General features: G+C 33.8%; 1 protein-coding gene across 1 annotated transcript; it reads right to left on the bottom strand.

Annotated features, from left to right (window-relative positions):
• Positions 1 to 16,485: 16,485 nt before the first annotated feature.
• On the bottom strand, positions 16,486 to 66,902 carry LOC131167425 (vegetative cell wall protein gp1-like). The gene is made up of 3 exons (XM_058126231.1): positions 66,629 to 66,902; positions 63,940 to 64,420; positions 16,486 to 17,131 (listed from the first exon to the last, which is right to left on the bottom strand). The coding sequence occupies exons 1-3, from the start codon at positions 66,900 to 66,902 to the stop codon at positions 16,486 to 16,488; spliced, it is 1,401 nt and encodes a 466-aa protein (XP_057982214.1).
• Positions 66,903 to 72,089: the final 5,187 nt, after the last annotated feature.

The raw sequence follows: 72,089 nt of genomic DNA, 5'->3' as shown, positions 1-72,089 counted from the left end.
GTATATGAGAAATATATATATATATATATATATATATATATATATATATATATTTCTGAATTAGAAGATAAAATAAAAAAATTATCTCTAGAGTTAGAGAAATCTCGAAAGAAGGTTGATAACAAGAAAGAGATAGAGTTAAATGATTTCAAAAATCAGATTAAAGATAAAGAAAAGATCATTTATAACTTTACAAAAGGAAAAACAAAGTTTGACAAAATGATAGGCTCAGAAAGGATGACTTTAATAAAGAAGGCATTGGATTTAATGGGGTTGAAAATACAAAGAAACAGAATCTTTACATGGGATATTTTTCAAAAGCATCCAAAGACTATGCTGCCACCTCTAGTAATGCCTACACTAATACAATATGCTATCAATGTAAGAAAAAGGGGCATATCAAGTTTGAATATTCATTCAAGAGAAAGGATGTAAAAACTAAACAAGTATGGAAAGTAAAAAAAAACATCCTTTATCAAACCAACCAAACCTAAGAAAGTATGGGTACCAAGATGAAAGACTAGTTCATAAATGAAAAACTCCATGGGTTAAGTCATTCCCCTTTAAAAATTGAGAAAGTAACAACAAATGAGTTTAAGAGCTTATTATAACAAATTCAAAAATGGCATTGTTCGCAAAATCATAGGATGATTTTTTTTACAAAGCTTAACTTAAGAAAATATTAAAAAAAATATCAAATTGAGCTTATTACATAAGTACTTCAAGTTGATTCAAGTATGATTTTTCATTTTTTAGCTCACTAGGCAAAGAGACTTAGAGACCTTAGTTTTCAATCTTGGAACTTATTTTTCAAAGAAGAACAACTTGAGATTTTAAGTCTAAATAAACAAAGAAGAGAGAAATAAATAAAAATGAGGAACAACTGGTTGACAGACGACTGCCTGTAGTGGATAGTCAACTGACAAATTAAAGGACCTTAATTAAGTAAACAGAAGCATGATAGACGACTGTGTAGGTTTTGTCAGTCATCTATAACCCTTCTGTTCATTTTTAAAAACATGGTTGTTTAGTGAAAAACGACTGCCCTCTGTTGACAGGCAACTGCATAAATTTTTTTAAAAAATATTTGAGAATGAAATGCTATATGCTACGTGCTTACATGCCTATATGATATGCTATATGCTACATGCTTACATGCCTATATGATATGCTATATGCTACATGTGTATAACTTGACTTGACTTGACTCATATTGATAATTTATGATTCACTATTTGAGCATAAGATTATTGAGCAAAGCATAAATTTTGACATGAGATTAATTCTTGACCATGCATGCTAATAATGAATCAAGTGGACAAATTTGTCTTGTGCTGTTCTTTATATATATGAGCTATGAAAGATATAATAAGTTATAGTTGTATCCATGAGTTATGCATAATGTGATAATGACCTTGATATCCATAAACTATGCATGATGTGATAGTAGCTTTGGTATCTATGAATATTTTTGGTATCACATTTTAAAATTTTAAATTGGTATCACAATCTAAAAGATCAATTGATTTTTTTTAAGCATGACAAAAATAATTATATCTATGAGCATGGTATGACATTGATGATATGGGTATAATATTGATATTTAATACATAATGTGAATCAATATTTTGAAATATAGGATGATGAAAGAAAAATTGATAACAAAACTAAATGTATTGAATTCAGGGGGAGTGTTATGACTTATTGCTTATATTATGACTGTTTCCTTATTAATCAATTCATAGAGTTTTCAATTGTTATCATGAATTAAATTTTCAATTGGTATCATGAATTTTAAATAGATATCATGAATTTAATTTTAAATCGGTATCATAAAATCAACAATTGAAATCTTGAATGTTGTTTAAAGGAAAAAGCTGTTAGTAATAAAGTTACAACTCATATAGTTGAATGTTATAACACACTACACATGCTATATTGAAAAGTAATAAATTGAGTGTGTTCATATGTTTGATACGCATGTTTGACGATATGCTTAGAATGTGATTTTACTTGAACTTAATTATTTATTATTTTTTTTTTCTTTTTGATCGATGTCAAAATAGGGAGAAATGTTAAGCAAAAATTGAGCATGGTATTGCAAAAACTGAGCATGAACATAATATATATTAAAAGGAGGAGAAGTACTTGATATTGATTGATAAACTTGAACTTGAATGAAGTGATGAACATGATTGTAAAAGAGTTTTTGAAATTGATATTGATCTTGCAAATATTGTTAAGATGATACTTATTGAAAGGGGGAGTCTTTTTAAGGCTCACTCCAATTTTTGCTTCTTATTTGTCATCATAAAAAATGGAGAGATTGTTGGCCTTACAAGGGTTAATATCCTATTTTGATGCTAACAAACAAGTAGAACTTAACATGCTGTGTTAAGTGATATATTTTTAGAACTCAAGGATAGAGCGTTAAAGAATTCATGAAAGCTTGTACTTCAAAGAAGGAATTTAATATGAAGCTAAAAGCATGGATTCAAGGATTAAAACTTGAAGATCATGAGAGCATTGATATTAAAGAAAAATTTTCAAGAATGAAAGCCGGCCTAAGTGATCAACATGGAAAGCTCAAAGAAAGATGAAGCAAGCATAAAGACCTCAAGGAATTCAAGGATTGAAAATTTGAAAGAGTCTAGGAAATTTCATGTAAGTACTTCAAAGAATTTCAATATGGATGCATGAAACTCTTATGTTAATTTCTTGGACGTAGATACCTTTGAACATATTTGGAAAATATTTTTATAAGGTCAAATATTGTTTCAAAAAGATTAGAATCATTTTGGAATGAAAAACACCAAAAAGAGGATTTCTCAAATACTGTCAATTTTTCTACATACGCATTGATGAACATTTTTCTCCATCAAAAAATCTTTATTTTAAAATGTGTTCAACATAGAAGTTTTAGGATTTTCTCTTATATTTCATTTGACACCAAGAACATCAAAGTTGAAGTTACAAGAAAAAGGTTATGATCAAACGACTGAAAGGTGCTCGAAGTTGATAGCCTAACAGACAACTGTCAAAAATTGGACAGCCGACTGCCAGTACACTTTGAGGTGTCTATTCGTGTTTGGATAGTCGAATGGCACCTTACTATCCCTTTGGTTTAACTAGACAGACGACTACCAAAAATGGACAGTCATTTGTCACGCGGTTGTTTTGAATTTTTTCATAACGGTCAAATTTTTAAATGAGGTTGCTTGGGGCTCAAAATTTGTGAAAACTTGGGGAATACCCCAAGTCACTTGGGGATAAAGTTACATAATTTTTAAAGTCTATAAAAAAACTCAAAGATCATTGAATCAAAGCACCAAGAATTCAATTCAGCAAAAAATTCAAAATCTCTCTCTTGCTCTCAACTTGTACGAATTCAATTGAGTTTTTGCTGATCTTCTTCCACCGGAATTGTGCTACAAATTTTAAATCTTTCAATCATTGAAAGAATTAATCGGTGATAAACTTCATTGAACTTCAAGTTATATTCCATATTGTTATTTACTTTGAAGTATGTTATAGTGCTGAATTGTTGTACTAATCAGCTCTTTGAGGAGAAAAATTTTTGTACACATATTGTGGTTGTATTTCTTGTAATTTTACGATTCCAAGGATTGTTTTGATAGTTGGCTAAGTAAGGGGATATTTCTTAGAGAGGCGGGCTCTAGTCTAGTTAAGGAGTGACAGGACGAGGGGATATTGTTTGGAGAAGGCGGGCTCTAGCCTTACCTAAGGAGTGTTGTAAAGGTTTGTTCCATTCGTTAAAGGAACATGTTTAGTGAATCCTTTGGTGGTTTGCCAAAGGCGAGGACGTAGGCTGGGTATAAGCCGAACCTCGTAAAAATCTCCGTCTCACCCTTTCTTTTCCTACTCTTTATTTTTAGTACATATTTAAATTGCGTGGATGGTTTAAATTGAAAATCATATATACTACGTATATTTGGGAATCAAGTAAACTTAAAGTTTAATTTTGATTTGGGTTGCAGAAACCGAAAGGGAGTACATTGGTTAAACCATTTTTTGCAGAAACCATACGGGAGTACATTACTTGGTTAAACATCTCAAAGATAAATTAACTGAGAGTTTATTTGAATTTTGAATATTAGGAAGAGTGTGAATATTGTGTTGGATTTTATATTACACATCATTTTAAGTAAATCAATTAATACAATGCTTGACATCAGCAAACACAAATTATCATTCACTACAGGGTTTAATTCGAAGTTATATCTAGGGCTGACAACGTAAGTCATATTGTGATTGAATGATTTAAAGTTTTATATTGAGTGGATTGTGTTTATATTCCAAAATGTGCTGAATCTTCCATCAATCTATATAGTGCTATAGTGAACTTATATTTGGCAAATAAATTGGCTGTTTGGTTTGGAGATTGTGCTTAATTGATTGGTTGTTTAATTGTGTTGTTGATTGGGTTAAAAGAACTAAGTTCTTGTGTATTTGACAAATTAAAGAAAGAAGTCAGGAATTGGTTAAAAGAAATAAAAGAAGTTTAAGGATTCTTAAAAAGAATTAAAAGAAATTTTTATAATTCTATTCACCCCCCCTCTTGGGACTACACCTTATTTTTCAACATCTTATACACTCACCCATTGTTATTCCTTTGCTAAATCAAATTTGGTGAGAGTGTCCTTGAGTGATTCCACATTGTTCTCACTTGCTCAAACTCTCATTAGTTTAATTACTTGTTGATTTTTTGATTGAGAGTTTTGGCCAAAGTTTTTCCCCCCGGTTTAATTAATAAACTCATTGAGTGGGGAAAACTTTTAACTAGTGAGTCTTTGCACCATTATTGCAAGACTCATTAAGCTTGTCTTGCATTGTGTTATTACAAAAATCACTTGACAAGCTTATTCTCGAATATCGCTTGTGCTAGAATTTTAAGAAAATCATTTTAGTGATAGTTTGATTAAACTATTTGGATATCTTTGAAGCCCTACTTGTGATTGAGATATTTTGATATACTATTTCAAAGATTGTTTGAAAATGCACTCTTGCACTTGATTGGCTATTGACATAAGATTGAGTGTTAGCACACATATTACACTGAGCTTATAGTTCTTATCATATTGAAGTGCGTTGATTATTACATGTGCTTATCAATACATAATTGCTTGTAATAGAAGCAATTTTAATTGTACAAAAAAATTGTATTTCATTGTTGTATTCCAGATGTGGCCTGAGGGAGTTTGATCTAGCCCGTAAGGATCGGGTTGGGGTTAGCCCTGTGAATTTGACCTAGGGCCTTTTCCGCCCTACAAGGAGAGTTTGTAAAGGTTGAGGTTAGCCCTAGAAATTTGACCTAGTTGTAATCGGTGTTGTTCCACCCTTTAAGTGAGCAATAGTGATAATCCTTGGGCTTCTGAGCTGAGGCGGGGACGTAGACATAGTTGGTTGAACCTTGATAACATATCGTGTGTGCTCTTTACATTTTTGCAATTTATTTACTGAACGTGTACGTTATATTAGGAATGTTACACGTGATTTAATTTCCACATCTTACATTTGTCTGCGCATTTAGGTTTATGAGTATATAGACAGACCCCAGGTTGAGTATTATTGCTGCTGATTTAGATATACGAAGGAATAAATTTTAAATACCTAATTGACCCCCTATTGGGAATACACCAATTCCAACATATATTAATTAAGTTTTTAACTTTGGAAAAATAGCCTCACATAATGTTTCCCTTTGCTTAAGAGGCGCTATTGATTTGGTTAACAAAGACAATCATTATGGACCTTTAAGTGTTCTACAAGAAGTTTTTTGCTTATTTTAGCTTGGACACAAAGGCCTTATATTTTATTTTATATTTGGTGGCTTTGAAGTTGAATCATGAGGCATATGTTAACTTATCTCCCTTGTGAGTGATAAAAATTAGCTCTATTAGTCCATTATTTTCTTCCATTAAGGATGCATCCAAATCTAGTTATCACTTTTTTATCATCACTGCTTGTTTAGAGACAATATGCCTTAATTCTAAGGTAAATCTGCCATTGTCTGTGCATTTATAGTCTTTAGGGTTTGTCCATTAGGATCTTTATGGTGTAAGCTTAGAAGTAGGGTTTGAGCATCCAAGTTAGGACAATTAGTGTGTAACTCATCTTTTTTACCTTGGAACTATGCTCCTTGGGTTCATTTAGGGCTTGACTTGTGTAGTACACTAGCTGCTTCTTCTTCTTCTTCTTCTTCTTCTTCTTCTTCTTCTTCTTCTTCTCCAATAACTAGTTCACATACCTATATAAAACTAATTGGTAAAGGTACAACTCATCCTCTATGTCTAACATTGTCAGAAGTGGTGGTGATGCTAGCTAATTTTTTTAAATCTTTGGAGAACCTTTGACATTCTAGGGTCCACTAAAAGTTTGCCATGTTCCTTATAATGGCAACGAAGGGCAAATATCTCTCAACCAACCAAGAAATGAAATTGATCAAGGTTGCAATCCTTCCTTTGAGCCTATAGGCATTCAATACAAACTTTGGCGGTTCCATCACCTTTGTTGAATTCATCTTTATCCTAGGGGTGCCCAAGCCACAGATTTATTATTTTTGAGCATTAAGTTTTATTTTATACAATTTAGATATTAATTATGTATGATACTCGCTAATTATATTAATATTGTGATTGTTAGGAAACATTAGTGTTAATGTTTAGGAACTTAGGTGTGGAATAGTTTAACATCTTTTAAGAGAAAAAACACCTAATAATTAATGGTACTTAAATAGTAACATTTCGCTTTTATTAGTTTCTTAATATTTTTACCCTAAGATAATGTGGGAATAAACTAATTAATTGCTCAAGTATCTAAATTTAAAGATTTAAAAAAAAATTAATGATTTTTGAGACATACAAGGTAGAAACTTTAAGGAACACATTAAAATAAAATATTCATAGACAAGTTGAAGTTAACTTGTACCTAATTGAATACGAAATAAAAGATTTAGGGTTTGTTGAAAAATATTAAAAATTTTTAAGTTTTAAAATATAGGGGTTAGATTTTTTTTTTTTTTTAATAAAGAAAAAAGTCATAGGATATACATTGGGAAGGGGGAGTATCATGCTCCTTAAATATATATGAGTGTGTGTGTTTGTGTGTCTGTTGCATTCAAGATAAAAAGGAGGAGGAGAAGAAAAAGAAAAGAGAAAAGAAAATCCCTTTTCCTTGGACGCGATATTGGAGGTGATTTTGGATAGCTTTAGGACAGTCCGAATAAAAAACATATATTCCATTCAGATCCTTGGATCATGTACCACATGCGCTAGGCTTTATTTTTTTTTCCCTTTTTTCCACGAAACCCTCACATTTAAGATTTAGGGTTTCTATACAAGTTCATGTATTTAGGTCATATTTTTAAAATTTATGATGCTTATTATGAAAATATCATTTTGGGAATATATTTCTTGGAAATGATTATTTAGAATGGTGTTTTGATCATATAATAGTTTGAAATTTCAATGTAGTGGAAAACTTGGTTTTTTGTGTGATTAAATTTTAAAATAATTATCATTAATTATAGAAATGATATTTATTTGATTTATGCATTAATTGAATCCATGGTGTATGCATGATTGTTTAAAATATATTTATATCATATAGAGATTGTTGGTAGAAAAGAATTCATATAGCCGGCCCTATTTAGTGGGACTAAGGTTTGGTTTTGTTGTTGTTGTTGTGGAGATTGTTGGTACAAGTGCACATTGGCTGTGTGGACAAATCCCTAAGAAAGTATTATCACATATATAATAGATTGTATATGTGTATGTGCATGCATATTGGTGTACATGTTAGTAGGTCCATGCATATTTGTGTATATGTTGGTACGTGTTGGAACATTAGAGCACGTGCATGTGCACACCTATGTATATAATTAAATTATAGAAGACATACGTCTTTGGAAATTCTAAGTTGGGAATGATTTTGCCACCTAGTGCATGAGGACTTACTAGGTACTGATTGCGGTGAGAGTGGTCTTGATACACCCTAAAAATATCCTTATTGAAAGGAGGAACAATTTCGATCCTTCCATTAAATGACCTTTTATACCTAACGGGAAGAGTGGATCACCCACTTTTATGAGAGGGGCGGTTACAAAAGCATATTTCAAAATCCCCAAATTAATGTCCATAAAGTCTAAGACACTCCCGCAAGCGCAATAATGTGCTCATAAATGCTGGATCACTAAAGGGTCAACCTCCACCACTATAAAAGGGAGACGTGGGGAAGAGGTAAGACATCTCATTCATATCCATTCATTTACTGCTGCAATAAACCTCTCGACAAAGTCTCTTACTTAGGAATTAGAGTGACCCCCCTTGGAGTACACCCTGGGTCCTCCAAGCCATTCATACTTTCTATCTTTCAGGTGGTTGCAATTGAGGAACATCTCCAAAGATCGTTCAATTTTATTTAGCAACAGTTGGCGCCATCTATGGAAAACTCTTAAGAGGTTTTATATTTCGAGCTTTGAAACATGACCACGTCAAATAAATCAAAGTTAGAGCCTACCATGGGTGACTAATCATCGCAATTCATACACTCCACACTAGGTGACAATGTTGGCACGACATGAGGTGAGTTCCTTGCTTTCTAGAAAATGATGGAGGACATGTTCAGTATGATCCGACAGAAAAAAAAGGGTTCATACGGAACTTGTTCCCCACCCTAACCAAGTAGATCCTAAGTCACGTTGGAAGGTTGTAGTCCCACTAGAGATCAATGAAAAGGCTAATCCTGCAAAGAAGGTGGAGGATGCGAATAGTGTGGGAATCATTGAACAACGATCGAATGAACTGAAAGATAGATTAAAAAGAATCGATCAGTTGGAAAAAATGATGAAGGAGGCTTGCAACAACCCATCCTTCAGGAAGTCCTCATTGAAATCTTTAGACCCGCCCTTTACTAGAGAGGTAATGAACGTTCCCCTACCTAGTAAGTTTAAAATGTCTAGTTTGGAGGGGTACAAAGGCTGGTCCGAACCTATCGACCATCTGGACACCTTTAAAGTGCTGATACAACTACAAGGTGCACTAGATGCAATCATGTACCGAGAATTTGTAGCCACTCTAAAAGGGAATGCTAAGGCATGCTATCAGACCCTGAAGTCTGGCTCTATCGGTTCCCTTTCTGAAATGGAGTAGCAGTTCAAAGGACACTTTATCAGCAGTCGAAGGATAGCAAAAACTTCAGCTCATCAGATGAGCTTTGTTCAAGGATAAAGAGAAACATTAAAGAAGTTCATGCACTATTTCGTTAGTGCAACCCTGGAGATTTGAAACCTGGATCATGAGGTAGCAGTAGTGGGCCTGACAACGACTCTCTAGCCATGGGATTTCTTGAACTCACTAGGGAAGAAACCCTCGACCAATATAGGAGACCAGATGGTAAGAGCTTAGAAGTATATCAACTTGGAGGAGGTGATGGACACAAGGAGAAGCCGAACCAACCTGAAAAGGAAAGGTTTGAAAGATGTGGAGGAAACCGCTAGAGTAGGGAAGAAATGAGAGAATAGCAAACCGTTGAGTAGTTCAAGGGTAGGACCTGTCGCTAAGTTTTAGTCCTACATTCCCCTAAATATCTCTTGAGCAAATGCCCTAATGAACATCAAAGAAAGAGGATATGTTTCATGGATGAAGCCTATGCATGCACCATCACATAAACGAACACATCCAAATTCTGCTAGTTCCACAAGGATCATGGGCATGATATGGAAGAATGCATCCACTTGAAGAATGAAATTAAAGCACTGATATGGAGGGGATATCTATTAAGGTTTGTGAAAAGAGGTGATCGCTAAGAAGAAGCTCGTGAACATAAGAAGCTAGAGGAGGAGCGAAAGGGAGAACATATTGTAGGGGAGATCATTGTGATCTTTGGGGGACAGCTAGTAGAGAAGATAGCGAAGGTGCTCGAAAAAGGTACCCAAAATAGGTGCTCTTGATGGAAGGACAGGAGTAGAATCCTAAAAAACAGATGTAGGATGATACTATTACCTTCATCAAAGAAGATGAAGAAAAGGGTGCAACAGCCTCATAATAATGCCTTGGTATTATTGTTGCTCATTACCAATTACCGAGCAAGGAGGGTGCTGGTGGATAACGGCAGCTTTGCCGACATAATCTTTTGGTCAGTACTACAAGAGATAAAGGTTTGAAGGGAGCGGTTGAAGCTAATCTCCACACCCTTGGTGGGATTCGAGGGAAATGTAGTCCATCTAATACTCCATTTTGGCAATGGGGACACCTTCATAGCAGATTACCCTCATGACAGATTTCCTAGTGGTTAGCTGCCCTTTGGTTTAAAACATAATATTGGGCTGCCCAACACTTAATGCAACCCGGGCAGTTACCTCCACCTATCGCTTGAAGGTAAAATTCCTTACCCCGAATAGGGTCAAAGTAGTGAAAGGATATCAGAAGGTGGCACGAAACTATAATATGATGATGTTGAAGGGATGATAGACCCTCGCAATTAAAGATCTAGATGTAAGAGGGGAATACCTGCATATCAACACGCTAGATGAGGATCTGATTAGTATTCTGATTAGGAACGACCAGGATAGGTGCGTTGAAATTGGGAGCCAGTTAACAGAGTCATTGAAAGAGGAGCAGGTGCGATTATTGGGTGAATATGCTAACATCTCCACCTTGTTAGCCGATGACATGCTAGGAATCGACCTTGTAGTCATTGAGCATAGATTATAAGTGGATCTGAACCATCGTTCTATGAAGTAGAAGAAGAGAAAGTCTCGCCTTAGAACGAGCCAAGGTAATTGACAAAAAGGTAAGCAAACTTTTAAAAGCTAACTTTATCAGGGAAGTCAATTATCTAGAGTGGCTCAGCAATGTAGTTCTAGTGAAAAAATTCAAACAGAAAATGGTGGACTTGCATCGATTTTACGGACTTGAACAAGGCATGTCCTAAAGACAATTTTCCTTTTTTAAGGATTGACCAGCTAGTGGACTCCACATATGGAGATGAGCTCTTGAGCTTCATAGATGCATACTTAGGTTATAATCAAATTTGTATGTATCCCTAGGATGAAAAGAAGACTTCGTTTATCACCGAAAGAGGGCTCTATTGTTATAGAGTGATGCCTTTTGGATTAAAAAATGTAGGAGTGACTTACTAGACGTTGGTGAACAAAATGTTCGAAGATTTATTGGGGAACACTATAAAGGCTTATGTAGATGACATGATGGTGAAGAGTCTAAGGGCAGAGGAGCAGTGCAGGGATTTGAGTGGAGCATTTGAGCCGCTACGCAGGTATAAAATGAGACTAAATTCAGCTAATTGCATATTTGGTGTGTCTGTAGGAAAAGTTTTAGGGTTTATGGTGACCTACAGGGGATAGAAGCAAACCCTAATAAAATGCAAGTGTTGATAGAGATGAGGGCTCCTTAGACAAAAAAGGAAGTCCAAGTGTTAAATGGGAGGATCGCCTTCTTGAGTAGACTTGTCTCCTGGATGGAAGATAAGTGCCTGTCGTTATTTAAAGCATTACGAAAGGGGGGAGGAATCAAATGGGAAGAAGAGCAAGGTAAGGCTTTTGAACAGCTCAAGCAGTACCTTAATTCTCCACCCCTTTTGACGAATGCAAGAACTAGAGAAGACCTTTACTTGTACTTGGCTTCTACTCAACCTGCGATAAGTGCAGTCCTGGTCTAAGAGGAAGGCAAGCAGCATAAGCCCATATACTATGCAAACAAAGTATTGCACGGAGCAAAGATCAACTATACGACAGTGGAGAAAGCTACCTTCACAATCACCTGTGCAACTAGAAGGTTAAGACCCTATTTTCAAGTGCACAAGGTGATCGTGCCAACTAGCATACCACTAAGGCAAATCCTTTAGCAGCTGGAGACCTCAAACATGATGGTAAGATGGTCGGTTGAGTTGGGAGAATTTGACATCCACTACAAGCCAAAATTGGTAATTAAAGCCGAGGTTTTCGCTAATTTTGTGTGGAGCAGGTGCATGAAGATTTAGAGGAGCTGTAAGTTTGGGTGTTGCATGTGGACAGGTAATCAAATAGGGAAAGAGGAGGAGCATGCTTAATCCTTACAGCCCCAGATGGTTCCCAATAGTATATGTTACAGTTAGAGTTTACAATGACCAATAATGATGCCAAGTATGAAGCCTTAATGGCAGGACTGCGACTCTCAATATCCCTTGGAGTAGAAAAGCTTCAAGTGTCGAGCGATTCCTAGGTAGTGGTTGAGCAGGTGAAGGGCGAATTTGAAGTCAGAAACCAAAATATGAAGGATATTTGGAAAATGCACATGAGTACATCCAAGCATTCTCTCAATTTACAATTGAGCACATCCCTCGAGTAGAAAATTTGAAAGCTAATGCATTGGCAAAGTTGGATTCATTTTCAAAACCAAATTAGCAGAATGATGTTTACCTGGAGTGAATAGAGAAGCTAATTTATGAGGAGACCAAAGGCAATGTAGCGGTAATAGAAGAAGATAAATAATACTGGAGGATTGTCTTGATACAATACCTTTGGGATGGGTCTTTACTAGAGGACATGAAGCAGTCTTTGAAGATAAGGAGGATGACAACTAGGTACACACTTATAGTCAAAGAACTGTATGAGCAATCCTTAACATTGCCATATTTACGGTGCTTGGGTAGTAAGGAGGGGGAATATATATATATATATATATATTGAGGGAGATTCATGAAGGGATATGCAGGAACCATCTGGCCAGTAGAGCCTTGGCCCACGAAGCTCTGCGACAAGGGTACTATTGGCCCACTATGAGAAAAGACACGATAGATGAAGCGATGTGACAAGTACCAAAACTGTGCCAACATACCACACTTGCTAGCTAGCACGTTATCCCCCTTAACTAGTCTGTGCCCCTTTGCTCAATGGGGACTAGACATTCTAGGGTCATTATCACAAGCAGTTGGGCAGCAAAAGTTCTTGTTTGTTGCCATTGACTACTTCAAAAGATGGGTGGAAGTTGAAGCTCTATCCCATATAATAGAGTGCAACATCACCAAGTTTGTATGGGCTTCAGTGATATGCGAATTTGGAGTACCATAGGCCATAATGATGGACCACAGAAGGTAGTTTGACAATAGTCATTTCAAAGCTTTTTGCACTGACCTTGGCATAAAGCTACTTTTTGCATTGTGGAACATTTGCAAAGCAACAAAAAGGTAGAAAACATGAACAAAATGATTCTGCACAGCATAAAGACACGTCTAGAGTCAGTGCATGGTAGGTAGGTAGAGGAGCTCCCATAAATCATATGGGCATACCATACAACCCGGCAAGCAGCTACGAGAGAAACTTGTTTCCTGCTCACCTTCATAGTAGAAGTGGTAATCCCTATAGAGATAGGATTCACTTCTTAGTGAAGAAGGCATTTCAATGAAGAGGGGAACAATGAGGATTTGAGAGCAGAATTATATTTTCTGGAAGAGAAGTAGGTTCAAGCTCAGATCAAAGTTGTGGCTTATCAGAAGAGGGTGGATAGATATTACAACGCATGTGTTAGAGCATGAACTTTCAAAGTAGGAGATTTGGTCTTAAGAAAAGTATGAAACAATCCTGCAGAACCTGTGCCGAGTAAGTTGAAGCCCAACTGGGAGGGGCCATATCATATAGCAATAAAAATCAAATAAGGGGCATTCACATTGAAAGATTTAGAGGGGAAGGGGATTAGGAACACATGAAATTTAGATTTGAAGTAAAACACCTCCTTCTTTATAGAATGCTTCCTCATTTGATGGCAGCTTTGAAATAAAGTCACTGAGGGTTGGTAGCCTTTGCGAATGAGAAGAGTTGCAAAGCATACCATCGTGAGGTATGAGTTGGGGGTGGGGAAGGAGACAAGTTGTAGAATCGCAGCACATTAGAGGAAAAAGGATGGAAGGGCTGTTGTGATTCCAAAAATAATAATTAAATAATAATAATTAGTAATTAAATAAGATAATATAATATAATAATATATTAATATAATATAATATAATATAATAATATAATAATGTTATATATATTTGATTATATATATATATATATATAATCAATCCTTTGTGAATTAGGAAGGATTCAATTTAATTGAAACCCAGAAAAAGAGACCCCCCACAGTTTTTTTTTCTTTTCTTCTCTCTCTCTCTCTCTCTTTAAGATTTTTCTCCATCCGTAAGCCAAATTGAAAAACGAACACCACCACGGGGTCCTTCTTCGATCTTCGTCATTTTAATCGGAGTAGATTCATGGTTTGGGGATCTTAGGCAGCACTCCAAAGTTAAGGTGAGAAAAATGAATTTTGTCTGTCGTTTTAGAATTTAACCGATTAATGGGAGCATGTGAGCCTAGGGATGTTAGGATAGTAATTATTATGGTATTTAGCCGATTAAACTAAAATATATGATTACAAGATATTGTGCTCCAAATTCCACATGCGTCAGTTTAGGACTTTTGCGGGCACATTCTTAGTAAACAGGTAAGGGGAATAAATTATGTCAGGTATTTTCTAAAATTTAACCAATTAATTATAATATGTGGTTACAGAAATTGATATATATGTTTTCTAGGTATTTGGATATATGGAAATTGGATTTTGGATTATTATTGTTGTCGCGACGTCCCGGGAGCGCGTGTGCCCCGGGCGGCGGAATTAAGAATCAAATTTTATTTTTAAGGAAAAACATGGAATATCGGAGTCGCCACTAACCTTTAGTGCGGTTAGAACACATGATTACTACCCCGTTAGGGGTAGAATCGGTCTACAATACCAGAGTTGGGGTCGGGAGTTCGGTTACGCGAGGGGAAGGTATGAGCACCCCCTACGCGCCCGTTCTTAAGAACGGTACCTAATTAATTTAAAATTATCCCTAAGTTAATCTAATAAATCTTTACATTACTCCTTTTTATGAATTTATAAATACATAGGAAAATAAATAAATATATACATATATTCCCTCAGAGCTTAGGGTACGTGATGCCCAAAGGCTAATACCCCTTGCAATTAAATCATAGGGATTTAAAAATCAAGAAAATATTTTATCAAAATATATACCATAGTACGTATAAGATTGAATAAAGAAAATACTAAAAATAGTGATAATATTATTAATAATGATAAGAATGATAACGTTAATAAATAATACTAATACTAATAACAATACTAATATTAATAGTAGTAATAGATATGATAATAATAATAATAATAATAATAAATGACAATAATGGTAACAATAATAATATTAACAGTAACAATACTAAACATCATTAACTAACAATATACATATTTTAATAATATGATATTTATCCTAATATTAACATGCGGTCAAAGATATGCACAAGACATACATATGCTAACAATTAATTAAGGAAAACAAATCGAATTTAAAATATGTAAACTACTAAAACGGGCAAGAAAATAATTGAATTTATGGAAACAAGTTAATTCTAAAATTAATAATTACCTATTTAATATGGCAACCAAAATTAACACGCAACCTTAACTATACAAATATTAAATACAAAGAGAGTACAATAATGACCAAAAAAACCCTAAGTACATAATTTATGTGGAAGCAATTTCAACCCTAAAAGTACATCAAGATACAATAAATCAAAATACGAGAATACAATATTAAGAATATATAGTAGTAAGGCAGCAATTTTAAATGTACCCTAATATACAATAAGAAGAATAGGTAAAAGTAACATAAATATGCACCTAAACATATGAGGTGATCACAATAATAAGATGTAAACTATACAATTAAATGATAATATAAATATGCCGATAAATAATTAAGGCAATGACAATAATACCTATGCATGCAAATTAAATATACAATTAAAATATGCAATCAATAATAACATAAATATAAATATATAAGGTCATAATAATAATAATCACATAAATATGCAAAAATATATATAAAATAAATATGCAACATAATAATAATAATAATATGCAAAATAAATACACAATGATAATATGACAACAATATTAAAGTATACAATAATAATAACAAGAAAAATATATCACGGATATTAAATATCAAAACAAACAATGTAACAAACAACAATAGTATTAATATTATATATATATAATAAATACAGCAAAAAGCACACTTCAAATATTAAAATGAATTTCTACAATAAAATTTCTACACCTATATTTAACATTTAGAAATAAATAAATAAACAAATAAGCCTGAATAAGTATCATAAACTGAATATTTAATATTTACCATCAAGAGTTTAACCCTGCACAACTAAAAAAAATCTGTTAATCATTTAATCTCTACACATACAAAATAAAGGAGTAAACTTTAAATATTAAAACTGAAGCAAACCAAACCAATCTATAAAAAAAACAATGTGCAACACAGTAAACACAAAAGAAGTAAAACATGGATGAGTATAGGCAAGTGGGTGTGTGTGTATGCAGGAGTGTGTGCGTGCTTACCAGGGGCTTACCGTTGTGGGTGATGCTGGAGGTCGCCGGAGTTGCAGCGGGTGGAGACTGGTGGCTGTGGCCGTGGGGGAGCAGGCCTGAGTTGGCGTTGGTGCAGGGGGTCGCCGGACTTGAGGTGGACGAATGGGTTGGCCGGCGATCCTGGAGAGCGGCGATGGTGGCTCGCTTTGGCGATGGTTGTGGCTGCGGACTGTACCGCGGCTCGTCTTAGCACAAACTCTGGCGACGACGAGGATGATGCGACGGCTGCGATGGTGGAGAAGTGGCCGAAAAACGGACCAGCTGGTGCAGCGGCGGCGGGACTGGTTTCTGGATGTTGGTGATTGACAGCTGGGGGCGGTGGTTGTTTGGAGGGTCCTCCCGGTGGCTTCTGGCGACGGCGGTGGCGTGGATCAGGGGGCGACGGGGCTGCTGCTGCCACTGCGAAGGTTGACCGCGGGTGTTCTGGTAAGCTGGTATGGATGGGCGTCGCTGTGAGTGGCCGAGAGGAGCAACAGACTGCTGCTCGTCTTGCTGCGTGAGAGTGGCCGGAGCTAGGAAGCGAGAGTGGTATCACGACAGAGATGGAGAGTGAGGGTACACCGAGAGACTGGCTGCTGAGGAGGATGGTTGCTGGTGATTGCAGCGCTGGTGTAGTATGGAGACTATGGACGAAGAAGGAGAAGAAACAGAAGAGGAACCAAAGTTTTTTTTTTTTTTTTTTTTTCTGGCCTGCGCTCCGCCCCTTCTTATAAAAAAGAAAAATTTGAAAAACAAACCCTAAAAAAAAATTATTCCTTTTTCAGTTTTTGGTATTTTTCTTTTTTGGAAATAATATATACTACTATTATGGTTATAAGGAAATAATAATAATAATAATAATAATAATAATAATAATAATAATAAGTATAGCAAAATAATAATAATAGCAAAATAGTAATAACAAAAATACATAAATAAATAATAATAGTATAAAAAATAATAATGATAGCAAAATAATAATAATAGTAATAACAAATAAATAAATAAATAAAGAGATAATAATATAATAATAATAATAATGATAGTAAAATAATAATAATAAATACTAAAAATGTTAAAAATAATAAAAAAAAAAAATAATAGTAATAATAATAATAAGACTAATTAATAATAATAATAATAATAATATGGATAAATGAAATAATAATAATAATAATAATAATAATAATAATAATAATAATAATAATAATAATAATAAATATATTGGGCCAGGGTAAAAATGGGGTGTCTACAATTGTTATTATAAGTTGATTAAACCCTAAAGGAAGACTATTCACTTTATTTTTAGTGAAATGTATATATATATATTCTTCCAGACAGTTATTAAACTATGATTTAATAGTCAAATTGTGTGACATGAGTATATATTGATTTTTAGAAAAGTTCTATAAAAATTATGCAATTATGATATATGGCTGTGTGCCAAGATATGATGTACAAATGGCTGTGCCGAGATATGCTATGATATGATTTTATACATAATAAATTGAGAACATGTTTATACAACCATATTATATGAATTATACTATATGGTAGTGGAGTTCTGATGGATTGTTTCATTAATTTTTTGAGCATGGTACCGTAGCTATGATAATGATAGTCAGTGCAACCACACTATTAGGGGAAGGTGTTGGTATTGGAAGTCGATTGGGCCTGCGGAGAGATGTTGACCGCCCTTGGGTCCGAACTAGGTTGCGCTAGGCTAATCGTACTACAAACATGTATAGTTTGACTTAACCTGGTGGTAGGCCAGCCATTGCTAAGTCCCGCCTTCGGGCCGCATAACTTGATCATGTGGGGTTATTACATGATGATGTATGAACATCCATTCATAGGAAAATTCCTTATGTATATGTATATGTATGATGATTTAATTATTGCAGAGAATTATGTGTTTGATACGACGTGTTTTAAAAAGGAAATATGTGTTTTCATATATATATATATATATATATATATATAGGTGTGAGTTCAAGTTACATGTTTTGTGAGTTAAATTTAATTGAATAATGGATGTATATTTGGAACACTAAAACTTATATTGCAATATACTGATAATAATTTATTCATTTTTATTGAGAGGTGTCTCACCCCAAGAATCTTAAACATTTTAGGAAATCCAAACAGCTGAGCGAAGCGAACTCTGAAGTAGAGAAAACCTAGTTACTATAGTTCAGGGTATGTGTGTATGGAATTGGGGATATTTTATCGATTTTTGGGGGGTTTATATGTATATTTATGGAGATTTTAGAACTCTGGTATTGTATATAAGGATTAGGTGTGTTATGTTTTCCACTGCATTAATAGGATATATTTATGGATAGGTGTAGCCTTGGTACCATACTTTGGGTTCGGGTTGACTTTGTTGATGTTATTAAGGTATCAGAGTATTTTTATAGTAAAATTTACAGGGTCATTACAAGGGTAGCCTAAGCCCAACATAGAAATAATTCAAGTATAAGCATACTTGAATGCGGCTGCAAGGAAGATTCTGAACTAGTAGGTAGCCAAAGGTGAATACTATCCGAAATGAAGAATAAGCAGTGCAAATCAAGTAAATCTTTAGCGGTAAGGCAGGACCTAGCATGACTTATACTAACTATGGTTAAGGATTGAGCCTCACAGGACTCCATCCAAAACAAAGGTAGAGTTTTTGATGGATGATCGGAAGAACATGAGGAGCACATGAAGAACATGAAGAAAATGTGAAAAACACAAAGAAGGCGTGAAAAACGTGCGAGGAAAATGGGTAAAAGTAATGTGCATGCAAGACAAACAAAGTGCTAAGTAAAACAAGTAAAGACAAAGAGAGAATTCCAAAGGAAGAAAGGCTTACCTAGCAAATGCCAAAAGGCTTCCGTTGGAGACAAGGAAGGTATGAGCAAATGGATCCTTTTTATAGAGCAAAATTGGCACGAACTTTTGGCGCAAATCCAACCAATCACACATCATGATAAGGAGGGAATCGCTAGGACACGTGAATCCCAAACAAAGTAGAAATCGCGGTGGATGAAAATTTCAAACTAATATGCCTCCTAAATAAGTGCTTATCCCGAATAGGCACACATCCCAAATAGGAACGTATCCTAAATAGATATGTATCCTAAAAATAACTACGAGTCCCAAGAATAGTTACAAGTCCCAAAAAGATTTTGAATTACAAAGAATTGACCCAATAGATGGGCACTGCCCATGAGGCCTGAAGATGTGGCCTATTGGATGAGCAAAGCTCATGAGTCCTATAGCCCAAATAGATGAGAACAACTTATAAGGCATGAAGAAACAATCTAACCAATAAGTAAAGCTTATAAGGCCTAAAGATAGCCCAAATTGATGAGCATAGCTCAAGAGGCATAAAGAAATGGCCCAGCAAATGAGCAAAGCTCATGAGGCCTAAAAACAGCCCTAAAAGATGAGCACAACTCATGAGGCATAAAAAAATGGCTCAGTTGATAAAGAAAGCTCATGAGGCCTAAAAATGGCCAAACAGATGAGCACAACTTATGAGGCATGAGGAAACGACTCTGTTGATGAGCAAAGCTCATGAGACCTAAAAACAGCCTAAACTGATGAACACAACTCATGAGGCATGAGGAAACACCCCAATTGATAAGGAAAGCTCATAAGCCCTGAAGAGAGTACAAAAGAACTGCTTGGATTTTGAAATCCAAACGAAGAGCTACTCAGATTGAAGTTGCTCGGAATAAGAGTTTCTTAAAGAGCTGCTCAAATTCTAAAAATCCAAACAAAGAGTTGCTTAGATTGAAGCTACTTGGATTAAGAGTTTCTCAAAGAGTTGCTCGGATTATGAAAATCCAAACGAAGAGCTGCTCGAATTAAGAGTTGCTCAAAGAATTGCTCGGATTATGAAAATACAAACAAAGGGCTACTTAGATTGAAGCTACTCGGATTAAGTTTTGCTTAAAGAGTTGCTTAGATTATGAAATCCAAACGAAGGTTTCTTGGATTATATAAATCCAACCAAAAGAGCTACTCAGATCATCAGCTACACGGATTAAGGGTTGCTTGAATTGGGGCTACTTGGATTAAGAGTTTCTCAAAGAGATCGAAATGAAGGGTGCTCGGATTAAATAAGTCTAACCAAAGGAGCTCCTTGGATTGTCAGTTGCTCAGATTAAGGGCTGTTCATATCGAGGCTACTCCGATTGAGAGTTGGTTAAAAAGCTGCTCAGATTATGAAATCCAAACGAAGAGCTACTTGGATTAAATTATACAACCAAATGAGCTGCTCAGATCATCAGCTACTTGGATTAAAGGCTGCTTAGATTGAGGCTGCTTGGATTAAGAGTTGCTTAAAGAGCTGCTCAGAATAAAAAATTTAAACAAAGCCCGCTCAGATTAGATAAATCAAACCAAAGGAGCTACTGAAATCATCAACTGCTCAGATTAAAGGCTGCTTGGATTTAAGCTGTTCGAATTCAGAGTTACTCAAAAAACTACTCGGAATAAGAAATTTAAACAAAGGCTGCTCGGATTAGATAAATCAAACCAAAGGAGCTACTTGAATTGTCAACTGCTCAGATTAAAGGTTGCTTGGATTTAAGCTGTTCGAATTCAGAGTTACTTAAAAAGCTGCTCAGATTAAATAATCCAATCAAAGTAGCTACTCAGATTTTTGAACAAGAACAACTTGGCAAGCTAATTAGGGGGCTTAGCTGAGGTGAGAACGCTGCGGACAAGACAGATGTGGCTATGATGATATGAGAATGGCTTGGATAGTTGAGTAACATCAACTCGGCAAGACGATTAGGCGGCTTGGACAAGTTGAGAATAGTGTGGACAATAAAGACGTGGCTCAGATGATATGAGAATGACTCAGAGAATTGAGCAACATCGGTGAGGGGAATGGTGTAATCCCACTAGGGGGGGGGGGGAGTGAATTGGAATTTTAAAAATTTTTGCAGATGATTTAAATGATTCACCCAACAATATCCCAATCAAAATGTAAAGCGTGTATGTAAAACAATCACAATAAAATAAGCAATCATACATGTATGGAATTTAAATAAGATAAAATAGAGAGAGATTGACACCAAGATTTTTAAAGAGGTTTGGCTATACCCACCTACGTCCTCGCCTTGGGGGAACCCCCCAAGGATTTCACTAAACCTGTTCACTTAACTGGGTGGAGAAAAACCATTACACTCCTTCAAGTAGGGTGGAGCCCTCCTTTTTAAGGGAAACCCCACGCTTAGTACTCCTTTCAATAGGGTAGAGTTCCCCTCTCTGAGTGATGTACCCTCACTCAGTATGGATCACACCGTATACCACTCCTTTTAGGTGGAACCACCTCTCCAAGTGATGTTCCCTCACTTGGCCACGGTTCACAACCCGACCCGCGAAGGGCTTGTTTCAAAAGTAAATTTTCGTGCAATAAACAATGCTTCTAATAAGATGATTTGTACAAGTTTAAAAACTATATGCACTCCCGAATGATTTATAAAATGAAACTCAATAGAGTTAGGGTTCTCCTCTCAAAATATTTTTCAATTAAAATTGAGTGTGGAAAATGTTTTTGTTTCAAGATTGTCGTTTTGTAAAATCAAAAGCAAGTAACCTTTCAAGCCTGAATATATAAGTGAATATATTGCTCAAGGCTCTCTTGATTTACTCAAAGATTTTCTCCATAAACAATATTCAAGATGAAGTGTATAAGAGAGTTTGATTTTTGAGAATAACATAAGATAAAAGAAAAGGCTCTCAAGCTAGATATATGAACTTGAATATAAGCTCAAGCCTTCTTCAAGAAACCCTTAAAAATTTCTCCAAGAAAGTATTTTCAAGATGAAGGTTGGAGAAATAACAATTTGATCTTTGAAATCTTAAGAACAAGAAACTTCTCAAGCAAGTATATATAAATTGAATATATGCTCAAAGTCTCTTAAGAAACTTCTCAAGCAAGTATATATAAATTGAATATATGCTCAAAGTTTACTTATATAACCCTAAGATTTTCTCCAAAAAGATTTTTCAAAAGAAAGAGTAGGAGAAAATGAATTTGATCTTTGAAACTGAGTATAAAATATGAGATGAAATCAAAGAATAATCACATATACTTTCAATATGTTTCTCTAATGTTTCAAAAAAGGTTTGTCCAATTATTTATAGACATTTTTGGAAATATGGCTGTTATATGACCATTGGGAATTAAAATAATATTATAATTTGAATTTTTATAACTGTTGGAAGCTCAATTTGGGCTAATCCTAAGAGGTCCGGTTGACTGGGCCATGGGCTAGTCGACTGACCAAAGGCGATTTCCTATTTTGCAAGCTTCTATTTGTCGGGCATCAAGATCCAGTCTGCCAGATTATAAGGTTGGTCAATTGGGCCAATTAAGCCTTCAAAAAGCCAGTCGAATAAGCCCTAAATAAAAAGCCCGTGTGGTCAGTCTGGTCAACTAGGCTTGAATAGCCAGTCGACTGGGCGTTTTTTTAAAATCTCATTTTTGGCCTTAAGAGCACTCTGGTTGACTGGCTTAACAAAAATGAGTTTTTGGCTTTGTCTTTGATTTCAAAATATTTCAAACCTTTTTTAGAAGTTAAACTTTAAGTATAAAAAGGTTTTTATTAACTTCTTGAGTTCCTAAGGTCAATCTATGGTCATGATAGAACTTTAGTTAAATCATATGACATGCATGCACAAATGAACCCTAACTACTATTACAACTCCAAATTGTAAAGTCTTCATGCTTGTGCTTTAAACAAATCCATGGAATATGCCTTGGAATATGATCGTATCGGAGCTCTTCAAGGCTTCCATATTGCATCATCATTTGTGCTTTTAGAAAGGTAAACCTGTTCATTCACTCAGTACACAGATGAGATGCTGTGGTTTGTCATAATCAAAATATGGATCAGACTCAAAAAGTTAACAATTCCCCCTTTTTGATGATGACAAACACAGGAGCCAAATTGGGTTCAGCCTGAAAAGGCTTCCCCTAAGAATATGCATAATTTAAAATATATTCAATATAGATTAAACATATACAACATTAAGACTACAGAATTTCCATGTATAGTATTTAAGTACAATTTGGTTCAAATGCGCAATATGTGTTGAAGCTTATTTTGAAAAAGTATTCAATTAAGCACAAAATTACATGATACAAGAATGATTATAATTTTGCAACCGAAGGGAATAATAATTTTGCTCATAAAACAACTCCCCCATTTGTCATCAGCAAAAAGGCTAAGAAATCTCCCCTTATTCAAGAGGACTTTTAAACATCAGTGGCCCTAACAAAAATTGTGAATTTCATGACAAAATATTTGAAATTTTGAACACATGTCACGAACGCCTTTAAGCAAAAAAAATTCTAAAGCAAGAGAAAATATATTAACTATTGTAAGTTCATTTCTTGCAAAACAAATCATAAAAAATATCCCCTTTTGATATCAACAAATACTGGGGAAAAATACTTGTTGAAAAAGAAACGTTAGTATACAGATCAAGTAAACTATGGTTTTGTGGTAGTCAATTAAGACCATTTCATATTTTAACCAGAAAATGCAACCATATAGATTTTAAGAATATTGAAAAATTTTATGCTAGACCATATGGCAAAGTTTTGTGCTTAAGCAACATATATCCACTTAAGATTTATAGTGAGCAAAACACGATTATGCCTAAACATTCATGCCACAGTATGCTTTTAAAATCAGGAATCTAAGCCAAAAAGGATGGGGGAGTTAAAAAGATAGAATCTTAATTTCAAAAACTCCCCCTTTCAATTTGAATGTGAGCTTAGATGCAAATAATAAATTATACCAATTGTGAGGGTTGATTTCAAGACAAGAGCCAACCAATATTAGAAATCATTTTTATTCTTTAAACAATTTTACTGGATAAAGATTAAACCATTTTTATCATCTAGTCAGTATAGTCAATCCTATAGAACATATATGCATCAGAAAACTAAAATTAAGTTTTTTGTAGTGTTCATAAATTCCAAGTACAATCCATATCTAATCATAGAATCATGAATGCAAGATATAATGTTCATGGTTTGCAAGAGCTTAGGACTCAAAAACAAAAACAATAATAATCTGACGCATATGATATCTATAAAATTGTTAAATTAAAGCCTTTGTGTCTACGGATGGAGGTCGATTCCCCTGAATAATCTTATGCACACAAAAATACACTTCAGTCAAGGATGAAGTTTTATCTATCAACTCATTCATTATGCATTCATCCTTCATAGTGAGATTTAGCATGCAATAAATTTTAAGCATTTAACACATAATCACACAACCTATTGCATTTCATTCAGCATTCGATAGCCATCTAGGCTATACTTAAAAGATTATGCAATTGCTATGTTGTTAGGGTTGAAGAAACCCCCTATATCATGCATTTATGTAGTTTATGGACTTTAATCAAGACATATGATATGAAATTTAAAATACCATGAATAATCATTTTGGTTCTAAGTGAAGTTCAGAATACAAAGATTAGACCAAATGGAGTCCATGAACTAGATTTTCCTATACAGAAAATATACAGAAAATATGTATATGATTTAGAGTGACCAGGAAAATACAAAGAATTTTTACATAACAATAACTGCACATGTTTTTCAATTATTCATCATTTAAGATTCAACATGCAACAACCCTAAATCAACTACTAGCATGCATTTCTCAAAGATTCTGCATCAACCATGCAAATGACGTTCCATTTAAATAGCATGCAAATATCCTAAATAACTATCAGCAAGCAATTCACAATATTCTGCATCAGCCATGTAGATGGCGTTCCAATCAATTAGCATGCAATCCACTATAACATAATTATATAAACTATCCATGAGATAATATTAATAGTCTAAGCAAGAAATGGATTGTATGGTGCAGTGTTGTTCTCATAAACACATATATCTTATGATTAAAACGTTTATGAGATAAAAATATTAAATTTGCTGCTCCCCCTCAATAATGTAGTCAAATCATTTCCAATTGATTCAAGTTCGAATGGCTTTCCATTTTAATTTCACGTACATAGGTCTCTTTAAAATTTGAACCTTCATCTATATTGAAACCTAGTGCAACTATTTTAGCCATTTAACACCATTCAAAAGCTCTAATGGGTTAGATTTAAAGTTGAGATCTTATGAGGGGAGTATGGATAAATACTCTTTTAAAGGAAAAATTCAAAAATGAATCTAGAAGAGTATTCAGACTACATTTCGAGTGGACAATATTCAGATAATCAAAATGTTTTCAAACTAGTGAATATGTCCTAACGGCTTTGGCAAAGAGCATTATGAAGTATAAGAATCTTTCTTTGAATAAGCTCTTTGGATGTGATCAAGCATAAAGCTCTAAGATGAGTTTTAGGGTTAAATGATGTATATAGTATAAGATTAATTCCCTAAAATCAAGCTTGTGCAACGAACAAGATATGCTTAACTTAAGATTTTATTATTTAAGCATGAATTAAGCATTAAGAATTAAATAACTGAGGAATACTCCTTTGTCCATTTGAAAGTGGGTTTATTTAAGCATGCTTTTGAGACTTCAAGAGCTGCTGATTTATGATTTATTTGTCTCAGAAAAAGGTTCCAAATAATATAGCCAGTTAAGCCTTTAACCTTTACTTTGAACATTTCAGAGGAGTGATATGAATTATGTGGAGTCTAACATCCCATTCAAGTAGAGATTAACTCATTCCCTTTCAGTCCAAAGTTTGCATGCTATAGCCAATATTTTCATATTTTAACCAATCATTATAATATTTATGCATTAAGTAGTCATATTGGATATATCACTTGAATTTTTATATTGGCTTGATTCTCTAAAATTCTTATTATAGAAAAAGCATATACTAAGTTTTGACAATATTAAGCAGAAGCCACTTCCCAAGCCTTTAGCCATCATTACCCCCTTTTATAGTACATCCTAAAATCTAAGGAAGAAAATTATGTAATTCCTTTTGGAACCCATTCTTCCTTTGGTCCTAAGGGCCTGCTTTCTTGACTACCCATACCATTTTTCTATCTTTGCCTCTGACACCTCTAAATGGATAAGAATATCGAATGTGCCCTTTCTTTTCATAGTATAAGCAAGTTTTGTATGCACGTGAAAGATTATGCTTATTTATTCTATTTTTACTTGATGAGGCATAAAAATGACTATGGGATTTGTAGGATAAACCCAAATCCTTTTTGAAAGGTTTATTTCTTTTAATTCCTAAGGATTTATCTATGTTATTCTTTTCACTTGTAACCTTGGATATTATTCTAGAATAATCATCCATTTTTCTCTCCAAGCAAGTGATTTTTAAGATCTTCTCAATCTTTTTCTTTTCTCTCCAACCAATTAGATCTTCTAATTGTTTTGTCAACCTTTTACTTTCATTTTTCAAGAATGTTTTCTTCTTAGATATCTTAACTAGAATCTTATGCATTTTACATGATGCATTTTCTAGGTTTTCGTAAGAAGGCATGCTTTCGTTATCACATGATTCATCACAAGATACTCTAATAAAATTATCACAGTATATATCCCAAGTATCAGTGCATGAATAATTCAATAAAGTAGAAGGAGAGGAATGTACCTCCTCATTAGTTAATGCTATACAACACTCATTTTCTCCTTCTAGAACTTTTGAGCTTGAAGCATCCGGAGTAATGGTCTCATTTTCTATGGTTTCTCTATACCTCATTTCTAGCTCTTCCCATATTTCCTTTGCACTAAGATAGGTCAAGATCTCATTAAATACACAAGTGTGTAAGGCGCAATAGAAAATATTCATGGCATTAGAATTAATTTTCAATAAAATCATATCATGCTCATTCATTGCATTTTCTAACTTGGGAATTTCAACATTATTAACAATTTCCAATGGCATATATTTCCCTTTAGTAATTACTCTCCAAGATCTCCAATCCATAGATTTAATAAAAACGCACATTCTTAGTTTCCAAATGGAAAAGTTTTCACTACAAAAAATTGGAGGCCTTGTAGTGATTTGTCCCTCACAAAACGGGGATACATCGAGATGAACCATTGCGATCTTTAACAAAAATGGTTAAGTCTAATGCAATGAGGCTCTGACACCAATTGAGGGGAATGGTATAATCTCAAGAGAGGGGGGGGGGGGTGAATTAGAAATTTTAAAATTTTTGTAGATTATTTAAACGATTCACCCAACAATATCCCAATCAAAATGTAAAGCTTGTATGTAAAACAATCACAATAAAATAAGCAATCATACACATGCAGAATTTAAATAAGATAAAAGAGAGAGAGATTGACATTGATATTTTTAACGAGGTTCGGCTATAATCGCCTACGTTTTCGCCTTGATCAAACCCTCCAAGGATTTCACTAAACCTACTCACTTAATTGGGTGGAGCAAAACCATTACACACTCCTTCAAGTAAGATGGAGCCCTCCTTTCTAAGTGATACCCGATGCTTAGTACTCCTTCAATAGGTAGAGTCCCCCTCTCTGAGTGATGTGCCCTCACTTAGTACAAATTACACCGTATACCACTCCTAGGCAGAGCCATCTCTCCAAGTGATGTACCCTCACTTGGCCACAGTTCACAACTCGAACCGCGAAGGGCTTGTTTCAAAAATAATTTTTCTTACAATAAACAATGCTTCTAACAAGGTGGTTTGTACAAGTTTAAAAACTATATGCACTCCCAAATGATTTATAAAATGAAGCCTAATAGAGTTACGATTTTCCTCTCAAAATATTTTTCAATTAAAAATTGAGAGTGTGGAAAATGTTTTTCTTTCAAGATTGACGTTTTGTAAAATCAAAAGCGAGTAACCTTTCTAGAAAGAATATATGAGTGAATATATGGCTCAAGGCTCTCTTGATTTACTTAAATATTTTATCCACAAACTATATTCAATATGAAGTGTATAGGAGAGTTTGATCTTTGAGAATAACACAAGATAAAAGAAAAGGCTTTCAAGCTAGATATATGAACTTGAATATAAGCTTAAGCCTTTTTCAAGAAACCCTTAAAAATTTCTCCAAGAAAGTATTTTCAAAATGAAGGTTGGAGAAATAAAAATATGATCTTTGAAATCTTAAGAACAAGAAGCTTCTCAAGCAAGTATGTATAAATTGAACATATGCTCAAAGCTTACTTGTATAACCCCAAGATTTTCTCCAAAAATATTTTTCAAAAGAAAGAGAAGGAGAAAATGAATTTGATCTTTGAAATGGAGTATAAAATATGAGGTGAAATAAAAGAATAATCAAATATACTTTCAATATGTTTCTCTAACGTTTCAAAAGAGGTTTGGCCAATTATTTATAGAAAATTTGGAAATATGGCCATTATATGACCGTTGGGTATTAAAATAATATTGTAATTTGAATTTTTATGACCGTTGGAAGCTCAATCTAGGCTAAACCCGAGGGGTCCGGTTGACTGGGCCATGAGCTGATTGACCAACCATAGGTAATTTCTAATTTCGTGAGCTTCGGTCTACTGGGAATGAAGATTCGGTCTGCTGCATTATAAAGTTGGTCGATTGGGCCAATTAATCCTGCCAGAGGTTGGTCGAATGGGCCCTATATTAAAAACCCATTTGAACAAAAATTCGATTAGGTCGTTGTCTAAAACCTCATTTTTTGGCCTTAAGAGCACTTCGGTTGACTGGCCTTAATGAAAATGAGTTTTTGGCCTTGTCTTTGATTTCAAACCTTTTGAAGAAGTAAATCTTTAAGTTTTAAAAGTTTTTATTAACTTCTTGGGTTCCTAAGGTCAATCTATGGTCATGAAAGAGTTTTAGTTAAATCATATGACATGCATGCACAAATGAACCCTAGTTACTATTACAACCCAAAATTGTAAACTCTTCCTGCTTATGATTTAAACAAAACCATGGAATATGCCTTGGAATATGATCATGTAGGAGCTTTTCATGGCTTCCATATTGCATCATCATTTGCGCTTTTAGAAAGGTAAACCTATTCATTCACTCAACAAACAGATGAGATGCTGTGGTTTGTCATAATAAAAATAGGGATCGGACTAAAAAAGTCAACAATCGGCTTGAAAAGCTAATTAGGCGGCTCGAAGAAGCTGAGAATGGTGCGGGCGAGATAGACGCAGCTCGGAAGGTATGTATGGCTCGAATGAGGTGATAAGCTTTTCAGTAAGAATCAAAGCAGCTCGGACATATGCATGCCCCCCCCCCCCCCGAAAAAACAGGGGGAGATTACCTTCTAACATCTTTCAAAGTTTCAAACTTTGGAAATGAATTTCAAAAATTTGAAACTTAAAAGAGGGGGGGGGGGGGAAGTCAACTGATATACCCCAAAAATATCTTCATTAAAAAGGAGGAACAATTTCGATTCCTTTATTAAACCACCTACCACCTTCCATGATTGACGGGAAGACTAAATCACTCACATTGATGAGAGGGGAGGTTACGAAAGCATATTCTAAAAGCCCCAAATCTATGTCCATAAAGTCTAAGTAACTCCCACAAGCGCAATAATGCACTCATAACTCCTGGATCACTAAAGGGTCAACCTCCACCACTGTAAAAGGGGGACGTGGGGAAGAGGTAAGACATCTCATTCATGCCCAAATATTTACTGTGGCAATAAACCTCTCAGAAAAGTCCCTTACTTAGGCATCAGAGTGAACCCTCAGAGTACACTTTGGGTCCTCTAAGCCATTCATACTTTCTCTCTTTCAAGTGGTCGTGATCGAGGAAGGTCCTCAAAGATTGTTCAATTTTAATCAGCAATAGGTTTAAATGGAAAATCCAAAGGCTTACCCATTGATTGAATTGTTGGATCCTATTGCCATTCATTGTTTCATAGCTAATTATTAGACCTATAAGGCCTTGAAGGGTAAATGTGGTTTTGGTGGGCTTCCTTGGGCAGTCTCAATCAATGAAGAGGCTATTGAGGGAAAAATGTGATTATATGGAATCCTAAATTATAAACAATTTCGATAAAGACAACTTTTTTTTTTTGTACAAATTTTGGAGTAGCTTTTTATGTTTCTTGACATCTTGCGATGTTTGTTTCTAAAAGGTGCATATGTAAACATTTACTTATATTTATATACATATAAGTAAATGTATCCTTACATAGTCAAATGATTTTCTTTCTTCAAAATGAATGAGAAGGTAAGAAATTTATCAAATTTTTTTTTTTTGAACTAGAATAGATAATGCTTTCCTACTATATTTGCAGCCACCAAAGGAAATGAAAGTAGAGAAGGAGCTTCCACATTTTGACAACGTTAGTTAAGTCAATTTTGTTAGTCTTGTTGACTTTCTGAGTATGATCCCTATTTTGATGCTGACAAAGCATCAGTATTTTATGTCTGTCCTTAGCATGTGAACATGTCTATTATTTAAAACACATAAGGGGATTGAACATGGAAGCCCGAGGGGCTTGAGGAACACATCATCTAGTGAATTCCATGAAGTTTCAAAAGAGAAAAAAGAAAAAGAAAAAGAAGACATGTTTACTTTATTTGTAAAAGCATTTAGTATCTGGTTTGTAATAATGCATTTCATGTATGATATGATTGAAAGCTCAAACATGACCATAGACTGACCATAGGGATCCAACTTTTAATCAAAATCCTTTCTTATAAAAGATAAAATCATACAAGGTTTTAAAAATGTTTTTGAAATTAAAATGAGGGCTTAAACTCAAGATTTTTAGGTGCTTAGTTAGCCGACTCATAATAGCCTTATTGTGCTTAGTCGACCGACCATCAGTCGACCAAACACTTTTAAACTACATCTTCCTCAGTCAATCGATGACCTATAATATCTTAGTTTACTTTTTGGCCAATCGACTGACACTATGCTCTATCAACCCAAGTTCATTATTTGGCCATTTATTAAGGCTCAGTCAACTAACGAACGAAGAGCAAAATGTTCACATTCGACCAACGAGCAAAGCTCAGCCAGCCTTCCAAAAGCAACAGCCGACTATCCAAAAGCGACAACCGACTTAGTATTGAACATTTGAAAATCGCCCTTGTTCAGTTGACCGACGCCTTACTCAATTGACCGAACCTCTTGGGTTGACCTTAATTCTTGTGCTAAAATGCAATTAATTTTTAATTAAACAAATTAAGAAATGCCCATCATGTCCTTTAATGGTTAGATTTTAAGAGAATTTATAAACACCCCTTTCATTTTCTTAATTAGCAACATTGATTATTTTTGAAATCCTCTCAAATTTTTTCTTAATCAAAGTTCCCCCACATTCACTTTTATTTCAAAAATAATTTTGGGGCAAAATTTTATACTCTCCTTCTCTCTTTATTTTTCCCTTGAGAAATCTTTTTGGAAGAGAGCTTTTTATTTTTGAGCATTTATTTTTATGCAAAGCATAATACTCTTAAGCATTCCTTATCTTTGAAAATCAAATTTTGAGAGTTGCTTATAGTTTTTCCCATACATTTTTCTTGATAAACATTGTTAGGAAAAACCATGTTCTCCCTTGTGAATTTTTTGCACTTCCATTGCAAGATTCATAATGTTGACTTTTTGAGTCCTATCTCGTTTTGATTATGACAAATATAAAGTATCTTACCTGTGCACCAAGTTGTTTGAACATGATCATCCTTTGCATGCACTAAGGGTAGGAACACAAGGAAGCCATACAGTCCATAAAGTTCATGTCTAAGATGGCTCTTGAAGAAGCAAAAAGAATGAAGACAACTTTTGTTTCTTGTAATTGCATTCAATTCAGTGTAGTTTGTAATTTGTGGTCTATAATAACTACATCATGCATGATAGGATTATATGCTCAAGACCATAAATTGACCTTAGGGATTTAGTCGACCAATGCCGAATTTTTTGGGTAAACTCAAATGACCTTAGATTGACCCTAGGTCCTTACACATCACTTGGAAAATCCACTCTATCTTACAAGTCATATCTATGAAAACAAGGGTAAATTTTTAATCTCAAATAAGACCAAAATTGAAGCTTGAAAGGGCTTCGGGAGACCGAGCCTTGGTGTTATAAACGCCTCGGTCGACTGAACTAGAATAGGTCAAACTGTTGACTATGGCTCGGACGACTGAACTAAAATTGAACTAAATGTTCACGGTCGACCGAACCTTAGAGTTGTCACTTTTTACCTTCCCCGGGCACTTGAACTCTAAGTTCAAAAATACCCTGGGCAACCGAAGTATGTAGTTCGGCAGACCGAACTGATAACTGGGCGACCAAACCTCGAGCATTTGGGAAATCGCCCTGACATTCAACCAACCAAACTCACCTCAGCCACCCAAAACTTGCAATAGGCTTGTGTTTGTTCGGGTGATCGGCCCTATGGATCGAGCGACCAAATATCTTGGGTTGGTTTATTTTTACCACGTTAAACCAGGGTTATTTTTTATTAACTTTCGTTAAACTATTCTAAAATGACCTTTGTGTCCCCCAACGATTATAATTCATTGAATATCTATATATACCATTCATTTGGAGAGATTACAAGGGGATTAGCGAATTGATTAGCAAAAACTCTCTAAAATTTTTTATACTCCTATTACTTTTGTCACATATATTCTTTCAAGCTTATTTGTTTATTCTCTCTCAAACTCTTATTTTGATAAAAACGTTTTTGGAATAGAGAGTACCATTGTTTTTGCTCTCCTCACTTGCAAATTCATTGCAAGGTTGAAGGTGATTGATCTTCATTGATTGTATGCATATTCATACACGGTTTTAAACCTACACTCTCAAATTTCTATACTCATCTTGAAAATTATTTTTCTTTGAGAGTGTGCTTGTGACTTTCCTATATTGCTTTTGATTGATTATCATTATTGGGAAGTATTATTTCTAATTGTGAGTTTCTTACACACAAATTGCAAGAACTAAAAGTTTGCATTCTTTCTTGATAAATCTTTTGCAAACTTTATCAATAACCTCTAGTGTGCTTTATTTGTGAAAAATATTATTGAGGTACTTGCTTAAGGTTGTTTAGATTCAGTGATTGCTTGTATTGTGAATAACATATTTTAGAATTAAAGACCTTACTTACTCGCACGTATACACATTGATATATATATCTCTTTTTGTGAGTAGATACCATGTTTAGAACAAATCTCACTTGAGCATTAAATTTCTATCATACGTGAGTGCATTCATTTTACTGTGCTTATTGCCGGTACATATATGCTTAGTTAAGAATCATTTAAATTGTACGCAAAAATCATATTGATTATTGTATTCCAGACGTGGCCTGATGGGGTGTTGATCTAGCCCGTAAGGATCGATTGTAATTCAGGCGTGGCCTGAGTTGGGTCCTCCGCCTCTATAAGGAGAGGTTGTAAAGGTTGAGGTTAGCCCTAGTAATTTGACTTGGTGTAGTATTCGGTGCTGTTCCACCCGTTAAGCGAGCTTTAGTGGAATTCTCAAGCTTGTGAGCTAGAGGCGGGGACGTAGGCAGTATTGGCCAAACCCCGATAACATATTGTGTGTGCACTGTTTTATTTTTTCGTAATTTTTTTACTACACATGTATGTTATTTTCAATTGACTGTGAATGCTACGCGTGATTTAATTTATGCACATTATATTTATCTGTGCATTTGAGTTTGCATAGACAAACCCTTGGTTGTGAAATACTGCTAATATCAGGTTAAACCTAGGAATAAGTTTAAAATTCCAATTCAGCCCCCCCTCTTGGGAATACACCAATTCCAACACATAAGTTCATCTTGTTTTATTGCATAAATCCCCTTTTTGAACTAAAACTCTAAAATCTCATATACTTTATTTTGAAAATATTTTTGGAGATTTCATTTGAGGATTTGAATATCTTTGAGGTACTCATTGCATACTACATTTTTAATCAAAGATCATATATTTTTATTTGTGCAAAAATTATTTGGAAGCAAAACCCTAGGTTCACTTGTTATTCTTTGAAAAATATTTTTGGGAAAAAAATTTATTAGGGTCAAATTTTTGAGTATTGATCATATACATAATTTTTCAAAGGTTACAAAATTATTTTGAGAAAAACACCCTTAGTCTCTTGAGCTTGTTTCATATCATACATGAGTGCATTTTAGAGCTTTCATTATGTACATCTTTGCCTATTTTCATAAGCATTTTTATGTACAAAAATTATTTTATGTACCTGTTTGGTTTAGCCTCTAAGTTGAGTTAGGGAGACTCAGCCCCAAGAAAGAGTCCCAGATTGGCTCACACCCGGTTAGGAAAGCTAAGATTTGTAACATCTTGTAAAATGTGTACAATTTGTCTCAACCTAGTAATTGGGCTGTGGTGTCTCTGCCTCATAAGGAGAATTGACTGTGGCTTAGTCTCGTAATTTGAGCTGGGGAGTCTCTACCCCATAAGGAGAAGTGTAAACAGCTTCTGCTCTGCCTGTTTAAGTGAGAAGATTAGTGGAATCCTTGGGGAGTGTGCCCAAGGTAGGGATGTAGGTAGTATTGGCCAAACCTCGATAACAAATCTCTCTCTCTCTCTCTCTCTCTCTCTCATTTAATTAGCGCACTTTAAATTCCATACGTGTATGCTTGTTCACTTATGGTTATAATTATTTTGTATGCATACATTTAAGTTAAATAAGATAGGCTCCTTACATGTATGTCTGTACGCATGACTTAACCATTTTATATACATGTTTATATGTTGAATGGGATGTGATTTGTGGTGAATCAGCACAAAGTCTAAATTAGCCAAATATTTTTAAAACCCAATTCCCCCCCTTCTTGGGATCACACCATAACTCAAAATTGGTATCAGAGCATTGTTGCAATTAGTTTAACCGCGTTTGCATAAAGATTGCAATGGCTTTTCGGTGTGTCCCTATTTTGAGAGGATCATTTCTTTGCAAATCCTCAACTACTTTTATTGTGTAAATTTTACCATTTGTAAATTGAAAATGATTTTTGTAAAAGCCAATTGACTAGAGGTTTTGGAAAGTGTTTGTCAAAGTTTCTCATATCCCATTTTAAATGATTTTAAAATGCAAAGTTTCCCAAACCTAAAAATAATTTGAATGGGCATGACATGATTTTAAAAGCATATCCTTTGAGTGTCATGTATCTTACATTATGCCTTAGTTACTAATGTGTTGGCAAAGTTTATGTCATAGTAGTACTAAGGAAATTTGGGAACCATAAGTAGTATGGAAAGACTGAGAGAGAGGAGAACGCCACCTTGAGTTTAAACGATTAAGGAGTATAATGTATCGGTATATCTCTGCCTCCTTCTATTTTATTGAATATTTCATGCAATGATTCATACTATATGTTTTGTGTTTTTTTTTTAAGTTTTATTTTTATGAATCATGTGAATTTAATTAAGATTACATACCATCTTATGAGGTGCACTTAAAAAGAATTTTTTTTAATACTCATAAGATTTTAGGATGAATTATAGAAGGGGTTATAGTGCCTTAAATGCCTAGAAAATGTTCTGTACTTAAAATTCCAAATCATAGTATAATTTGTTTTTACTAAGAACTATTAAAAAGCAATCCAATATGAATATATATGTGATAAGATCCAATTTATTTACTTAATGTATGCATATCGTTATGATTGGTTATAATATGAAAATATTGGCAATTGCATGGTTGAGTGAATCCCCTTCATATGATCTTTAATCCTTTATAACATTATAGAATATCTTAAATATAACATATTTTGTCCATTATGCTAAGACTGAGGTTTAGGGAATTTATCATAGTATTATATATCATATAACCCCAAACTTATCATGGAACTTAAAAGATTAATCATATTCAAATGCTTTCAAGGTTAATCCCTATAATAAAATTTTAGTTACATCTTATCTAGTAAGCCAAACATGTCTTGTTAAAAACTCAAATTCTCTTGCCTTGAAGAATTTAGTTGTGCCCTTCACTTAATGCAAATAGTTATATTTCAATTGAAGGGATATTTTTTTTGGAAATATTGTTGTAATTGTTTTTAATCTAAGTATAAAAAGCCAAAGTTGATTTACTAAAAATTTAAAATGTTTTGGCTGCAAAATTAAAGAGGAGCAACAAACTTAAACTTCATGCAATAAACACCTAACTATATTTTGCTTAGTTTGGGAATATTTCATTGTGATATTTCTATTGGATGATTTGTTTGCACTGAATGCTAACCATCCATCTTCACCTAATGCTTATATCATTTGATGGATGACTTAAGTTTTAGCATGATCCGTTGTTTGAGCTGAATGCAATTGTCCATTGTTTGCTAAATGTTTAAATTCTTTGAATGGATAGTTTATATAAATTGCTATACTGATATACATGCTTGAATTGGAATTCCAACTGCATGGCTGATGTAGTATTGTGAAATGCATGCTATTAGTTTATTTTAGGAGTGCATGCAAATTGAACTGAATGCCACTGCATGGTTGATGCAATGATGTGTATTGCATGCTGGTAGATATTGCTGGAATTGGTGCATTCCTAAGAGGGGGGGGGGGGGGGGTGAATTGAAATTTTAAAAACTTTTCCTAGGTTATGTTTGAATCCACAAGTAGTATACCGCAACCTAGGGTCTTTCTAAACAAATGCATATTACCCAACAATATAAAACTGAGCATATAAATAATACAATTATAGTAGACTCAGTATTTCACAATCATTCAAAGCGTGTATGTAAAGTAATCAAGATAATACATTACCATACATGTACGAAAATTAAAGTGCGAAGATAAGGGAACACACGATATGATATCGGGGTTCATCCAATACTGCCTACGTCCCCACCTCAAGCTCACAAGTAAGAGGATTCCACTAATTGCTCGCTTATGGGTGGAGAAACACTGTTTACAACACCTTACAAGCTAGTGCACCTAGTTCTCCTAACCAGATCTGAACCAATTTGGTGCTCTCCTAACCGAGTCTGAGTACTTCAAGACTTTTCACCGGGCAAGTCTCTCTCTTCTGACCACACATCGGGAATACATCAGATAATCAAATAAATTTTTGTGTACAAACAAATGTGCTTCTAAACTAAGCAGATGTGTACAACACTATAGCTCAATGCACACACAGATGATATGAATTAAAGCTTAATGTGAGTAAGAGTAATTTCTCAAAATATATTTGCAATCTTCAAAAATGATGTATATGATAATTGTTTCAAAGAATTAGCCCCAAATCAATTTCTCCAAAAATATATTCCAATAAGAATAAAGGAGAACCTAGGGTATTTGATTTCAATAGTTTTTTCCCAAATAAAAAAAATAAGAGACCTTTTCTAGCAAAGATATGTAAATGAAAATATGCTTAAGGTGCTCTTAATCTACCCAAAAATTTTCTCAAAAATATGTTTCAAATAAGTGTACGAGAAGCTTAGGGTAATTTGCTTAAAAGGGATTTGCAATAAGGATTAGTGAGCTTTTGAAATATTGCAATAGATGTGCAAAAATCACAAGTTATACAAAGTTCACTCCCACAGATATTTAAAAAAAAAATATGTGGGAGAAACAATAATCTTACTCTCAAGAATGATTATGAAAGGAAAGGATTGAATGAGAGTAAATGATTTATAATGTAAAAATGAATGCAAAAAATGAATGCCCTCTCAAAATTTTTTTCAAACAAATCAGTATAAGAAAGTAGAAATTTAATAAAGAATCAAAATATTTTGGGAGGATTTTTCTTTTTAATCTCATGTTAAAAATAAAGTAATGAAGGGGTATATATTGACATTTCAAAATCAGACCGTTTGAAGGATACATGGGTCATTTTTAATTTCTTTAACCAAAAGTTAATTGCGTTTAGGTGCTGAAAAGTTGGTCAACACGAAAGGTTCGGTCGACCGAGGACAAAGGCTAGTTGACCGAGCTAGGGCGATTTCTGAACCTTCGTAGGTTTGGTCAATCGAAGCTTAGGTTCGGTTCACCAAGCTTGAATTTCGGTCGACTGTGGTAAATTTGAACAAAATGGCTGGTCGGCCGAGTACAATGAAAAGTACAATTTTTCTGTTTGGTCGACCGTAGATAGTATGTTCAAAACTAGGTCGGTTGACCGAACTTTAGTCAAACTGTGACTTCAAGCTTACGGTGTTGTTGATAGACCATGAAACCTTAGTTCAAAATTGGTCGGTTGACCGAGTCAAGTCAAACTTTGACCTTGAGCTTTGAGTGTGTTTGGTCGACCAAAGGCTATAACACATAAGCTAGTTGATCGACCGAGGCTTTTAAATTAAGTCTAAAAAACGCAACGTCGGTCGGCCGAAGTCAAGTTTAGTTCCCTACAGCTAGTCTATGGTCATTTTGAGCTTTAACATTCATACCATGCATGAAATGTATTATTACGGATCAACTTATAAAACAAAGGCATTACACTAAAAATAAATATGTCTTCTTCTGTTTCCTCGCTTTTCCAGACTTCATGGAATAAGCCAGAGTGAGCATTAAGTCTTGTCTTGGCTTCCATGTTCTCTTGCCCTTATGTGCGTGTTGAATATTATACTTGTTGACAAGTGCTAAATACACACATAAGACACTGGTGCTTTGTCAGCATCAAAATAGGGATCAAACTCAAAAAGTCAATAATCTCCCCCTTTTTGACGATGACAAACACCCAAGAGCAAAATGGGATAAGCCTTAAAAGGCTCACCCTTACAATATGCATTCTTTAAAAAATAAGTAGTACACAACTTAGGCATATCAAGAAAAGAAGACATTTCAAATCATATGCATTAAGTTTTGACAATAAGGCAGAAACATATAGCATGCAATGTAACTCAGAATTTCATCATTTTGCTCTGCGTCTCCCCTTTTCGGCATCAACAAAAGGGTTAAGCTAAGAAAAATATTTGATCATTTTAAAAGCAGTATAGCTTAAAGAAAATGGCTCCCCCCTTTTTTGAAATAACTTTCATTTGACTTAAGAAAAATTCTCCCCTTTTAAAAACACTCCCCTTTTTTTATATAACATTTGGGCATAAGAACATGAAAGCATTTTAGCCATAAAAATTTACTGTTGATTTGAAAAATTTTCGAAGTGAGCACCCACAACAGTATAACTAGTCATTAAAGATTGAAATGACACGATAAACCAGGTTAGAACAGAAATATACGCGAACCATTTGAGTTAAAACACATCATAAGACCCGTGAAAGATCTAAGTTCAAAGCACACGACATATGATAGCAAATGTAGGTTTGAGCATAAGTTTAGTCCAACTAGTTCGCATGCATTTTCATATATGATCAACGAGCTAGTTATGTAATTTTAAAACATATATATAAATAAATAAGGCAAGAGATAAATAGTTTAGTTTTGAAAATAGTTCTTGCCATAAAGCATTAAAAAATATTTCCCCTTTAATGTTTTCAAAAAGTACTAGGGGTGTGCTTGTTGAAAAAGAAACTTTAATATTTAAGCTTAAGCAAGCAATGTTTTTCTAGTTCAGCATTAAAGAACTATACAACATATAACCAGAAAAATAAAAAACCATATAGATCCTAAACATTTAACAATCAAGTGCAAGATCATATGGCAAATCCAAAGAGTATGTGGCAAAGTATTGTATCTCAATTCAAGATTGTCAATAAACTCATCGTGTTTTAATGCACATTCCACAAAACAACTCAATGCACATCTAAGCCTAAAGATGGGTGAGCGCAACATGGTAGAAATTTATATTTCAAGAGCATCCCCTATGAATTTGAATACAAGCCTAGATCCAATGGGTTAGAGATTTACTATGGATAGAAAGAAATTCATTTTACTAAGAAAATGGGCCACAGTAACCTATGGGTCTAAGCTGGAAGTAGGGTGAGCATAATAGAATAGGAGTTTAATTTTAGATACTCCCCCTTTCGATTTGAAATTTGGCTTAGATACAATGAACTGCTTGTACTATTCAAAGATAAATTTCACTAATAGTACCAAGCCGTATAAGTAGTCATTTTAACCCTATTGGCATAATTATACAGGGTAAATATTTATTCACTTCAAACATTGCAACCAGTATAGTCTCCCTAGAGACTACAGATGCATCAAAAAGATAGAAATTGAGGCATTGCTATAGTGCTCATGACCCTAAGAACATTCCATATAAATATATTAAGCGTGAAGAGCCGTATATGATGTTCAGGGTTTTTGAAGAGCCTCGACATTCAAAAAGTTGAGCATGATGCAAATTAGTCTTTTATGCTCTTTCTTCAGGGATGGAGCCCAGCTCTTATAATCATTTGATGATTATATGGAGATGAAATTTAAATATTCAATTGATTTTTACTTATCCTTTCAAAAATATTTTAACATTCATTTTATTATAATCATCTATGTACAAGGTTTTATTTTGGGAGAATTTCTGTCAAAATTTTGGCAGCATGCCATATATAAATCAGACATTTTCCCATAAAACCTATACTTGATGGCTGGTTGTTTTCAATAGATAGATCATATAAAGCATGCAACAACCTAGAATCCACTACATGCATGCAATACACATCACTATGTCCACCATGCAGGAGGCATTGAATATAGGCATGCAATCCAGTAGTGTAATCAACTCAAGATGTTCAATAGTAGTTCGTGTTAGGAAAAGACATAAACTATCCATCAAAGAAATTTTTTTTAACAATTTATTGAATCATGGATAGTGCTGCAATGCTATACACATATTAGCAAAAATGCATAAATGATATAAGAATATGAGAGCATTTTAATTTATATAGATATGAAGGATAAATGCTCCCCATCAATTATGTACTATACTCATTTTATGCCATCATATGCTTTAAATTTCTTGGCCAAGTGACTCAAGGGTATTCAATGATATAAACTTGGCATTTTGAGTATAGGCTTGTTGGACCCAAAAGTCACAATGAAAATATGTGCTAAGCCTATCTTGCCTCTTTTCTTATGAATCTCAAAATGTATGAGGCCCAAGTTTGAATGGCTTTTAATTTTAACTGCTCATGCATAGGTTTCTTAGACATTTGAATTTTCTTTAAATTGAAAACTAGTGCAATCCTTTTAGCCATTCAACTTCATTATAGGGATATGAAGCTCTAATAATTTGACTTGAAGTTTGAGAGCTTGTGAAGCGAGCTATAGGACAAATACTCTTAAAGATTAAATTTCTATTATGTTTAGAAGAGTATTTAGAATGAGTAGGACATTGTTTAAAGTATTTTTGTGCAAGCAAATATGTCCTAACAATTTTAGCAAAGAGCAATATAGAGTATAAGAGTTTCTTGAACATGGCTCTTTGATGATTGGAACGTATCCTTTAAATATGATCATAATTTGGAGCAAGAATACAAGTAGTTTAATAGGTGAAACCTTACCAGATATGATCATGGTTTGGTAAGCATTTCCTATGAAGGGGATAAGTGAATCAAAACTAGAGAATTTATATTTTAAACTCAAAGGGAATAATTTGATTTGATCAATAAAGCATGAATCCATTAGTTGATGCCTCTAATTTTGATTAGCACTAAGTAGGTATGGAATTTATTATCATTAGTGCTTATACCTAGAGTGATGACAAAGTTTTGATCCATGCCTTTATGTTCAAAGAATGTCTTTGGGGAAGAATGATGTGAATTCCCTAAAGCTTAATTCAGTGCAATGGACAGAGTATGCTTAACTTTAGGTATTAATATTAATGTGTGAGTTAAGTAATAAGAACTATATACCACGCATAGTTTCTTTGTCCATTCGGAAGTGGATTTTGTTTTAGTAAGCTATAGCCAATGTTTTCTCATTTTCACCAATCATTGTGATATATATGCATTAAGTTCATATTGGATATATTACATGTATTTCCACATTGGCGTGATTCTCTAATGGTTCTTAGTAAAACAATATTATATAGTAAATGCATATACTAAGATTTGATATTTTAAATTTAGACCACTTCCTAGCCTTTTGGTCATCACAGTCTCTACACCTAATCCTAAGATCTAAGGAAGAATTTAAATGATTACGTAATTTCAATTTGAATCCATTTTTCCTTAGATCCAGAGAGATTTGCCTTCAGAATTACCCACATCATTTCTTTGTCTAAGCTTCTGACACTTCTAGATGGATAAGTGTATATGATGTGCCCTTTTCTTTCATCATATAAGCATACTTTATGTGCACGTGAAAAACTTTGCTTATTTACTCTAAATAAGGCATGCAGAAGAATATAGGTTTTGTTGACTTTTTGAGTCCGATCCCTGTTTTGATGTCGACAAAGCACTTCGAACTAATGTGTGTGCCTAGTACTTGAACAGGTCATTAATTTCAAACACACACGTAAGAGAGGATTGATGGGAGCTAGAAAATACTTAAAGCACATACTCCCGACACACTCCATGGAAGACGGAAGAGCAAAAAGACAAGAAGACATTTGTTCTTATTGTAATGCATTTTGTTTTTTATTTGGTATGTAATAATGCATGGTATGCATGGTATGAATGAAAGCTCAGCGATGATCGTAGATGGGCCATAGGGAAATCAAAAGAACATAGAAAATTAGACTAATGCCAGGTTTTTGGGCTTAATTAAAAAGCCTAGGTCATAGACTGACCTTAGGTCCCCAAGCACTTTATGGAAAATCCCCTAAAACTCACAAGTCATGTCTATGCAATCAGGGGTGAACTTAAATAAAAAAACAGGACCTATTTCTTAAATTTGAAAAGGTTTCAGATGACCAAAGTTAGCGCGTTAAAAATGCCTCGGTCGATTGAAGGTAGAAAGTCAACATGTTGACTGAGGCTCGAGCGACCAAATTGAAATTGAACTAAACATCTACGGTTGACCGAACCTTTAAGCTTACTTTTTCTACTATCCTCGGGTGCTCGAACTTGTAGTTCAAAAACACCCCGGGCGACTGAATTGGGAGGTTCGACAACCTAACTATAGGTCATGCACCTGAACCTACAAAGGTTGGGAAATTGCCTTGGCTTTAGCCAACCGAACTCACCCATAGTCACCCGAACCCAAAAACTTGTGTCTGTTCGGGTGACCAACCTCCCGGGTTTACACATTTTTACTGCGATAATTAGGGTTAAAACTTAATTAAATATTTTTTAAAATCCCTAATATGTCCCTAACGATAAAAAATCCTCCCAACTCTATATATACCCCCTTATTACTCAAATTTAAACATGAGATTAGATTGAAAATCCTCTAAATTTTTTTTTGATTTTTTCATTCCATTATACTCTCCTATACTTATTTCATTGAAAATCTTTCAAGAAAGATTTATTTTAAGCATTCTTTTGGGCGTTTGTTTTACCTATCAAATATATTTTAACTCTCATATCTTATTTATTTTCATATTGCTAGCTTTGGTGTAATCCCAAGAGGGGAAAGGGTGAATTGGGTATTTAAAAATTACTTCCTAGGTTAAACTAGATCAACAACAGCTTTACACAAACCTGGGGTTTTTCTATTTAATTATAACCCAATCAACACATGCATTACCTATAATGAATTAAGCATACAACATACATGTGCTGAAAAATAAAAGTGGGGAAAATAAATTTGTGAAAATATAAAGAACATACACGATATGTTATTGGGGTTCGGCCAATTGTGCCTACATCCCCGCCTCTAGCTCGCAAGCCCAAGGATTCCACTAATGCTCATTTAATGGGTGGAGCGGCACCGATTACAACTAGGTCCATTAGCATAGGGCTGATCTCAGCCTTTACACATTCTCCTTGCGAGGCGGAGAAGGCCCTAGATCAAATTTGTAGGGCTGACCCCAACCTTTACACAATCCTTACCGGGCTGGATTACCGCCCCCTCAAGCCATGCCTGGAATACAATGGATTTACAATATAAATTTCATGTTCAATTTCAATGCTTCTCCAACAAGCATATTTGTACCAATACGCACAGTCTCTAAACAATGCACATCAACACAATAGGAACTATAAGCTCAGTGATGTGAATGTGTGCAATCTACACTCACTACAATGTGTATTCGCAAATAAGCATAAGAGTGTATACTAGAACTATCTTTGAAAATATACATGAATATATCTCAATCATAGGTCTAGGGTTTCAAAGATGCCTACCAAGAGTATTCTAAATATCTCAAAATAATATTTTCTCAATATTCAAGCACAAGGAGATATTCAAAAAATAAGTCTGTAAAATATTTTTTGCACACAAAAATATAAGTCCAAATGAGTCTTGCAATAGCAGTGCAAAGACCCACTTAACTATAAGATTTTTCCCACACAAAGATTTATTGAATTAAATCAGTGAAAAAATCTTTGCTTAACTCTTAATATGAAAATCAAATATCAACAAATGTAATGAGAGTTATAACTTTGTAGGATCTCTCAAGATATACTCACTCAAAAGGATTTGGCAAGGGAATGATAAAAGAATGACTCTATGGGATGTGTATGAAGAAAGGACACTAAAAAATTTAGAGAAAATTCTTCTTAATCAAACTCCCTAATCTTGTCTTAATTTTTGCAAATGAGGGTCTATATATAGAGATAGGAAAAGTTATAGACGTTAGGACATGTAGGGTATTATTAATATTGTTTTAAACCATTTTAACCCAAATTAACCTCGTTTAAATATTTTATCCACGGCAAAAATAATGGGACAACTTGAGAGCCCTGGTTGAAGGAAGTTCAGTTGACTGAGTTATGCATAGTTCGGTCGACCAGGCATTAATTGAACTACAAGTTCCACCGACTGAACATGGAGGTTCCAGCGTGATTTTCCTATTTAGCGTGGTTTGGTGAACTGGGAGCTTTTGAACTGACTAGTCCGGTCGACTAGACCTTTGAGTTCCACGCGTGGGAACTCGGTCAACCAAGGCGTTGTTATGCATTTTGGGCACGGTCGAACAGATGGTCAATATGTTGACTCCTAGAGAGTTTGGTCGACCAGGTGAAATATATTGAGTCAGGCTCAGTCGACCGAGCTGTGGTCAAACTGTTGACCAGGTTCCGGTTTGGTCGATTAGGAGGTTTTTATGCTTACAAGTACGATCGACCGAAGATGAATATTTAGTGCATTTCGGTCCTTTTCACTCATGTAACCACTCATTCCATTTAGCTATATATATATATATATATATATATATATATATATATATATATATATATATATATATGCATGTGTGAGTGTCCTAAGGTCATTCTAAGCCTTTTGAGGACACCAAAAAAATTCAATGTCGGTCGACCGAAGGGTGTTCCCTAAGGTCTATCTATGATCTTGAGTTTTATAGTCCCTACCATGCATGCCATGCATTTATTGTTATAGACCTTTGAATTATTACAGACCCAATAGAAAGACTAAATGAAATACAATTGAAATTTAAATGTCTTCAATCTTCTTTACTCTTGTGGCTTCCTTGGAATATGCTTGTTGATGTACATGTCCTTCGAGTTTCTTCTAGCTTTCATTTTCAGTCTCCTTATGTGTGTGCTAACATATCAAGCCTACTTAAACACTGGATACACACATAAGAACCTTGCGGTTTGTTATTATCAAAACCAGGGATCAGACTCAAAAAGTCAACACATATTATATTTTGAGAGTGTTCTTCAAGTTCCTCCCACATTATTCCTTGATAAATATTTTTGGTAGTGAAATAGTTTCATTGCTTGTGTATCTTGTACATCCATTGCAATATTCGAAGGCTCACGTGCTTGTGCTTGCAAAAATATTTTTTGAGCCAAAACCCTAGGTTATCCTGTACTTTATTTAAAAAATATTTTTGGGAGAAATTAATTTTTATTAGGGTTTGAATCTTTGAAGTGCATTATCATATGCATTATTCTCAAAGATTACAAAATCTTTTTAAGAAACACATATTCTCACATTGAGCTTTCTTTCATATCATTTTTGAGTGCATATTGAGCTTTATCGTTGTACAATTCTGCTTGTGTAAGAAGCACTTTGTTTGTACAAATATTTAATCATTTGTTGTATTCCTAATGGGTGGTCAGAAGAGGGAGACTTGCCTTGTGAAAAGTCCCGAATTTGCTCAAACCCGATTAGGAGAGCACCAGACTGGTTTAGACCCGGTCAAGAGAACTAGGTGCACCATTCTGGTAAGGTATTGTATTAAGTGCCGTTTGACTCGTTAAGCAAACCATAGTGGAATCCTCTTGCTTGTTAACTTGAGGCGGGGATGTAGGCAGTATTGGCCAAACCCCGATAACATTTCTTGTGCTTGCTTTTAATTTTCGCAATTTAAATTTTAGCACTTGAATGTTAGTGTTTAATTGTTTGAATATTTGATTGGGTTAATGATTGTATAGAAAGACTCTAGGTTTGTGTAATACTGCTTGTGGAATTTGAATTGAACTCGGAGAAAATTTTTAAATACCCAATTCACCCCCCTATTGGGAATACACTAATTCCAACAATTGGTATTAGAGCCTTGTTTCCCTACACTTAAACGTTTTTGCAAAAGATCGCAATGGCTCACATTGGTGTATCCCCATTCGGCGAGGGACACTCACCTTCTAAGCCTCCTGTATTTTTTTGTTTAAATTACACCCATTGGAAAATTCAAATGAGCATTTTTATAAAATCAAAGGACCGGCAGGCTTGACAGGTGATTGATAAAGGAATTTGTATGCCTGTAGTTGAAAATGATATTAATTTAATGCATGAAAATTCACATGCCATGGACTTACTGTATTGCACTTTAGAATCTAATATTTTTCATGAGATTATGACATGTACAAATGTGAGGGAAATCTGGGATGAGTTAGAAAAGAAATATGGATAGCCCAAAGAGAAGGAGATCACTCCTTCGAATGCTCCAAGCTCAAATGATTAGGAGGAGGTAAATCATGGGCTTGTAATATCAATAGACACTGAGGTATATGATTCTTACTCTGCCTCATTTACTGATTCATGCAATAATTCATGTGATGATTCTTATATTGAAGCTTGTGATATATCATATGTTGAATCATCAGTTGCCTCTAATGATTGCTTTAATGACAATGCATGTATTGTTTCATACGATGATTGTTGTGATATCTCTTGTAACGAATCATGCAATAATTTTATTAATGAAAGCATGTTTTCTAACAAAGAAATTAATTATGCTCTATTTAAAATTCACAAATTTCTAGTTAGGATGTCTAATCATAAAATCTTCATGAGAAATGAAAATAAAAAGGTGGCAAAACAATTAAATGAATTAAAAGAATATCATGTCACTCTAGAGAAGAAGAAGATTAAGAAAATGTTGAAAATTATTTGTCCAAAAGAAAAAATAGAAGATGATAAACTATTAGAAATTAAAAGAAATAAATCTTTGAAAATGGTTCACATTTTAAGTCCCATAGTCATAAAAATGCCTTAATGAGTAAAAGCCAAATAAATAAACATAATCCTTCACGAGTACACAAAACACGCTTATCTTGTAAAAGAAAAAGGCACACACAATACAAGTGTAAATTTAATATTGCTAGAGGCATGGACAAGGAAATGATGTGGGTAATAATTAAAGCAAACCCCGTACGACCTAAGGAAAAATGGATTTAAATTGAAATTTCCTTCTACTTAATCTTTCCTTAGTTCCCAGGTTTAAGGGTTGTGATGACTATAGGCTTGGGAAGTGGTTCAGTGTTAAAATGTCAAATCTCAGCATACGCACTCACTATACACTATCTTGCTATACTAAAAATCTTGATCCACTTCCAAATGGACAAGGCAACTATGCCTAGGATATAATTCTAAATGCTTAACTCATCACTTTTAGTTAAGCAAAGGTTGTCCATTGGACAAAAACTAACCTTTAGGAAATTCGTCTTGTAATATATTAGTTATCCCTAAAGACATTCTTGAACATAAAAGTCTGATCAAAGATAAGTCATCACTCTAGGCATAAGCGCTATTGATCAAGAAAGTTTAATCTATTAAGTGCTTATTAAAAGACATCATTCCATAATCAAAATTAGAGGTAACCACTAAGGGATTTTAGTTTCACTGATTAATTAAATTATTCCCTTTTGTGCTTAAATTATAATAATCTTCTAATTTTGATTCACCATCTCCTCCATAGGAACTCTTTACCAAACCATGATCATATTCAGTAAGGTTTCACCCATTCCTTGGTTTGTATCCTTGCTCCTCTGTGTGATCATATCCAAAGGGTACTTGCCATCCTCCAAAGAGCATAGTCCTAGGAATTCATACTCCTAAATGCTCCTTGCTGAAATCGTCAGGACATAATCTTTTACTTGTTTAGCATAAATAATGTCCTGCTTCTTTATGAATACCCTTTTGAAACTAATAGAAATTTAAATTGATAAGAGTATTTATCCATATCTGCTTCACAAGCTCTCAGTCTTTTAAGTCAAAATCTTAGAGTTTAGTTAAGTTGAAATGACTAATATGATGAACATAGGTTTCAACTTATATGAAAATGCAATAACTAAGAGACCTATGCACATGCAATTAAAGTTAAAGCCATCCAACTTTGTGCCTCTCACACATATTGAGATTCATAAGAAAGAGGCAGACATAGGCTTATCATCTTAACGAATATCCATTGTGACTTTTTGGTCCGATAAGCCTAAAGCATTCATCGCCAAGATTAAATCATCGAAAATTTGGAAAGGGCATAAAATAAATAAGTGCATAACTCAGGGGGAGCATTTCCATTTCATGGCAATATACTTTGAATGCTCTCATGATATTTATATCCATATGCCCTTATGATAAATGCATTGCAAATTACTATCCATAACATATTGATTGATTAAATATATTTGATGGATAACTCTTTTTTTTTTTTTTTTTAGTTATTGTTGATTGCTACCTATTTGCATGCTTGTCTAGAATGCCTCTTGCATGGCGGATGCAGTGATATGAATTTCATGTTGGTAGTGGAATTTAGGTTGTTGCATGCTTTATATGAATATTTTGTTGAGAACAGCCATTTATCAGGTATGAGTTTAAATGTCCAATTTACAGACGGCATGCTACCGAAATTCCATTAAAATTTTCCCAAATAAAACCTTGTACATAGATGATTATGATAGAATAAATGATAAAATAGTTTTGAAAGGATGAGTGAAAATTAATTGAATAATTAAATCTCTTCCATTCATAATCATCAGGTATTTAGAGGAGCTCAGTTCTATCTCTAGAGAAAGAGCTTAAAGAACTCATTTGCATCACTTTTGTTTATTGAAATATTGAGGCTCTTCAGAAAAACCTTGAACATTATATCCAGCACTTAAAGCTTCATAATCTGATATGGACTATTCTTGGTTTATGAGCATCATTTCAAGCCTTAATATATATTTTCTGATGCATGTGTGAACTACAGGAAAGCTATACGGGTTGCATATTTGAGATAAATTAATCCTTATCCAGTATATCTACTCTAAGAAGTTTTAAAGTGATTGCATATACTGTATGACACACTTAGTAAAATCATCCTTGTTTATTATAAGTATGTTATTGCATCTAAGCTTGGATTCAAATTGATAGGGGGAGCATCCAAAATAAATATTCCATCTTGATATGCTCACCAACTTTTGAGGCTTAGATCTTTGTTGTAATTCACTATGGCGCGTGCTAAAATGTATTGACTTTATTGAAAATTCAGTTGAAATCTATTATTTTGCCATTGTCATCTATTTGCCATATGATCATTGTTTTGATTTCCTAAGATCTTTAGGATTTATGTGGCTGCTTTTGTCTGGTGATATTAAGGATGTGCTTAAATGCTTAGTCAGATGAATGTTGCTTGCTTGAAGCTTAAAAATTTAAATTTCTTTTTCAGTAAGCACACCCCTAGTGCCTTTTTGCAAACATCAAAGGGGGATATATATATATATATATATATATATGTGTGTGTGTGTGTGTGTGTGTGTGTGTGTGTGTGTGTGTATTTATATACACACATATATATATATATATATATATATATTTTATACATATTTAAGATTTTATTTAGCAAGAAATGGTTTTACGTTAAATATATTTTGTTTCTTGCTTATGTGCTTAAATGCCTTCATGACTCGGGTTATATTTTTTTAAAATTCTTGTGTCATGATATTAGAAATTTTATTTTCAAAACTACGTAACTGGTTCAGTAATTACATGAGAAAACATATGCGAACTAGTTAGACTAAAATTGTGCTCAAACATACTATTTGCTTTCATATGTCGTGTGCTTTGAACTAAAATCTTTCATGAGTCTTATGAAACATTTGAGTTGTAATGGTTTGTGCATATTTTTGGTCTAATCTAGTTTATCATGTCATTTTTATCTCAAATGACCAGTTATACTATCACTGTGTGCTCAACTGCATTTTTTTCGCCCAAGTACTTTTATATTTATATGCCCAAATACTACATCAAAAAGGCGGTGTGTTTTTAGAATGAGGGAGAGTTTTTTTTGAGTTAAATGAAAATTATTTTAGAAAGGGGGAGGGCTACTTTAAGCTAAGACTTTTTTTAAAAAATAATGAAATATTAGCTTAACCCTTTTACTGATGCCAAAAGGGGGAGAGGCAGAGCAAAATGTAAAATCTCTGAGCTATATTGCATGCTACATGTATGTGCTTCATCGTCAAAACTGAATGCATATTATTTGAAATCCCTTCTTTTATGAATATGTTTGATTTATATTGCTTATGTTTTAGATATGCATATTCATAAAAGGAGCCTTTTTAGGCTAAACCCCATTTTACTTTTGGGTGCTTATCATCATAAAATCATCATAAGAAAGGGGGAAAATGTTGACTTTTTGAGTCTGATCTCTGTTTTGACGCCGACAAAGCACTTGGAACTAATGTGTGTGCCTAGTGCTTGAACATGTCATTAATTCCGAACACACACATGAGAGAGGATTGGTGGAGGCAAGAAAAGACTTAAAGCACATACTCCTAGCGCACTCCATGGAAGACGGAAGAGCAAGAAGACAAAAAGACGTTTGTTCTTATTGTAACGCATTCTATTTTGTATTTGGTCCGTAATAATGAATAGCGTGCATGGTATGAATGAAAGCTCAGTGATGATCGTATATGGACCGTAGGGAAATCAAAAGACCATAGAAAAGTCAACTGACACTAGGTTTTTAGGCTTAATTAAAAAGCCTACGCTGTAGACTGACCATAGGTTCCCAAGCACTTTATGGAAAATCCCCTAAAACTCACAAGTCATGTCTATGCAATCAGGGGTAAACTTAAATAAAAAAATAGGACCTATTTCTTAAGTTTGAAAAGGCTTTAAGCGACCAAAGCAGTGCGTTAAAAGCGCCCGGTCGATCGAATAGGTAGAAAGTCAACATGTTGACTGAGGCTCGGGTGACCGAATCGAAATTGAACTAAACATCCACAGTCAACTGAACCTTAAAACTTGCTTTTTCTATTATCCTTGGGCGCCAGAACCTGCAACTCAAAAACACCCTAAGCAATTGAATTGGGAGGTTGGGCAACCTGAACCATAGGTCAGGCACCCGAACCTACGAAGGTTGGGAAATCGCCTTGGCTTCAGCCAACTAACATCATTCATAGTCACCCGAACCTAAAAACAGGCTTGTGTCTATTTAGATGGCTGACCCTAAGGACCATGCGACCGAACCTCTCGGGTTCACACATTTTTACTACGGTAATTAGGGTTAAAACTGAATTAAACATTTTTTAAAATTCCTAATATGTTCCTAACGGTCAAAAACCCTCCTAACTCTATATATACCCCCTCAATACTCAAATTTAAACATTAGATTAGATTTAAAATCCTCTAAAAATATTTTTGATTTTTTCATTCCTTTGAACTCTCCTATACTTATTAGATTGAAAATCTTTCAAGAGAGATTTATTTTAAGCATTCTTTTGGGCATTTGTTTTAAAATCAAATACCTTTTAACTCTCATATCTTATTTATTTTCATATCATATTTTGAGTGTGTTCTTCAAGTTCCTCCCACATTATTCCTTGATAAATATTTTTGGTGGAGAAATATTTTCATTGCTTGTAAATCTTGTACATCCATTACAAGATTCAAAGGCTCATGTGCTTGTGTTTGCAAAAATATTTTTTGAGCCAAGATCCTAGGATCTCTTGCACTTTATTTGAAAAATTTTGTTTGGGAAAAATTCATTTTTAGTAGGGTTTGAATTTTTGAAGTGCATTATCATATACATTATTCTTAAAGATTACAAATTTTTTTTAAGAAACGCATATTCTCACATTGAGCTTTCTTTCATTTCATCTGTGAGTGCGTATTAAGCTTTATTGTTGTACAATTATGCTTGTGTAAGAAGCACTTTGTGTGTACAAATATTTAATCACTTGTTGTATTCTTGACGGGTGGTCGGAAGAGGGACACTTGCCTTGTGAAAAGTCTCGGACTTGCTCAGACCTGGTTAGGAGAGCACTAAAGTAGTTTAAACCCGATTAAGAGAACTAGGTGCACCATCATGGTAAGGTGTAATATTAGGTGCCGCTCCACCCGTTAAGCAAGCCATAGCGGAATGCTCTTGCTTGTTAGCTTGAGGCGGGGACGTAGGCAGTATTGGCCGAATCCCGATAACATTTCTTGTGCCTATTTTTAATTTTTGGAAATTAAATTTCAGCACTTGAATGTTAGCGTTTAATTGTTTGAACATTTGATTGGGTTTATGATTATATAGAAAGACCCTAGATTTGTGTAATACTGCTTGTGGAATTTGAATTAACCTAGGAGAAAATTTTTAAATACCCAATTCACCCCCCTCTTAGGATTACACCATTTCCAACCGGTTTTAAAAAATGAATTGTTGACTTTGGTGTATTCCTAAGAGGGGGGTGAATTGGGTATTTAAAATTTTGTCCTACCTAGGTTTATCCAAATCAGCAGTATTACACAACCTAGGGTCTGTCTATCCAATTATAACTCAATCAACAAAAGTACTACATATAATGAGTCAAGCATACAACATATATGTGCTGAAAATAAAAGTGCCGAAAATAAATTTGTGAAAATATAAAGAACATGCACGATATGTTATCGGGGTTCTACCAACTGTGCCAATGTCCCCGCCTCTAGCTCGCAAGCCCAGGATTCCATTATTGCTTACTTAACGGGTGGAGCGGTACCGGTTACAACCAGGTCAAATTAACACAGCGTTGACCTCAACCTTTTTCTCTTTGCAGGGCGGAGAAGGCCTTAGGTCAAATTCATAGGACTGACCCCAACTTGATCCTTTTGGACTAGATCAAACCCCCTCAGGCCATGCTTAGAATACAATCGAATTACAATACAAACCGTGTAGAATATAATGCTTCTCCGATAAGCAGATATGTACCAATACAAATCAATCGATGCACATCAATGATATAGGTAAATGTAAGCCCAGTGAAGTGATTTTGTGCAAGCAACACTTAACAAGGTATTATCACTAATATGCTCAAGGGTGTTCTAATCAAGCTATTTCTTTAAAACAGTATATATCAAATGTCAATAATAAATCAGAGTTTCAAAGATGCTGCAAAATATTCAAATCAACTCAAAATATTTTCTTCAAGGAAATGGGCTCAAGAGTTGTTCAAGAAAATAATAGCATGTTAAAAATATTTGCACAACAAAATATAACTATTGAAATCTTGCAACTACTATGCAAGAATCCTCAAGCTTCTGAGTTTATCCCAACACAAGATTTATTATATTCAAATCTGTGGGATAAACTTTGCTAAACTCCCCTAAATTAATATCAAATAATCAATCAAGCAAATGGGAGTATGAGCAATCTCTAATAATCAATAACACAATATAACACTCTCACAATACTAAGATGTATGTAGGGAATGAAGAAGTGAGAGTATTTGGGAAAAATAGGATTTTGAGTTTGAGAGGATTTCTTGCTAATGATTTTTACTAATCTAATATTAATCCTAAAAAATGAACCCATATTTATAGACAAAGGCCAAAATATAACAGTTTAGGACATGTAGGGTATTTATTAGCATTGTTTTAAAACACATTAGAAAAATTAACCTTGTTTAAAATATTTTAACCTCGGTAAATAATTACGTAACTCGAGAGGATTCAGGTGGTTGAACTTTAGTTTGGTCGTCCGAATAGACTCAGCTCAAAAAGACTTTTTAAATGGTTTGGGTGCCCGAGTTCAAACTTAGCTGGCTGAACAAAAGTCAGAAAGATTTAGTGTGCAGTTCAGGTTCTCGAAAATACGTTTGGTTAATCGAACTGAGGTATTCGGTCGCCTGAGGCCTATTTTAAACTGAAAAGTTCAGCAGCCCGATTTGGTGAAAAGTCACTTTCTAAAGGTTTGGTCACCGGAGAGCGATAGGGTCATTTTAGGTTCGGTCGCCCGAAGCCTGATCAAACTGTTGACTTCGCAACCGTTCGGGCCCTCGAGGTGTTTTGAACACATGGGGTTTGGTCACCCGACCTCTCACAAATATGCCAATTATGTTCAATTTTATTTCAAGTTGATCCCCTAATTGAGCAAGTTATTATGGGGTCTGTTTGTGCATATGTGTAGGGACCTAAGGTCCTTTGGCACCCTATGGTCTAACTATGGTTTTGTTGTGCTTACAATTGCCTACATGCATGACATGTAGAGATTATTACAGACCGATATAAATTATTGTAGACCCAAATATAATAAATGCATTTACAAATGAGGCATAAGCAGGTCTTCTTATTTTTCCCTTCATTTTCTCATTTAATATGCCAAGAGTATGATCTTTAATACTTTCAGGCTTCCAACAATCCTTTCTCATGTGTCTTTACTGAATTAATGACCTGTTCAAGTACTAGGCATAAACATTAGTAATATGCAATTTGTCATAATCAAAACCAAAGATCAGACTCAGAAAGTCAACAATCTCCCCCTTTTTGATGATGACAAACGCATAAGAGCAAAATGGGGTTTAGCCTAAAACGACTCCTCCTAAGAATATACCCAATTTAAAATAAATAGTACAAAACAAGCATATTCAATAGAGAAAACATTACAAATGATTATGCATTTAGTTTCAGCATAGAAGCACACTTAAACTGAGAGCATTCAAATTACGAGTATAAAAGATATGCAACATTTTGCTCAAACAATTCTCTCCCTTTTGGCATAAGCAAAAGGGCATGTAAAAATTTAAAATTGTTTTAAAAATTTTGCATTTAAGCACATAAGCAAGAAATAAAATATATGTCACGAAAAAAGAAACATTTCTTGCAAAAAATAAAAAGGTATATATAATTATATATGCGTATAAAAATATATATCCCCTTTGATGATTTTAAGAAATACTGGGGGTGCTTACTGAAAAAGAGACTATAATTTAATGCAAGCAAGCAATATTTTTTTGGTATTTCATTTAAGAGAAATACAACATATAACCACAAAAGAACCACCATATAGATCCTAAAAATTTAATCAATCAAATATAAGATCATATGGTAAAAATAGATGACTGTGGAAAAAATAATCACCATGCTTCAAATTAAGAATTTAAATTATATCATTTCATTTAAGCATATGCCACAGAAATTTCAAAACACATCTAAGCCTAAAATACTAGTGAGCATAATAAGATAGACATTTTTGTTTTTTGGATGCTCCCCCTATCGATTTGAATTCTAGTTTAGATGCAATACACTGCTTCTACTTAATAAGGATTAATTTCATTAAGTATGCCAAGTAGTATAAGCAATCATTTTTTAAGTCTTTTAAAACAAATATAATGGATTAAGATTTATTCATTTCACCATTCGACCAGTATAATCATCCCTATAGGTCACACATGCATAAGAAAATATGTATTAAGGCATGAGATAAAGCACCTAACCAAGAACAATCCATATCAAAACATAGAGCTTTAGAAGTGGGATATGATGTTCAAGGTTCTTAGAAGAGCCTCAATATTCAAAAAGTAAAGCATGATGCATATGAATTCTTTATGCTCTTTCTCTAGGGATGGAGTTGAACTCCTCTAACAATTCGATGATTATGTTAGGATGAAATTTTGATATTTCTATTTAAGTTTTCACTCATCGTTTCAAAGATATTTTAACATTTTTATCATCATAATCATCTATGTACATAGATTTGTTTTGGGAAAATTCCACCGAAATTTCGACAACATGCCGACTGTAAATTGAACATTTCCCAAATTTTTATGCACCAAGACCTGATAGATTCAAGTAATCAATTCAAAATAATTCAGTTTGAGCATGCGAGAACCTATTTTTACTACCAACATGCAATACACAACATACAGCATCAGCCATGCAGTTGGCATTCCATACAAGCATGTAAGTAAATAAGTTTCTGCAATAGCCTTGTAGATAGTGTTCGATGCAATCCAGTATTATCAAGTAGTATATTCAATAACAGTTCACAATACTAGATAATTACAAATCACTATCCATCAAGATATAATATGAATAATGAACAACAGTGGATAGTTATGAGTTTAGTGTTGTGTTGCTTTTCATAAAGGCATATGGAAATATAATAATGAGAGCATTCAAAAGAGTTATGAAATTTTGAAAATAAATGCTCCCCCCGAGTGATGCATTTATTCATTTTATGTCTTTTTCATCTCCAAATATTTTAGTAAGATTTTCAATGGATTTAGACTTGGCATGAATGCTCTAGGCTTATCGGACCAAAAAGTCACAATGAATATTCATTGAGGTATTTGTTGGCCTAACTAAGTTTTTCAATCTTGTTTTGATGGTAACAAGATGAAGGAGGCTTTAACATGTGGTGTTGAGTGATGTGTTTTAGGTAAAAGGACTCTCAAGGTTGATGGATGAAGTTCAATGTTAATCTAGTGGAAGCTCCTCAAAATATTGAAGTCAATGAACAATAAATGAAGAAGTTAAAAGGGCAAGCAAACCTTAAAGTCAAAAGTGAACCTTGAGAGGCTGAAGAAGGCTGAAGGTTCTAGTGCTTAGGAAAGACCATGATTATAAGGACTGTTGTAAGTACTGCAAAGCCAAATGCTATTTAGATATGTGAAGCTCTCATAAATCAAAAGAAACTAAGAAACACTTTGTTAAAAGAGCTTAAAATTTTTTTTTTTTTTTTTTTTTTTTCATTTTGAAGCTCATTAGGCAAAGAGACTTAGAGACCTTAGTTTAAGTTTTGGAACACATTTTTCAAAGTTAAACAAGTTAATATTCCAAGATTAATTAAGCAAAGAAGAGTTTAATTCAATAATTTAATTAAATGAGGAAATTGTTCTTTGGAAAAATTTTGAATTTCAAAACTAATTCAACAATTTAATTAAATGAGGAAATTGTTCTTTGGAAAAATTTTGAATTTCAAAATTAATTCAATAATTTAATTAAATGAAGAAATTGTTCTTTGGAAAAATTTTGAATTTCAAAATTAATTCAATAACTTAATTAAATGAGGAAATTGTTCTTTGGAAAAATTTTGAATTTCAAAATTAATTCAATAATTTAATGTTACCTAATTAAATGAGAAAATTGTTTTTTGAAAAATTTTAAACTTTAAAATTAATTCAATAATTTAATGCTACCTAATTTAATGAGGACATTATTCTTTGAAAAAGCTTATAAATACCATTTTGGGTAATGAAAAAAAAGACATAGAATAGACAAGAAAAGTGATCAAACAGTCGATATGCTGAAGTTCTTCTTGAGTTTCATTTGCTCACATCTTTTACTGAAGAGAAATTCTACAATTTTGGTAGATTGAAAAATATCAAAGCTTGGTTCCGAGTTGCAATTCAATTTTTTTTAAAAACCATCAGTGACTCCTAAAACTTTAGAGCTTCACATGTTCTATATTGCTTTGGTTTTTTGAAGTACAATTGAAAACTCAAATTTGTACAACCTGCTCTAAATTTTGAGAGTACTTTTTGTACGCAGATTTACTTCTATCTTCTTGTTCTTTGAACAATTCAAAGGGTTGATTGGATCATTGGACCAAGCATAGGCTGGTGCTTGGAGAGGTTTTTCTCTTCCTAAAAAAGAGGGTAAATTGTGTAAGGATTTTGTTCCACCTAGAAGGAACAAGATTTAGTAAATTCCTTAGGTGGTTGACCTAAGTCGAGGACGTAGGCTGGGGTAAGCCGAACCTCGTAAAAAGTGGTGGTGTCACTCTCTTCTCCTTACTCTTTTTTAATTTTAGCAACGATATGACCTCCGTGAATGTTTCAATACTTGTAATCATAAAGTAATACATATTGGAATTTAAGTAAACCCAAAAAGCATAATTTGTTCTTGGGCTTGCGAAAATCGAAAGGGAGTACGTTGGTTAATCGATCTTTTGCGGAAACCGAAAGGAAGTACGTTGATTGGTTAACACCCAAAACCTATTAGCTGAAGGTTTAATTAAGTTCTAATATTGAAAAGGGTGTTTGGATTCATAAGTCAACAACAGGAATTGTACATTCATATACAGGACCTCTAAATATTCCAAATTGATTTCTTGTTATGTGGTAGTTGTGTTTGAATGGTTAATTAATTGATTGTGTTTGTTGATTGTGGATTGATTAGAAGAAATAGGAGTTAGTGTGGATTGCATAATTAATGGAAATACAAGAAAACCTTAAGAGATTGTAAAAAGGAACAATAGCTCTTAAGGGATCAAAGAAATTTTTAATAAACCTAATTCACCCCCCCTCTTGGGACTACACCTTAAGTTTCAGTAATAAGCCTATGTCTACCTTTTTTTCTTATGAATTTCAATATGTGAGAGGCACGAATTCGAATGGTTTCGAATTTAAAAATTCATGTGCATAGGTCTACTTGAATTTTATTTATTCATCTAGATTAAGACCTAGTGCAGCCAACTTAGCCATTCAACTCATTTCTAAGGATACGAAGCTCTAAAGGATATGACTTAAGGTTTTGAGAGCTTATGAGATGAAGTAAAGAATAAATACTCTTAGATAATAAGATTATTATTAAGCTTAAAAGAGTATTTAGGTGAAGCAAGACATTGTATAGTATAAGCACGTTGGAAGGTAAGTCCTAGCTATTTAGATAAAGAGCATTTAGGAGTATATAGATATTTGAAGAATGATGCTCTTTGGAGAATAGAAATTATCCTTTAGATATGATAACAATCAAGAGTAGGGATACGCATCAAGTGATAGGAAGAGTCTTTGCCGAAAATGATCGTGAAAGGGTAAAGAATTCCAATGGAGGAGCTAGTGAACCAAGATTAGAGGATTTTTATATTTTAACCTCAAGGGGAATATTTTGATTTTTGAGTTTGATTCCCTTAGTGGATGCCTCTAATTTTGATTATGAGGAGGACATCTTTTAAGTTGCACTTGTATAATGAGCATTTATGATCATTAGTGCTTAAACCTAAAGTGATGACTAGATTTTGACTTAGGCTTTTCATATTCAAAAATGAATTTAGGGTATAATGAAATATGATATAAGATGGATCCCTAAACTCAACATTGTGCAATGGATAATAGTGGCTTAACTTAAGGTGTTTTATATTTAAGTACTGAGTTAAGCATTTGAAATTATTTACCAGGTAAAGATGTCATATCCAATTGGAAGTGAATGCAGATACTAGGATTATATATCTTAACCCCGAACCACTCCCTAAGCTTACAATCATCACAACCCCTAAACCTAAGAACTAATGGAAGATTAAAATATTTAGGTAATTTCTATTTGAATCTGATCTTTCTTAGATCCTATGGGGTTTGCTTTCATGATCACCCATATCATTTATTTGTTTAAGCCTCTGGTATCTTTAAGTGGATAACTATATTTAATGTGCTATTTCTTTCCAATGTATAAGCAAGTTTTATATGCTCTTGAAAGATTATGCTTATTTATTATGGTTTTACTCATTGAGGCATTACTGTGGGTTTGATAAAGAAAACATGAACCCTTTTTGAGAGTATTTTTCTTTTTAAATGTGAAGGGTTTGTCGGAGTAGTCTTTTGCATTTGTGGATTCGAAAATCATTTCAAAACAATTTTCAGTTATTCTTTGTTGACAGATGATTTTCAAAACCTTCACAACTATTTTCTTTTCAAGGATAGAATGATAGTCTTTTAGTTCTTCTAATTGTATTGCTACCATTTTTTTTTCATTTTTCAAAAATGTTTTCTGTTTATTCATCCCAGCTAGAATCTTATGCATTTTAAATGACTCATTTTCTAGTGCTATATGTGAAGGCATGCTTTCATTGTAAGATTCAATACATGATTCATCACAAGATTTATCATAATTATTACATGAATCATTGCATGCTTTGTCAACAGGATTATTACAAGGAATATTTAATGATTCATCAAACGAATTAACACAATAATTTTCACAAAAATCATTGCATGCAACAACAACAATATTTTCACAAAGATCAATAGATGATTCTCCACATGATATTTTGCAGCAATCAACATAAGAATCATCAACTATATAACAACTAAAATAGGAGGTGAATCATATACCTCCTGGTTGATTACTAGCTTATGATTCGCCACTACCAGATCATCTGATCTTGGAGCTTCTAAAGTGGCAATCTCCTTTTCTTGGGTCTCTCCATATCTCTTTTCCAGCTCAACCCAAATCTTATGTGCACTACTACATGCCATAATCTCATGAAGAATATCAGTATCTAAAGCTTAGTACAATAAATCCATGGCATATGAATTTTCATGCATCAAAGTAATATCATTTTCATTCACAGGCATAATAATTCCGTTAACAATCATCTGCTAGGCCCTCCAACTCATAGATTTTATAAATACACTCATTTTAATTTTTCTAGGTGGTGTAATCGATACCACAAAATAATGGAGGACTAGTAGGTGGCTGTCCCTCTCCGAATGGAGATACACCAATGAGAGCCATTGCGATTTTTTACAAAAGCTGTTAAGCCTAGTGCAACGAGGCATTGATACCAATTGTTGACCTTGGTGTACTCCCAAGAGGGGGGTGAATTGGGTATTTAAAATTTTGTCCTACCTAGGTTTATCCGACTTCGCAGTATTACGCAACTAGGGTCTATCTATGCAATTATAAACCCAATCAATACATGTACTACATATAATGAATCAAGAATACAACATACATGTGCTGAAAATAAAAGTGCGAAAAATAAATTTACAAAAATGTAAAGAACATACACGATATGTTATCGGGGTTCAGCAAACTGTGCCTACGTGCCCGCCACTAGCTTACAAGCCCAAGGATTCCACTAATACTCACTTAACAGGTGGAGCGGCACCGGTTACAACTAGGTCAAATTAACATAGGGCTGACCTCAACCTTTACAAATTCTCCTTGCGGGGTGGAGAAAACCCGAGGTCAAATTCATAGGGCTGACCCCAACCTGATCCTTCTAGGTTAAATCAAACTCCCTTAGGCCATGCCTGGAATACAATCAATTTTTAATACAAACCGTGTACAGTATAATGCTTCTCCGATAAGCAGATGTGTACCAATACAAATCAGTCGATGCACATCAATGATATAGGTAAATGTAAGCCCAGTGATTTGATTTTAAAGCAACACTCAACAAGGTATTATCACTAATATGCTCAAGAGTGTTCTAATCAAGCTATTTCTTTGAATCAATATATATCAAATCTCAATAATAAATCAGGGTTTCAAAGATGCTGCAAATATTCAAATCAACTCAAAATATTTTTTTCAAGGGAATGGGCTCAAGAGTTGTTCGAAAAAATAATAGCATGTTAAAAATATTTGCTCAACAAAGTATAATTATTGAAATCTTGCAATGACTATGCAAGAATCCTCAAGCTTTTGAGTTTATTCCAACACAAGATTTATTATATTCAAATCTGTGGTATAAACTTTGCTAAACTCCCCTAAATCAATATCAAATAATCAATCAAGCAAATGGGAGTATGAGCAATCTCTAATAATCAATAACACAATATAACACTCTCACAATACTAAGATGTATCAAGGGAATGAAGAAGTGAGAGTTGTCGCGACGTCCCGGGAGCGCGTGTGCCCCGGGCGGCGAAATTACTTTCATTTTAATATTTTCATGGAAGAACATGGATATCGGAGTCGCCACTAACCTTTAGTGCGGTTAGAACACATGATTACTACCCCGTTAGGGGTAGAATCGGTCTACATTACCAGAGTTGGGGCCGGGAGTTCGGTTACGCGAGGGGAAGGTACGAGCACCCCCTACGCGCCCATTCTTACGAACGGTACCTAATTAATTTAAAATTATCCCTAAGTTAATCTAATAATTCTTTAAATTATTCCTTTTTATGAATTTATAAATACATGTAAAAAATAAATAAATAAATAAATATATACATATATATATATTCCCTCAGAGCTTAGGGTACGTGAAGCCCAAAGGCTAATACCCCCCGCAATTAAATCATAGGGATAAAAAAAAAAATTGAAAATATTTAATAATAGAAAAACAATATAATAATACTAAAATAATAACAATAAGTACAATAACACGTAATAATAAATACACACTGTAGTAAGTTTATACTATATATATATTAAAATACTAAAAATTCTCAATAAGTTATACATACTAATATACTAAAGATATCATAATAAAGAGAAACTAATGAAATAGTAACATAATATAATAAAGATAAACTAATAATAAACTAAAGCAATATAACACCATAATAATAAACTAATAATACTAACAATAATAATAATAACAATAACCAGGATGATAACCTAATATTAATACCAAAACACCATAATAAAGATAAACTAATAATGAACTAAAATAACATGGTAATAAACTAATAATTACAAACTAAGATATACATACCATCATAAGAATAATATAAACATAAAGCCAAACTTAATGAACTATACATAGAGAAACACATAATAATATGTAAACATAATAATACCTATAAATACCACAATATATATTAGATGAACATAGAAACAATATAAACATGATAACGAGTAGCATACCAAAACATCACACACTAATGAAAATATTACAATAAAAGACAACCATATTCATTATTTAACATACATCAATATAAACAATAAAAATTTAAACCTAAATTAATACTATGACAAAAACAAAACCTGCAAAATAAAAAAAAAAAATGAAATAAATCGACGTCAAATATATATATCTATACTTATATGAAACCTGAATTAAAATTACTGCAAAAGGTAGAAAAAAAAAATCCTGCAGAAAAATAGATTAATGTTAGCTATACACATATATAAAACACCAATTAAATGTACAATAAAAAAAGAAAATTTAAACTTTATATGTCAAAACCCCAAACGAATCCAAAATATATATATATATATATATATATATATATATATACAGGCATGTGTGTGACAGTGTGAGTGCGTTGCCGTGTGTGTGTGTGCTGTGTAGGATATACACACAGATGCAGCAGTAAAATAATAAAAAGAAAATAAAAAATAAAAAAAAAACTTAAACTTTATGGAATAAAACACAAGCTGAATCAATATATGTATATATTTGTATGTGCGTGTATTACAGCAGAGGGGCAGGGAGGTACTTACAGTGGGGACTCACCGGGGAGATCTTGCCGTCGAGAATCGTGGCTCACGAACAGCAGCAGGGGGCTCTGGGGGGTGGCTCCGTGGGGAAGGAAGTCTGGTGTCTGTGGCCGAGGGTGGTGCTGGAGCTGGAATGGATGGAGGCTGTGGATGGTCTGGAGTAGCAGCGGGAGACCTCTTTGGCTTGGGCAGCGGCTTCTTTTCAGGGAGGTTCATGGATATTCTGTAAGTGGTGGCCGGTGGTCGTCTCGGGAGGCAACAGACACGATGGTTGCTGGACTTTTGCTGCGGCTTGCCGTGGTCGCTGGACTCGGATGGTGGCTGGAGGGACGTTACAGAGGAGGGTTGCAGCGATCTGGAAGCTGCTGGAGGGTGGTGCTCGGGTCTGGGGGCTGCTGGTAGGAGCTTGTGCAGCAGTTTTTTTATTTTTCTCTTTTCTTGCTGTGTGCTGCTGGCTCCGTGTGGTGTGGTGTGGTGTGGCCACGGCTGGGTGTAGTCTGAGAACGATGGGAAAGAGATGAAGGAGATGGGAGAGGGGCTGTGTGTAGGAGAATGTGGGAGAACTTAGGGCTTTTTTTCTTTTTGGTGTCTCCTATGCGCCCCAGCTGTGCGCTGCCCCTCTAGAGAATAAGAGTTGTCTCCTTATATAAAAAGTTTTTTTTTTTTGAAAACCCTAAAGAAAAAATTCCTTTCTTGATTTTATTTTATTTGATTTTTTATGCTTTTGGTAATAATGAAAAAGGAAATAATATAAATAATAATAATTATTATTATAGTAATAACATTCATAAGGTAATAATAGTAATAAATAATAATAATAATACTACTAATAGTAAATAATAATAAATAATTATAGTAAAAATAAAAATGAAGACAAAAAAAAAAAAATAATCATAATAATATTAATATTAATAAATAAAGTAATAATACTATTATTAAAAGCAATAAATAATAATAATGATAACATTACTAAAAATAATAAAAATAAAAATAAAAATAAAAATAAATAATAATAATAATAATAATAATGAATAATAAATAATATATCAAAAATAATAAAATAAATGAAAAATAAAAGTAATTATAGTAAAGTAAAAATAAAATAAAGATAATAAACGTACTAGTAATAATAATAAAAAATGAAAAATAATGATAATAAAAACACAAGCAAAATAATAGTAAAGTACTAATAATATAGGAAAATAATAATAATAAAATAATAATAATAATAATAATAATAATAATAATAATAATAATAAGAAAATAATAAGATGAGACCCCTTGTTCTATTTGGCTAGGGCAAAAATAGGGTGTCTACAAGAGTATTTGGGAAAAATAGGATTTTGAGTTTGAGAAGATTTCTTGCTAATGATTTTTGCTAATCTAATACTAATCCTCACAAATGAACCCATATTTATAGACAAATGCCAAATATAACCATTTAAGACATGTAGGATATTATTAGCATTGTTTTAAAACACATTAGAGAAATTAATCCCGTTTAAAACATTTTAACCTTGGTAAATAATTAAGTAACCAGAGAGGATTTGGGTGGCTGAACTTTAGTTTGGTTGCCCGAATAGACTCAGCTAAAAAAAAACCTTTAAATGGTTTGGGTGCTCGAGTTCAAACTTAGTTGGCTGAACAAAAGTCATAAAGATTTAGTGTGCGATTCGGGTGCTCGAAAATACGTTCGGTTAACCGAACTGAGGTATTCGGTCGCCCGAGGCTTGTTTTGAACTGAAAAGTTTGGCAGTACGAGTTGGTGAAAAGTCACTTTCTAAGAGGTCGGTTGCCCGAGAGCGATAGGATCAATTTAGGTTTGGTCGCCCGAAGCCTAGTCAAACCGTTGACTTCCCAATTGCTTCGGGCGCCCGAGGTGATTTGAACGCCTAGGGTTCGATCGCATGACCTTTCACAAATATGCCAATTATGTTCAATTTTATTTCAAGTTGATTCCCTGATTGAGCAAGTTATTATGGGGACTGTTTGTCCATATGTGTAGGGACCTAAGGTCCTTTGGCTCCCTATGGTCAAACGACGGTTTTGTTGAGCTTACAATTACCTACATGCATGACATGTAGAGATTATTACAGACCGATATAAATTATTACAGACCCAAATATAATAAAAGCATTTACATATGAAGCATAAGCAAGTCTTCTTCTTTTACCCTTCATTTTCTCATTTAATATGCCAGGAGTATGATCTTTAAAACTTTCAAGCTTCCAACAATCCTTTCTAATGTGTGTATACTAAATTAATGACCTATTCAAGTACTAGACACATACATTAGTAATATGCAGTTTTTCATAATCAAAACCAGAGATCGGACTCAAAAAGTCAACTTGAACCTTTTTTGAAAGAACTAATTCTTTTTACTCCTAAGGGTTTAACATGATTATTCTTTTCATTTTTAACTTTGGGTTTAACTTTAGAATAATCATCTATTTCTTCTTCTAAGTAGATACTTTTCAATATCTTCTTAATCTTTCTCTTTTCTAATGTGGCATAATATTCTTTTAGATTTTCTAATTGTGCTGCTAACTTTTTACTATTATTTTTCAGAAAGATTTTCTGCTTAAACATCCTAACTGTAATCTTATGAGCATTAAGGAATTTCATTTTTGGTTTCTCATAAGATGTCATGCTTCCAAAATTAGATGCACATGATTCAACATAAGATTTAATGCAAGAATTATCACCTGAATTAGTGCGTGCATTATCATCACAAGAAACATAAGATGATTCATAGCATGATGTATTGTAGGATATAAAACAAGAATCATCAAATACATCATTAACTAAAATAGAAGGTGAATCATATACCTCTTCATTAATCAATGTTATTGGCCCATGATTTTCCTCCTCTTGACCTTTTGGAGTAAAAATATTCGGAGTAGTAGACCCCTCCTCTTTACTTTCTCCATATCTCATTTCCATCTCTTCCCAAATTTCTTGTGCACTTTTACATGCCATGATCTTAAAAAAAACATTAGTCTCTAAAGTACAGTATAATAAATCCATGACATATGAATTCGCATGCAACAAATTTATATCATTTTTGTTAGCTGGCATACAAATTCCTTTGACAATAACCTTCCATGCTCCCCAATCAATTGATTTTATGAATACGCTCATTCTAATTTTCTAGTAGGCGTAATTTACACCACAAAATACAGGAGGCCTAGAAGGTGGCTGTCCCTCACTGAATAGGGATACACCAAATTGAGTCATTGCGATCTTTTTGCAAAAACGTTTAAATCTAGTGCAACGAGGCTTTGTTACCAATTGTTGGAATTGGTGTATTCCCAAGAGGGTGGTGAATTGGAAATTTAAAAACTTCTCCTAGGTTATGTTTGAATCCACAAGCAATATACAACAACCAAGGGTCTTTCTAAACAAATGCTAACTACCCAATAATATAAAACTGAGTAGATAAATAAAAAAGTTATAGTAGACTTAGTATTTCACAACAATTCAAAGCATGCATGTAAAGTAATCAAGATAATACATATTACCATACATGTACGAAAATTAAAGTATGAAGATAAGGGAACACACGATATGATATCAGAGTTCGGCCAATACTACTTACGTCCCTGCCTCAAGCTTGTTGAATTATGTGTACTCCCAAGAAGGGGGGTGAATTGGGTATTTTAATAATTCTTTGAATCTATCTACCACTTAATCCCTACTTGTATATTTAAAAAACCAATCTTAGGGATTTATAAAAAACAATAGACTCAATTTACCAATGAGTTCTTATTACCTAATTAATTGTGTGCAATGTTATTCAACCTATACATGCAATATGAACAGTTTAAATGTAGTGCAGAAAGTAAAGAGTAAAGGGAAGAGAGAAGACAAACGCAATTTTTACGAGGTTCAGTCAACTCGGCCTATGTCCTCACCTTGAGCAACCACTCAAGGATTTCACTAAAATCCCTATTCCTTAAATTGGGACGGAGCTTCCCTTACAATCCATTGCTTACAAGAGGCACAACTCCCTCCTACTCCGATGCTTACAAGAGATACAACTCTTTCCTCAAGCCCTGGTTCACACACTGAACCGTGAATACAATAGAATCTGTAAAAATACTAAAAAATGCTTCCAAATAAAAGCTTGTGAGTACAATTCAAATTCTTAATACATTAACATATGATAAAATCTGAAGCTCGGAATGTATGAAACGATATAATTTTTTATGTATGATATGCTTTAGCACACAAACCCCTTTTTATCAATTCTCCCAAAAATGTTTGTATAAAAACAATGCTTTGGAGATCTTAGGTTAGATCTTTGAATATAAAGATAACTTTGTAGATTGCAAAGATGCTAAACACACTTTGTCAAACAAACAATATTTCTCTAAATATTTCAAAAACTCAATGTGATCTTGATAATATATATATAAGATCAACAAACTTAATATATGATTTTTAGAAAATATCCTTCAATATGTATATAGATAGTTATGTAAATGATATATGTATATTCAAATAGTTTCGATGTATTAAAAAATATCAGCCTTAAACTAAGAATACACTTGAATAAAGAAACTTTAATCAATGATCAAATACAAAACTTTCTCAAGTATTGAGTTTGTAAAAAACGATCTTTATATGAATTTGAAAACTCAATATCAAATTTCTCTAAAGATATCAAAATAGATGGTGATATGAGATTCTCTAACAAAGCTAAATGTAATAACCAAACCTCAAACCAAGTCGAAGCACACAATGTATAATAGAGATCCCTTTTGATTTTCTAAGGTGATTTGCCCAAAATGATGTGTAGAAACTAGAGCGTAGGAAAACGTACAACAATCAACTCAAGTATCTCAGTTTTCTTTTCAGCAAGGTGTGTTCTTCGATTTACGTTGATCTTCTTGTGTTTTGCTTAAGTACTAGGGTTTAGATATTTAGTATATATAGTGTCTTACCTTTAGACTTGATCTCAACCGTTGGATCAATGAGATAGCTCACGTGTTTGATCAATAAAAATTACATTTTTAATCTTTCCCACAAGTTCAGATGGAGGTCTAGGGCCCAGATGACTGAAGTCACTTTATCCTTAAAAAAAAATATCCTGGACACAAGGTCAGGTGACCGAAGTGTCAAGTTCGAACGACCGAGGTCAAGGTTCAGTCATCTGAGGTGCTTTTGCCAGCTTCTGTTTTTCACCTATAAATCTTCAGACGACTGAGCTTATTCTTCAGACGTCTGAGAAAATTCTTCAGTCAACTGAACTTAAAGTTCATTCATTCGAAGTTCCCAATTTTTGCATATTTTCTTTCCGGTTCAAAAATTTATTTTGCTTTCTTTCTTGGCTCTTTTATAAAAACATTTTCTAGGGTTTTGACATTATTTCTAAGTCCATGAATGTCCCCTAATGATGTTCATGAAATGCATGAGTCCTAAAATCATTCTAAGGTATATGTTGAGCCTCAAATTAAATCGTACGAAAATGTAAATACATGAGGTCAAGTACCCAGTCCCAAGATATGCTTAAAATTTGACACTTGCATCTTGATTCTCGTACTCTTTGAGTTCCATGGATCTTGCCATGATATGTGTGTTTTACTTGAAAGCTTCCATGAGTCGTTATGCTTTCGTACATGCTTAATATGGTTCTTGCTCACAAACTCAATACATAGATCAAGTGATTTGTCATTATCAAAACCGGATTGGACTCGTAGAGTTAACAAAGCTCACAAGCAAGAGGATTCCACTAATTGCTCACTTACGGGTGAAGCGACACTATTTACAACACCTTACAGGTTGGTGCACTTAGTTCTCCTAACCGGGTCTGAACCAATTCGATGCTCTCCTAACCGAGTCTGAGCAATTCGAGACTTTTCATAGGGCAAGTCTCCCTCTTCCGACCACACGTCCGGAATACAACAGATAATCAAATAAATTTTTGTGAACAAACAAATGTGCTTCTAAACTAAGCAAATATGTACAACACTATAGCTCAATGCATTCATAGATGATATGAATTAAAGCTCAATGTGAGTAAGAGTAATTTCTCAAAATATATTTGCAATCTTTGAAAATGATGTATATGATAATTGCTTTAAAAAATCAACCCCAAATCAATTTCTCCAAAAATATTTTCCAATAAGAATAAAGGAGAACCTAGGGTATTTGCTTTCAATAATTTTTACCCAAATTAAAAAATAAGAGAACTTTTCTATTGAAGATATGTAAATGAAAATATGCTTAAGGTGCTCTTAATCTACCCAAAGATTTTCTCAAAAATATGTTTCAAAATAAGTGTAGGAGAAGCTTAGGGTAATTTGCTCAAAAGAGATTTGCAATAAGGATTAGTGAGCTTTTGAAATCTTGCAATAGATATGCAAGCTTGCAATAGATATGCAAGAATCACAAGCTATAGAAAGTTACCTCCCAAAGATATTTAAAAAAAATATGTGGGAGAAACAATAATCTTACTCTCAAGAATAATTACGAAAGGAAAGGATTGAATGAGAGTAAATGATTTATAATGTAAAAATGAATGCTCTCTCTAAAAAATTTTCAAACAAATTAGTATAAGAGAGTAGAAACTTAATAAAGAATCAAAATATTTTGGGTGGATTTTTCTTTTTAATCTGATGTTAAAAATGAAGTAATGAAGGACTATATATAGATATTTCAAAATCAGATTGTTTGAGGGATACATAAGTCATTTTTTAATTAATTTAACCAAAAGTTAATTGTGTTTAGGTGCTGAAAAAATTGTCAACCAGAGAGGTTCGATCGACCGAGGACAATGGTCGGTCGGCGGAGCCAGGGTGATTTCTGAACCTTCGTAGGTTCGGTCAACCAAGGCTTAGGTTCGGTTTGCTGAGCTTGAATTTCGATCAACCATGGTAAATTTGAACTAAATGGCTAGTTAGCCGAGTACAATGAAAAGTACAATTTGACCGTTTGGTTGACCGTGGATGGTATGTTCAAAATTAGGTCGGTCGATCGAGTCTTAGTCAAACTTTGACTTCAAGCTTGCGGTGTTGTCGGTCGATCGTGAAACCTCAGTTCAAAATCGGTCGATTGACCGAGCCAAGTCAAACTTTGAGTTTGAGCTTTGAGTGTGTTCGGTCGACCAAGGGCTATAACACATAAGCTAGTCGACTGACTGAAGCTTTTTAATTAAGCCTAAAAAACGCAACGCCGGTTAACCGAAATCAAGTTAGGTTCCCTACGGTCCGTCTCTGGTCATTTTGAGCTTTAACATTCATACCATGCATGAAATGTATTATTATAGACCAAATTATAAAACAAAATGCATTTCACTAAAAATAAATATTTCTTCTTTTTCCTTGTTTTTCTGACTTCATGGAATAAGCCGGAGTGAGCGTTAAGTCCTGTCTAGGCTTCCATGTTCTCTTTCCCTAATCTGTGTGTTGAATATTATACCTGTTCACAAGTGCTAAATACACACATAAGATGTTGGTGCTTTGTCAGCATCAAAATAGAGATCAGACTCTAAAAGTCAACTATTATCCTAGGTTGTTGCATGTTTAAAGCGAATTATTTGTTGAAAAACAACTAGATTTTAGGTGCATGGATTTTTGGGAAATACTTTATTTACAAATGACATGATGCTGAATTTTTGATAGATTTCTTCCCAAAATAATCAAATATCATAAAACATGCACTAAGATGATTAAGATTTGATGCATGCTAATTTTTTTTTGAAAGGATGAGTGAAATTAATTTTTATCCTTGATTGAAAATGCATGCTGTATTAGGAAAATGCTCTTTCATGAATACTCAAGGGAGTAGAGCTTCAATCTTAGAGAAAGAGTACAAATGACTCATGCGCATTATGCGTTGCCTTTCAAATGTTGAGGCTCATCTAAGAACCTCGAACATCGTATACAATTTTTAAAGCTTGATGTTTAGATATGGGTTGTTCTAATGTTCATAAGCTTTATAGAATGCCTTAATATATACTGTCAGATGCATTTGTGTTCTATAGGGAAGACTATACTAGTCAAATGATAAAATGCCTTGATAAATATCTAGTGTAGTTGCTTTTAGGAAAAAAAAAAGTGCTTATACTGTTTGGTATACTTAGTGGAATTAATCCTTGATTAGTGTAAGCAGCTCATTTTTTCTTTCCAAGGATGCTAAATAACTAAATAGGTTAGCACATGT

Source organism: Malania oleifera, chromosome 11 (genome assembly GCF_029873635.1).
Source record: "Malania oleifera isolate guangnan ecotype guangnan chromosome 11, ASM2987363v1, whole genome shotgun sequence".
Classification (NCBI taxonomy): Eukaryota; Viridiplantae; Streptophyta; class Magnoliopsida; order Santalales; family Ximeniaceae; genus Malania; species Malania oleifera.
Note: the sequence above shows the minus strand (reverse complement) of the source record. Positions and strands in the feature narration are given on the sequence as shown.

What these genes read in the sequence shown, in the direction of transcription:
- LOC131167425 (XM_058126231.1), bottom strand. Translation starts at nt 66,902, where the DNA reads ATGGCATGTAAAAGTGCACAAGAAATTTGGGAAGAGATGGAAATGAGA. An exon ending in TAATGCACGCACTAATTCAG is followed by an intron (nt 64,421 to 66,628) that starts GTGATAATTCTT and finishes CATCGTTCTCAG; the next exon opens with ACTACACCCAGCCGTGGCCA. An exon ending in TCGACGGCAAGATCTCCCCG is followed by an intron (nt 17,132 to 63,939) that starts GTGAGTCCCCAC and finishes CTTCGTCCATAG; the next exon opens with TCTCCATACTACACCAGCGC.